The sequence below is a fragment of the Lithobates pipiens genome, unplaced genomic scaffold, assembly GCF_037356315.1.
Source record: "Lithobates pipiens isolate NorthernLeopardFrog02 unplaced genomic scaffold, aLitPip1_a1.2 Scaffold_28, whole genome shotgun sequence".
NCBI classification, from domain to species: domain Eukaryota; kingdom Metazoa; phylum Chordata; class Amphibia; order Anura; family Ranidae; genus Lithobates; species Lithobates pipiens.
The window spans coordinates 61,729,729-61,801,817 of NW_027507789.1; the positions used below are offsets into that span (position 1 = coordinate 61,729,729).

The 72,089-nt window shown below is 45.1% G+C and overlaps 1 long non-coding RNA gene and 7 other non-coding genes across 11 annotated transcripts; all 8 read right to left on the reverse strand.

Annotated features, from left to right (window-relative positions):
- Positions 1–5,182: 5,182 nt before the first annotated feature.
- On the reverse strand, positions 5,183–46,978 carry LOC143935429 (uncharacterized). Of its 4 annotated transcripts, none has more exons than XR_013263518.1 (12): positions 46,890–46,978; positions 43,991–44,047; positions 42,874–42,925; positions 41,462–41,518; positions 40,202–40,249; positions 38,667–38,719; positions 37,039–37,092; positions 35,963–36,005; positions 33,195–33,245; positions 32,452–32,508; positions 31,306–31,392; positions 5,183–6,002 (listed from the first exon to the last, which is right to left on the reverse strand). It is a non-coding gene; the product is annotated as an uncharacterized LOC143935429 (long non-coding RNA). The 4 variants fall into 4 exon arrangements; XR_013263519.1 differs by lacking the exon at positions 5,183–6,002 and adding an exon at positions 31,196–31,213; XR_013263517.1 differs by lacking the exon at positions 5,183–6,002 and having other exon boundaries at positions 31,297–31,392; positions 46,890–46,977.
- On the reverse strand, positions 32,577–32,648 carry LOC143937619 (small nucleolar RNA SNORD49). Its single transcript, XR_013263710.1, has one exon. It is a non-coding gene; the product is annotated as a small nucleolar RNA SNORD49 (small nucleolar RNA).
- On the reverse strand, positions 33,390–33,462 carry LOC143937632 (small nucleolar RNA SNORD65). Its single transcript, XR_013263721.1, has one exon. It is a non-coding gene; the product is annotated as a small nucleolar RNA SNORD65 (small nucleolar RNA).
- LOC143937627 (small nucleolar RNA SNORD65) lies at positions 36,161–36,233 on the reverse strand. Its single transcript, XR_013263717.1, has one exon. It is a non-coding gene; the product is annotated as a small nucleolar RNA SNORD65 (small nucleolar RNA).
- On the reverse strand, positions 37,218–37,290 carry LOC143937628 (small nucleolar RNA SNORD65). The gene has a single exon (XR_013263718.1). It is a non-coding gene; the product is annotated as a small nucleolar RNA SNORD65 (small nucleolar RNA).
- Positions 39,119–39,191, reverse strand: LOC143937631 (small nucleolar RNA SNORD65). Its single transcript, XR_013263720.1, has one exon. It is a non-coding gene; the product is annotated as a small nucleolar RNA SNORD65 (small nucleolar RNA).
- LOC143937618 (small nucleolar RNA SNORD49) lies at positions 41,587–41,658 on the reverse strand. Its single transcript, XR_013263709.1, has one exon. It is a non-coding gene; the product is annotated as a small nucleolar RNA SNORD49 (small nucleolar RNA).
- On the reverse strand, positions 43,059–43,131 carry LOC143937630 (small nucleolar RNA SNORD65). Its single transcript, XR_013263719.1, has one exon. It is a non-coding gene; the product is annotated as a small nucleolar RNA SNORD65 (small nucleolar RNA).
- Positions 46,979–72,089: the final 25,111 nt, after the last annotated feature.

A 72,089-nucleotide genomic window follows, 5' to 3' on the forward strand; every position in this document is an offset into this window, starting at 1 on the left:
GATACTTGATAGTGTAGTAATTTTGTACTTAAATTTATTTATTTAGTAGTAGCAGCAGGGTACTCACATTTTGGAGCACAAATAAACGGCAGTGAATACATAAAACGAGCAGTGAGCTCAGACGTCACTTCCGGTGTCTCTCTCTCTTTCTGACGCGTGTTCGTCACCGTCACTTGACTTCATCAGGGAATAGATAGAGAAGGAAGTGTCCCTTATATACCTAAGCCTAATTGCTATAGCGACTATTTTATTGTAGTCCTATCACCGGAAATCCAATCGCGGCCATTTTTTGTGTGTTTGTCGCCGGAAATTGGTTGATGGGCATTATTCTGGTGGTTTAAAGCAAATAAATTTGCTGCGGAACGCTCAGAGGGTTGGTGACACCGGAAGTGTACATAATCACATTATTACATGCGCATTATATTTCTATTGCTAAAATATATACGCTATTTAAAAAATAAAAAAGTTAAAAACTGACTTTTATTGTGTTAAAATCAGATTAACTCTGTTATTTATCTCTCTGAATAAAACAAATTAAAAAAATATATATTAAGAAAAAAAATATATATAAAAAAAATGTTCATTTATATATCTCTATTTATTTCTTTCCTCTCTCATCCCACTGGTTGGCTACCCCTTCTTGTATTCCCCTCATCTGTTTTCTATTTTAACTTCTCTTCCTTACTCTCTCTCCCTATATTCTGCCACACATAGATAACCATTTCATTGGGTAACCCTTTTCAGTGCATGCAGCATTTTTTTCACTCTTTTTCATCTAGTTAGTTGGCGCAGAGGTACCTCACACATTACAGCGTGAGCCAATGGCTGCGCTGCTTTCAATCCATCCACTCCAGCCAATCAGCAGCCAGACTGAGCGGCGAAGAGGACGACGGGGGAGAGCGTTGGGACTTTCGAGGGGTCAGGTAAGTAAAACGGGGGGCTGGGGGGCGCCGGCACTATGTTTTTTCACCTTAATGCATAACAACCCCTTTAACTATATATTTACATAAAAGCATAGTTCTTAGCGTAAATACTACATACAGATACTGTAAAATAAATATATTGTGTGTGTGTATATATATATATATATATATATATATATATATATATATATATATATATATATACACACACACACACACACACACACACACACACACACACACTACTGTGCAAAGGTTTTACGTAGGTTTGAGAATCTGCTGTAAATTAAGAATTATTTCAGAAGAAGAAATGTTATGCAATGTACACACGACCGGACTTTTTGGCAGTCAAGTTCCGACGGTCTTCCCGATGGACTTTCGGTGGACTTCCCAATGGACTTTTTGATCGAACAGACTTGGCCACACACAATCACACCAAAGTCTGACGGATTCGAACGTGATGAAGTACGACCGGACTAGAATAAGGAAGTTCATAGCCAGTAGCCAATAGCTGCCCTAGTGTCGGTTTTCGTCTGTCGGATTAGCATAGACGAACAGATTTCTCGCCTGGACTCGAATCTGTCAGAAAGATTTGAAACATGTTCTAAATCTAAAATCTGTCTGATTTTTTAGACAGCTAAGGTCTGATGAAGCCCACACACAGTGGAATTGTCCGGCGGATTAGTTCCATCGGACCTTTGCTGTTGAAAAGTCTGGTCATGTGTATACGTCATTAGTTTGTTTTTATCAATTAAAAAATAGAAAGTAAATGAACAGAAGAAAAATCCAAATCAAATCAATATTTGGTGTGACTACCCTTGGCCTTCAAACCAGCATCAATTCTTCTAAGTACATTTGCACACAGTTTTTGAAAGAGCTCTGCGGGTAGGTTTTCACAAACATCTTGGAGAACCACTGCTTGCCTCAAATCCTTCTGTCTCTTCATGTAATCCCAGACAGAATAGAGGATGTTGAGATCAGGGCTCTGTGGGGACCAAACCATTACTTCCAGGACTCTTTGTTCTTTATGCTGAAGATAGTTATGACAATATTGGCTGTATCAAACAAACTGCCTCCTGTTACAACCAAATAGTTTACATTTTCACTCATCAGTCCAGATCACCAGCTGTTTTTGTGCATAGGACATAGAGACAAAGCTAAGCCACTAAACTGATGTTACAGTAAGTGATGGGCTAGGATGCAAGATTGAAATTTTAAAATGAGAGGTGCAAATTAAAGGCTGCGGTGGACAAGGTAAGTGACAGATAAGCACATTAAGATGGCTTTGGCAGAAAATACACACGGAAGATAGTACACCCCCCCCCCCCCCCCATGACAAGGCAATTTTTTGCTATATGGCACAGAGTTGCTTTAATTTACAATTGCACAGTCGTGCAACACTGTACCCAAATAAAATAAATTTTTCTCACAAATAGAGCTTTCTTTCGGTATTTGATCACATCTGTGGTTGTTTTTTGTGCTATAAAACATACCCAATAATAAAAAAATAAAAAAAAATCGAATTTCTTCATCAATTTAGGTCAGCATGTATATTGCCATTTTTGGTAAAAAAAATCCCAATAAGTGTATATTGATTTGTAGACAGTATAACTTTTGCGCGAAACAACTATGGGGTATTTTTATTCATTTTTTTTTTACTAGTAATGGCGGTGATCGGTGACATATAGCGGGGCTGTAATATTGTGGTGGACAAAGAAGACCCCCAACTGCCACTTTTTGGAGACCAGTGCTAAAAAATATGCACTGTAACTGTACTAAAGACATTGGCTGGGAAGGGGTTAACATCAGAGGCAAAGGGTTAACTGTTTGCCTAGCATGTGCTTGCTCACTGTTTGGGAGGTGCTTTGACTAGGAGAAGGCACTGATCCATGTCCCTGCTTTGCAGCAACACAGGATTAATACTTTCCCTTCTGACAGAACAGCAATCTGCCTTGTTTACTGTGTACTGTTGAATCGGCAGGTGCTAGCGGACATTAAGTCGGCAGTACCCACCACTGGGCACCCGCTGTGTGTGATCACAGCGGGAGCAGGTCGCTGGTGTGGTGCACGCCCCAGACCCGGAAGTGTCAGATCACAAACTAGGTACGTGGCCGTGGCCTTTAAGGGATTTTCCACTATGCACTCAGGATTGGCCACAAATAAACATACACTAGAAAATTGTTACTTGTGCCATTTGTTTTTGGAACATTTGTTCAATTCACTAATAGTTAAAAGTTGTTTTTGACCACAGTGACAAATAAAATCAAAGAAGACCAACTTTTTTTTTTGTGAAAGAATTTCTCACTGTTAATATGGTTTTCATTTGGGAAAATCACACTTATTGTAAGGTGCATGTGCATACCAAATCAAATATGGAATTCACAACAATGGCATGGCAATCAAACAAAACAATTTTAGGGTTTTCACACAAAATGTGTAGTGTCTATAATTGTAATATCGAATACTCTGATTAACAATTTTTCTGAATTTAAATGTAGCAAGGTCCCAGGCCTCCTTCTGTCTAACAAGAACCTCCAGGGCCAGAGATAGCCGACATCCTTCTGTATGTAGCAGGTTGTGAGGCATAGTGGGTGTAATACAAAATAGATTCATTGGGCACCAGACACTTGAATACAAAGAGATTTTATTTCTCTTAACAGAACTTTGGGATAGAGGGTTGGGTCCAGGACACCCTTAGGAAGTTGAAATGTCAATTAGATTAGCAGACTCAGACTTCTACAGGAGGACAGCCATGCAGGGAAAAGCATCAAGCAAGACGCCACATCTGCATGAGTAGGAATGCTGTCTCCTATGGCAACAGTCTTTAACAGTTTCTAACACAAAGTGTAACAGTTCCTTCACTTCCACTACAATCACTTCTTGTAGTTCTTCAGCCCCAGTTCCCAGTCTCTCTCACTAGACTAGATGATTCACTGCCACTGAATCTCTTGAGCTCTTCCAATCTTCACTGTAGTATTTCCCTCAAGCGTCACTTTTGCTTCTCTGCTGGGTCCCTAGCTTGGCACTCCAGGTACTTCTCAAACGTTACCCCACTGGCCTACTCGGTCCCTTGCTTGACACACAAGGCTGCTCTGCAAGAGCCACCTCCACTGGCTTGATACCTGCTGAAGGTTGGTGAGAATTCTGCTCCGGTACTTACTTCAGCTACTCACTGTGGTCCCTGGTAATAAGGTGGATGGTCCCTTAATGGTGACAGCCTCTACTCTACCTCTGACCACGACAGGTTCTCTGGCTGGCAGAACCATCACTTCTAATTGAACTGCAAGCCGCAATCCCAACCTTGCGCTGCTCTCTTGCTTCTTGATAGGCCCTCAGACAGCCTAGCAGCCAGATGTGCCTGGGATAGGCCCAAACTGTGGCCTAGCAGCCTGGGCAATACAACACACGTCCACCCAGACAGCTGTCCAAGTGGCACAGAACACCAAACTCCACCCAAATATATAGATTCTCCCCTCCCAGCAGGCCAAGAGATTTAAGAAAACCCCTGTCCATTGGCTGAAACACCCCATATACCCATAATCTGACCTTGCAGTGCCCTTGTCTTATCTATTGCCACCAAGTGCCTGGCCACCTAGCGGCAAAAGAGAGAAGTGCAGCAGTTACAGACATATGCCCCGTACACATAATCGGACTTTCCGACAACAAAACTATGGCTTTTTGCTCAAAGGGTGTTGGCTCCAACTTGTCTTACACACACGGTCACACAAATTTTGGCCAACATTTACGAACATAGTGACGTACAAGACATGTGATTTTTCCATTACGAATGCTAGTTTTACAAGGCCGAGTGCTTCCGGCTCGTCCTTGATTCTGAGCTGTGTGGACCTTTGTGCGATGGACTTGTCTGAAAAGTGGAAAGTCCGACAACAAATGTCCGATGGAGCATACACAGTCGCCAACAAGCTCGCATCCAACATTTCCCGTTGGAAAATCCGATCGTGTGTACGTGGCATTAGAGTGAACTCAATTGATACTCAACAATTAGCCAAGGTAGCTATACCTGGCAGGTAAATTTAGGACACAAATGTTCAAACAAAATTCTGCCGGTGTATGTACAGCTTAAAGCTTGACCAGCCTAGTCATGGTTTAGAAACATAGAAAGTCACAAACATTTGTACACCATCTGTCATAGTTAAAACTTCACAGCTTACTATTAATTATGTAATTTATGTGGATTCCACCATAAAACTTATTTTACTGACTGCACATGGTTAGTACAAACCAGATTTTTCTTTAACTTTCATGTTATATCAGTTTTTATTTGGATAGCAAAGACCACATGACAAAAACAGTAGTCACACCTATTACAGCAAATTCTGAAATGGGAATAAAATATATAAACAATTAGGGAGCTTTCACACTCATGAGGCGTGGGTTTCCTGAACTGCGGGTGCAGCGCAATATACCTCCGGGTTACCTGTTTTTTGCCATAGACTTCTATTGCATCGGGTGATTTTGTTGCATGTTCTGAAAGCACACCAAAAGTCCTGCATGCAGGACTTTTGGTGCGCTTTCAGAAAATGCACCAAAACCACTTGATGCATCAGAATTCTATAGCAAAGCGCAGGTGAGCTGCACAATACCCAAGGGCACACTGCGCTGCACCTGCGGTGCCAGAAAATTACCCTTATGTTTAGTACATCCTTCTGTTGTAATAATAAAAAAGTGCATCTAAACTTAAAATCAAAAAACAATTATATTGCAGCCTACAAGTCCTTAGATAGAAAGTCGAAAAAAAAAGTTTTTCCTCTGTAGAGGGGACTTTCAAGTAGGATGAGTCGCCAATGAATTATAAAGCATATATTAAAAAATATAATTTTTAATAATAGTATTAAAAACCATGAGCACATACAAGATGAAAGGGCAATCCTATACACAAATCTTTATAGGAAGCTGGAAAATACCTCATACATGTTAAATTGTACATCAAATGCAAATCACACTTATTCCACTGCACTATGAAATAATGCAGCAGCTATACCCAACGCGTTTCAAGACTTTGCTTATGTTGCTTTCTCTTCCTCAGTGGTGTGTGCGATTAACGCAAAACATATATGTCTGCAATCAAACAAGAATAAGTTACATACATATAATGTCCCAACAAGAACACTTTATAGTCATTATGCATTATCTAATTGCATTAACTATAGTCTGAGAGCGTATGCACTGACCATACAAATTGTAGGTGTTCCAGCATCCAAATTCTTTTATATTTTTAAAAACCAATAATGCAGGCAATGGCCTCTCTCTGGTCTCTAGCTCACTGGACAATTCAAGAACGCCCTCCAAGAGACAAGTCCTTAGATATAGAGGCTGCATTAGTTTGTAAAGGCTAAGAACATTTAAAGCAAGTACAGAACTACCTGTTGGTCTTGCCAAAAACGCAGTGTCCTTGTAACTTCCTTTAAACTGACAAAAAAAAAACAGCATAAACTGTGTTATATCTCTTTTGTAAATGAATAGTCCCAACAATCTACCATTGGACAAAGGCAGGCATGTTTGAAGCTCAGCCAAGGTGGTTCACCTGGCTCCTTCCACAGATACAGTGGGGGAGTTAGCGTTGTCTCCCAAGGGCAGGAAGTGTGTAATTCGCAGGATTATCAAGTGGAAATAAAGGGCCAAAAAGACTAAACAAGAAAACTAATGCTTCCCTCTCATATATATTGTACTTTCGTTTTTGAGGTTGGATATACTTGATGATTTTTTTTAATTAATCATTTATTTATAACCTCTAGGCCACATGTACACAAGACATTTTTGCAGCTTCTCTTAGGGGCGTCAAGTGTTTTGTTTTCCTGCCTCTAAACTCCCCTGCAAGTTAGCCTATATGTCCATGCACACAGACTTTTAGCAGCGTTTAGTGGCAGGTAAAAAAAAATAATTCTAGTGCGTCCAAGAGCAGCAGAGTAATGCCGCGTACACACGTTCGCATTTTCCGACAACAAAACCGTGGATTTTTGTTTAAGGCCGGGTTCACACCGCTGCGATGCGGGAACGCCGCGAATCCGCGGCGTTTTCCCGCATCGCATTACTCCCACCGGCAGTTCACACTGCCCTATGCGGACGGCTGGGAGTGTCAATGATATGTTAATGACACCCCCAGATCCGTCCGCATATCGCAGTGCGATCTGCCGACTCGCACAGGAATCGGATCGCATGGTGTGAACCCCCATGCGATCCGATTCTGTTGCGGACCAAAAAAAGGGTCCCGTGCGAGTTTGCTGCGGGAGCGATGCGAATTCAGCCATACTAACTGTATGGCTGAACTCGCATCGCTACGGAGATCGGATGTGATTTGCGGTGCGAATCACATCCGGATCTCCCCCCGCAGCAGTGTGAACCCCAGCCTTAAGGATGTTGGCTCAAACTTGTCTTGCATACACACGGTCACACAAATGTTGGCCAAAAATTACGAATGCGAGAACGCGGTGACGTACAGCACGTACGATGAGCCGAGAAAAAGGAAGTTCAATAGTGCAGCTCCTTCTGCTTGATTCCAAGCATGCATGAACTTTTGTGCGACAGACTTGTGTACACCTGCTATCAAACATTTGTTGGTGGAAATTCCGACAGCAAATGTTTGATGGAGCATACACACAGTCGGACTTTCCAACGAGTTCAAATCGAACATTTCCCGTCAGAAAAAAAAAAATATTATATATATATATATATATATATATTTGGGTAGAAAGAATGCTTGACACTTCTAAATGCATGTTAATGTTAGACATGATTAGCTCTTAGCTTAGAATAAATTATTTATTCTGGCCAATGAAATTAATTATCACCCAAGTGCTTGATGCCTGTAAATGCGCCTAGACACTTTTACAAGCGCCACACTTTTCTTCTGCAAAAACACTGCTTGGCTTTTAGGTAAGTAAAAAAAAATAAAAAAATAAAAATAAATAAAAAGTCATGTGTGCAAGAGGCCTTATAATATAAAGATATATTTAACCACTTGCAGTTATACTGCAGCAAGGTGGCTCGGCTGCACGAATCGCCCTACTGGTACGCTAGCTTCTGTGGGCGTGCACAATGGTTCCCCGCAGAGAAAGAACGGGGATCTGCCAAACTAAACAAGGCAGATCTCCATTCTGACAGGGGATTTCACTGAGATCCCGTCTTTCTGCTATGTAGGAAGACGGATCTCTGTTTTCACAGGCAGCCCATCCCCTCATACAGTAAGAAAACACACACAGGGAACACAGTTAAACCCTTGATCACCCCTTATGTTAACCCCTTCCATAGCTCCCAACTGTCCCTGATTTTGAGGGACTGTCCCCGATTTGGGGAAATGTCCCTCTTTCCCCCTCATTTCGGTCTGATCCATATAGTTGTATATATAAACGCACTTTTTATCTTTCAAAAAGTGTTTCCCAGTGCTAATCCTTTCATCCAATTTTTAAATTGCTGCATTTGTAAATTTTAAAAGCCAATATAAAAGGAAAAGGTGTGGTAAAAAAAAAGAAAAAAAAGAAAAAAAGCCCTTGTGGATTTATTTAACTTTTTTTTTGTTAATTCTCCTTCAAGGGGGTGTGGCAGGGGGCGTGTCCTATGCCTACATACAATTGCTAGTAGGTGTCCCTCATTCCCATCTTAAAATGTTGGAAGGTATGCCCTTCCCTGCCAGGGTCATTAGTACCATGTCAGTGCATATTTTTAGCCCTGATCGCTGTAACAATGTCACCGGTTCCCAAAAAAGTGTCAAAAATGTTAGTTAGGTGTCCGATTTGTCCGCCGCAATGTCACAGTCCCGTTAAAAATCACTAATAACCATTACTAGTAAAAAAAAATGAATAAAAAAAATAAATAAAAACGCCATAAATCCCTTATTTTGTAGACGCTATTGTGCAAACCAATCAATCTACACTTAGTTTTTTTTTTTTTTTTTTTACCAAAAATATGTAGCAGAATACATATTGGCCTAAATAGATGAAGAAATTCACATTTTTTTTTTTATTGGGGATGTTTTAAAGCAGAAAGTAAAAAAAAAAAATAAAAAAAAAAATAAATTTCTCTAAATTGATGTTTTTTTTGTTTATAATGCAAAAAAGTTAAAACCGCAGAGGTGATCAAATACCACCAAAAGAAAGCTCTATTTGTGGGAAAAAAAATTAGAGTTACGCTTACCGGTAACGTCTTTTCCAGTAGTCTTTCAGGACAGCCACTATGAGAGAGATAGACTCCTCCTCTTCCTCTGGAAACACTGCGCCAGCCCATAAATTCTTACTTCCCCTGCCGGACCTCAGTTTATATCGAGATTACCTCCGGCCAGCTGGGGAGACACAAGAACACATTAATAACATATTTATCAAATACCATTATCTTGCTGCGCTCTGGTCTTTTGTAAGACTCCCCCCAATTTTCGGGTGGGAACTAGGGCTGTCCTGAAAGACTTCTGGAAAAGACGTTACCGGTAAGCGTAACTCTAATATTCCCTAATCGTCTTTCAGGACAGCCACTATGAGAGGATAAACGAGCACTTACCAGTTAGGGTGGGACTACAGCTTGCAAAACCATTCGCCCAAAGGTCTGCTCACCTGCAGACACCAGATCCACTCTGTAGTGTTTTACGAAAGTGGAATAGCTGGACCATGTTGCTGCTCTGCAAATCTGCTCTGGCGTTGCTCCCGCTCTTTCTGCCTGGGAGGCTGCCATAGCTCTAGTGGAGTGTGCTTTAATACCCACTGGGATTTCTTTCCCTGCAACTGAATAAGCCTGCTCGATGGCTACTCTGAGCCATCTAGCAATAGTGCGTCGGGACGCTTTACAACCTTTTCTGGCCCCGGAAAACAAAACAAATAAGGAATCTGACCTTCTGAATGTCTTGGTCAGTTCTAGATAGTGTAGGATACATCTCCTAACATCCAAATAATGACATTTTAGTTCCTTCTCACCGGAGGGATTTTGACAAAAAGAGGGCAAAACAATTTCCTGGCTTCTATGAAAGCTGGATGCCACTTTTGGCAAAAAGGCCGGATCGGTCTTTAAAACTATCCGGTCCGGAAAAATAACGCAAAAGGGAGCCCTGACTGATAAGGCCTCCATCTTACTGACCCTCCTGGCAGTTGTTACTGCTACCAGAAACACTGTCTTCAGAGTAAGTTCTCTCAGAAAACACTCCTTTAAAGGCTCAAAGGGGGGTCCAGTTAAGCTCTGTAAAACTAAAGATAAATCCCATCTGGGAAAGGACAGACCCTGGACCGGTCTCTGTCTGGACAGGGCCCTAAAGAACCTGACTACCCATGGGTTGGCAGCCAAATGATCTTCCAAATAAACACTGAGGGCTGATACTTGACCCCTAAGGGTACTAATGGATAAGCCTTTATCTGCCCCACATTGTAAGAATTCCAAAACTGCGGAGGAGCTCCGTACTGGGAAAGAGCTCTCTGCGCACCACTTGTTGAAACGTAACCAGACCTTTTCATAGATCTGGCGAGTTTCCTTCTTCCTACTGTCCAGGAGGGTAGAAACTAGTCTCTCTGAAAATCCTTTAGCTTTTAATAAACCTTCCTCAGTAGCCAGGCCGCTAACTTCCACTGGCGTACTCGTGGGCAGAGGACTGGCCCCTGAGAGAGGAGATCGTCCCGAGGGGGCAAGAGTAGGGGAGGTTCTACCGCCAACTGCTTTAGCATTGAGAACCATGCTCTCTTGGGCCAATGTGGAGCCACCAGAATCAGAGATGTGCTTTCCATTTGAAACTTTCTCAGAACTGCTGGCAACAACGCTGGAGGTGGGAAGGCATAGCAAGTTCTGAAGTGCCAATTCTGGTTCAAGGCGTCCACACCTAAGGCTCCCTCTCCCCTTTTTAGGGAGAAAAAACAGGGGGTTTTTGCATTGTTTTTGGACACGAACAGGTCCACCTCTGGAGACCCCCATCTCTTTATTATGAGATTGAAGACCTCCTGGTTGAGAACCTAATCGCCCTCCCTCAGCCTCTTTCGGCTGAGAAAGTCTGCTACCACGTTTTTCTCTCCCCTCAGGAAAACTGCTGAGAGCGAAAGGGTGTAGGTTTCGGCCCAGGACAGGATCTCTGTCGCTAAAGACAACAGGGCTCCGCTTCTCGTGCCACCCTGCTTGTTTAAATAGGCCACTACGGAAGAGTTGTCTGACCGCACCTGAATGTGGTGACCCCGGAGCTCTTTTTTGAAGAATCTGAGAGCTAGTCCCACTGCCCTTAATTCTTTCCAGTTGGACGATCGAGTCAACTCGCCGTCCTCCCAAGTGCCCTGGGCTAGAAGGGAACCCAAATGTGCCCCCCAACCTTTTCCACTTGCATCTGTGGTCACTACCCGAGAAACCGGGATGAGCCACAGACGCCCCTGCGACAGATTCGTCATTTTCCTCCACCACCAGAGGGATCTCTTTACCTGGTGTGGAATATGTACTAGAGTGTCTAGAGCCTCCTGACTGTGGTCCCACACCCCTAGGATGAAGGTCTGTAGGGGACAAAAATGTAGCCCTGCCCACTGCACTGCTGGGAGGGTAGACGTAAGGAGACCCAATACTGACATCAGAACCCTTATGGAAACCAGCTGGTTGCTCTGAAGAGAGGCCACCGCTCTGTCCAGCTTTTGTACCTTTTCGCTTGGTAGAAAAACTCTCAACAGTGTTGAGTCCAACAGGAAACCTAGATAGGAGATCTGTTGTGAGGGGATCAGGCTGGACTTTTCCAAGTTCAGAAGCCACCCCAGGTCTGTAAGGATCCCTTTGGTTAGATCGAGATCCTTGACCAACTGTGTTGGGGACGCTGCAAATAAAAGCAGGTCGTCCAGGTAGGCTATTATACATATCCCTTGGAGCCGAAGAAAGGCCATGTCTTCTGCCAGGACCTTGGTAAAAATGCGGGGTGCAGAGGATAGCCCGAATGGCAGGGCCTGAAACTGAAAATGTACTGTTTCTCCCCCTAAATCTATGGCAAGGCGTAGAAACTTCTGCGAGGCCTCCACTATAGGGATGTGTAAATACGCGTCCCTTAGGTCCAGAGATACCATGAAACAGTTGCGGGGCAGAGGAGCCCTTACTGAAAAGATCGACTCCATGCAGAATCTTTTGTATGTCACTGAAGCATTCAGGGGCTTTAAGTTCAGAATCAATCTGAACTTTCCTGAGGGTTTTTTCACTACGAAGATGTGAGAATAAAACCCCCTTCCCTCTTCTGCTTTTGGGACCCCGAGAATAACATCCTGATTCTCCAATTCCCTCAGAGCTTCTAGCAAGGCCTCGGCCTTTACCATGCACCTAGGTAGATGCGTGACAAGGAGCCTTTGAGGGGGTGGTCTTAAGAATTCCAAGAGGTACCCCCTTCTTATTACCCCTAAAATAAATTGATTGGGGGATATTGTCTCCCACTGTGGTAGAAAGGCCCCCAGTCTTCCTCCCACTGTAACTGGAATGTCACTGGGTTTTACGGGGCTGGACAGGAGGGCGAAAAATCGCCCCTCCTCTGCCCCTGCCTTTTTGGGGCCAGGTTTTCTTTTTCCCCTCTGGTTTAGGGGTTTCCCTACGCCCTTGCGGACGAAACCCCTTTTTAGTTTGTACGGGGGTTTTCCGTTTAAGAGGAAAGGATTTTTTCCTGTCCGCTGTCCGGTCTAGAACAGTCTCTAGCCCTGGGCCAAAAAGGAGGTCCCCCGTCAGGGGTATCCCACATAGTTTTATCTTGGAGGCATTATCCCCTGGCCACGTTTTTAACCAGAGGGCCCTTCTGGCCGAATTGGCTAGAGCCGCCGTTCTGCCGGACATGCGGACGGACTCAGCAGAGGCATCTGCTATGTAAGTGATCCCTCGCAGCATAGTAGGGAAGGATGACAGAATGGTTTCCTTATCTGTGCCTCTAAAAAAAAAAAAGGAAAAAAGAAAAAAGAGAAAAAGGACAAAGTCAATCCAAAGCTCGGGATACAACCCTGGGAGTGCACTAGACCCTTTTTTTTAAAAGAAGGAATCTGAGCCTCCCCTCCCCCCTGGCCACCCAGGGGGTCTGCCCCCCCCCCAACAGTCACAACACTCACAAAATGAATAATATACAGTTAAAAATGGTAAAACAAACCCAAAAAGAGGATTAACGCTGTGCTCAGAATGATGAAAATTGATTATATATAAAATAAAAAGCAGCTAGAACTGGAGTCTGGATACAAAAACTCAAAATAATAATGTGCACGCTGCATTTCCTTGCACATTGGTAATATACAGTTGCATCTCAAAAAAATTACAATATCAAAAAGTTAATTTCAGTAATTCAACTCAAAAAGTGAAACTCCTATATTATATAGATTAATTACATATTATGTATTTTAAGCATTTCTTTATTTAATTTTGATGATTATGGCTTACAGCTAGTGTAAACCCACAATTCAGTATCTCAGAAAATGAGACTATTGTGAAAAAGTTAAATATTGTAGACTCGTGGTGTCGCACTGTAATCAGTTAATACAAAACACCTGTAAAAAGGTTTCCTGAGCCTTTAAATGGTCTCTGTCTGGCTCAGTAGGTTACACTATCAAGGGAAGACCGTTGAGTTGAAAGTTGTCCAGACGACAGTCATGTCAATGAATTTTAAATATTTAAATATTAAACATTTATTAAAAATCAATAAAAAACAAAAACAGTATTTAAAAACAGGAAACCTGAGTGGTCTGCGCTCCACGGCTCGAAACCGGAAGTGATGCAATGACGCTGTATAGTCCTGCCCCGTTTTTGCTTTTAATGATTTTTATTAAATGTGAGTACCCATCAGTATTATTAATACATTTTTGGATATTTGTACAGTATCACACTATGGAGTCGCTTTCCTCTCTACATGTGGGCAACATCTAAGAGGTTAAACAGTGAGGACACCACATTTTGTGAATATACAAATATTTATTTTCTGTGCTTTTAGTCACTTTTTTCACTAAATGCACTCGTGACACACACCCCTCAAGTATTTAGAGATTGTAGGTCACCTGCAAAAAAAGGGGGAAGAAGAGGAGAACAGACTATACAGGTACCTGAACAAGATAAAACAATTTGTATCAATAAAATTAAAAAATGTATTACAAAGTCCACACTATACATATATAAAATTCATAAAAAAACAAAACAAAGAAAAAATATGTTCTAATACACTTTTGTAGTCAAAGATACTGGTTGATGCGTTTCGCCGATGGCTTCCTCAGAACCAGGTAAATATGACTATAGAACCTAGGAGGACCAAAAATGGGAGAGCAGAGGTATATAAGTCTATATCTATACCTTCAAGTATAGATTCTAAATATTACACTATATGTTCATTATTAATAAATATTTCATCATAATTTTACTAAGAATCAGATTCACTTACATATGTATAGCCAGTCAGGCCTGAAAAAGTATATTAGAACATGTTTTTTTTTTAATGAATTTTATATATGTATAGGGTGGACTTTTGTATCAATAAAAATGTATTACAAAAATTGTTTGTTATATCTTGTTCAGGTACCGGTATAGTCCGTTCTTTTCTTCCCTCTTTTTTGCTTATGCTATTTAGGATGAGGTACCCCCTTAGCTTTTTTCATATATTTTGGATATTTTAGGTCACCTCTTAAAGCGGGAGTCCACCGGGACTCCGCGTTTTTTTTTTTTTTTTTTAAAAGCCAGCAGCTACAAATACTGCAGCTGCTGACTTTTAAATAGTGACACTTACCTGTCCAGCGCGCCCGCGATGTCGGCACCCGAAGCCGATCGCTCGTTCGGCTGCCGGGTCCCGCCGCCATCTTGGGTATGGGAATCAGGAAATGGAGCCTTTCGGCTTCATTTCCCGGTTCCCTACTGCGCATGCGCGAGCCGCGCGGCGCAATCCGGACGGTCCCCGCTGCCTCTGGGAGCTGTGTGTTTCCCAGCAGGCAGCGGGGCACTTGCTGAAGGGGGCGGGGCATTGCGGAACGGGGGCGTAACCTACGCTCGTTCCGCAGACAGCTAGCCCGGAAGTGGGTGCAGTTACCTGGATTATCCAGGTAACTGCACCCCCCTCCCCCCTGAAAGGTGCCGATTGTGGCGCCGGAGGGGGGGAGGGATCAGATGAGCGGAGGTCCATTTTAGGGTGGACCTCCGCTTTAATAAGAGCAGCGTCATACCTATCCCCTCCTTTTCACATTTCTTCTAGATATACCTTAGGGTGAATACTGCAGCTCCTCATTTTTAATTTTCACCATAAGCGCAGGGGGTCTAATTTTTTTCACAAAGAAAAATCTATGTGTAAACTGTATGGCCAGCATTACACAGACTTTAACCACTTCAGCTCCGGACCAATAAACACCTTAAGGACCAGAGGTCTTTTTGCAATTTCGCACTGCGCTGCTTTAACTGGTAATTGCGCGGTCATGCAATATTGCACCCAAACGAAATTTGCGTCCTTTTCTTCCCACAAATAGAGCTTTCTTTTGATGGTATTTGATTGCCTCTGCGATTTTTTTTTTTTGCGATATAAATGGAAAAAGAGCGAAAATTTTGAAAAAAAAAGATATTTTCTTCTTTTTGTTATAAGAAAAATCGAATAAACTAAATTTTAGTCATACATTGAGGGCAAAATTTATTCAGCCACATGTCTTTAGTAAAAAAAATGTCAATAAGCGTATATTTTTTGGTTTGCGCAAAAGTTATAGCGTCTACAAACTAGAGTACATTTTCTGGAATTTACACAGCTTTTAATTTATGACTGCCGATCTCATTTCTTGAGGTGCTAAAATGGCAGGGCAGTACAAATCCCCCCCAAATGACCCCATTTTGGAAAGTAAACACCCCAAGGAAATTGCTGATGGGTATGTTGAGCCCATTGAATATTTATTTTTTTTGACCTAAGGGATTGAATAATGACAAAAAAAATAAAATTTTTTTACAAAAAGTTGTCACTAAATGATATATTGCTCACACATGCCATGGTTATATGTGGAATTGCACCCCAAAATATATTCCGCTACTTCTCCCGAGTATGGGGATACCACATGTGTGGGACTTTTTGGGAGTCTAGTCGCGCACGGCACCCCGAAAACCAATCACCACCTTCAGGATTTCTAAGGGTGCAAATTTTTGATTTAACTCCTCACTACCTATCACAGTTTCGAAGGCCATAAAATGCCAAAATAGCACAAAACCCCCCAAAATGACCCCATTTTGGAAAGTAGACACCCCAAGCTATTTACTGAGAGGCATGTTGAGTCCATGGAATATTTTATATTTTGCCACAAGTTGCGGGAATATTACAAACTTTTTTTTTTTTGCACCAAGTTGTCACTAAATGATATATTGCTCACACATGCTATGGGCATATGTGAAATGACACCCCAAAATACATTCTGCTGCTTCTCCTGAGTACGGGGATACCACATGTATGGGACTTTTTGGGAGTCTAGTCGCGCACGGCACCCCGAAAACCAATCACCACCTTCAGGATTTCTAAGGGTGCAAACTTTTGATTTAACTCCTCACTACCTATCACAGTTTCGAAGGCCATAAAATGCCAAAATAGCACAAACCCCCCCCAAATGACCCCATTTTGGAAAGTAGACACCCCAAGCTATTTACTGAGAGGCATGTTGAGTCCATGGAATATTTTATATTTTGCCAAAAGTTGCGGGAATATTACAAACTTTTTTTTTTTTTTGCACAAAGTTGTCACTAAATGATATATTGCTCACACATGCTATGGGCAGAAGTCAAATTACACCCCAAAATAAATTCTGCTGCTTCTCCCGAGTACAGGGATACCACATGTGGGGGACTTTTTGGGAGCCTAGCCACGTACGGGACCCCGAAAACCAAGCACTGCCTTCCGGATTTAAATATAAAATGCTACCAAAAAACCTGTTAGCGATGGCAGGGATCAGGCCTGACTCTGCGATCGCTGCAGTTATGTGTTTTGTAAGTGACAGTGATCGATCAATACTGCACTTGGGTGGGCTGGGCAGAGGGGCAAAACGCAGGTGCCAGCAGGTATCTGGGCTGATCCCGCTAACAATGCATTTTTTTGGAACCCTAAACTGCTGGGGACGCTAGTATAGATCTGATCAGATATTGATCTGTTCAGATTCTATAGCACTACGGGAGGTGTATGCTTTGCGTGTGGGTGTTAGCGGTACTGGCACTAACCTAGCGCTGCCTGGGGCGACGCAGACCCTGACCCTAAAACCTAATTGATATCACCCGCTGGGTGATCAGGGGGTTAAACCTTTATTGGGTAATAAATAGTGGGTGCCCTGATGCTATAAAAAACAAACTAACCAGAGTCAACCGTAACACTTATACGGTGATCAGTGGTGAAAGGGTTAACTAGGGGCAATCAGGGGGTTCAAATTTTTATTAGGTAGTATATGGGGGTCCCTGGCGCTATATAAAAACCTGACGGGGAACCTAAATAACTAACTGGCTAACCAGCGTCACCAGTGACACTTATACTGTGATCGCTGGTGAAAGGGTTAACTAGCAGCAATCAGGGGGTTAAAACCATTATTGGGTAGTATATCGGGGTACCTAGCGATATAAAAACCTGGCAGTGAACCTAAAAAAATAACTAGCTACCTAGCGACACTGATTCAGCGATCAGAAAAATGATCGCTTAGTGACACTGGCAAAAGGGGGTGAAAGGGTTAACTAGCGGCAATCAGGGGGTTAAAACCATTATTGGGTAGTATATCGGGGTACCTAGCGCTATAAAAACCTGGCGGTGAACCTAAAAAAATAACTAGCTACCTAGCGACTGTAGCGACACTAATGCAGCGATCAGAAAAACGATCGCTTAGTGACACTGGCAAAAGGGGTGAAAGGGTTAACTAGCGGCAATCAGGGGGTTAAAACCATTATTGGGTAGTATATCGGGGTACCCAGCGATATAAAAACCTGGAGGTGAACCTAAAAAAATAACTAGCTACCTAGCGACACATGCAGCGATCAGAAAAATGATCGCTTAGTGACACTGGCAAAAGGGGGTGAAAGGGTTAACTCTAGGGGCAATCAGGGGGTTAAATCTTTATTGGGGGGTGATAGGGGGCTACCCTGGACCTAACACTAACTGTCCTGACAGTTTTTACTGTCACAACTGACACTGAATGCATTGATCAGTAAAGAAATGATCAATGCAATCAGTGACACTGACTGGGGGGGAGGGGGGGATCGGGGGGGGTTTGTGTGCCTGTGTGTACCTACATGTCAGTGTAGTGTTGGTGCACACTTACTATTAGTCTTCTCCTCGTAGTCCGGTCAAAAAGACCGCCCCGAGGAGAATGACATCACTTCCTCCTTCCTGTGTAAACAATACACAGTGGGAGGAAGCTTCTCATTGGCCAGGAGCGATCCAGAGGGGGTGGCCGAAAACCAACGGCCATCCCCTCATCACGGAGCGCTCCTGGAGCGAACCGGACCGCCGTATCCAGCGGGAGGGGGTCCGATCGGACCCCCCACCCGCTGGAAGGCAGGCACGTACATCTACGTGATTGTGCCTGCCTGTGCCATTGTGTTGGCGTACATTGGCAATACGGCGGTCCTGAAGTGGTTAAAAAAAAAAAAAAAGCTTTAAATACAGTTGTTGCTCTAACTTTTTATTTGGTGTCAAATATACAAAATATGTTACCAACTAGACAGTGCAACCTATTTTACAGCAACAGTGACCCCTGCTGGTACAAAGTTATAACCACCAAATTATTTGAAAGGAAACCTATAGGTGTCCGTTTAGTAAACTTTGATAAGCTGAGATCAGGATGATCTCTGCTTATCTCAGAGCATTGCAGGTTTAATATACCGAGATGAGTGCTGGAGAACTATTTTTTCTCTTCTCATCTCAGAACACAGAACGGCTGCATTGACTGCAACAGAAACGGCATGTTTAGTATACAGAGATGCCACTTTATCTCTGTGCTTCTCTTTCAAGTTCTCCTTTCTGGCTTCTCCAGCCCAGAGGTGGAGATATCAGGAGATCTCTGCCAGAGAATAGCTTCTTCCTTCTCCCGTGGCCAAAAATGAAAGTAAAAACTTTCTTAACTGCAGTGAAAAATACACCAGCAGCAGGTTACAAATACATTAACTATACAATTACACACAGAGATTATATATATATATATATACACACACACACATACACATATATATATATATATATATATCTGTGTGTGTATATATTTATATTTGTGTGTGTATATATATTTTCAAAAAACTCACGGAACAGATCGTTCCTGGGATCAGAGTCACGGATCAGCAAATAATAATTGGCTGAGCATGACTGGGTATCGCTGAGTATGGCTGGGTATTACCGAGTATGGCTGGGTATTGGCAAGTATTGGCTGGGTATGGCAGAGTATGGGCAGGGTATGGTAGAGTATTGGCAGGGTATGGCAGAGTATTGGCAGGGTATGGCAGAGTATTGGCAGGGTATGGCAGAGTATTGGCAGGGTATGGCAGAGTATTGGCAGGGTATGGCAGAGGATTGGCAGAGTATTGGCACGGTATTGGCAGAGTATCGGCACGGTATTGGCAGAGTATCGGCACGGTATTGGCAGAGTATTGACACGGTATTGGCAGAGTATTGACACGGTATTGGCAGAGTATTGACACGGTATTGGCAGAGTATTGGCACGTTATTGGCAGGGTATTGCAGAGTATTGGCACGGTATGGCAGTATTGGCACGGTATGGCAGTATTGGCACGGTATGGCAGTATTGGCACGGTATGGCAGAGTATTGGCAGAGTATTGGCAGGGTATGGCAGTATTGGCAGGGTATGGCAGAGTATTGGCACGGTATTGGCGGAGTATTGGCACGGTATTGGCAGAGTATTGGCACGGTATTGGCAGAGTATTGACACGGTATTGGCAGAGTATTGACACGGTATTGGCAGAGTATTGACACGGTATTGGCAGAGTATTGGCACGTTATTGGCAGGGTATTGCAGAGTATTGGGAGGGTATTGGCACGGTATGGCAGTATTGGCACGGTATGGCAGAGTATTGGCAGAGTATTGGCACGTTATTGGCAGGGTATGGCAGTATTGGCAGGGTATGGCAGAGTATTGACAGGGTATGGCAGACTATTGGCATGGTATGGCAGAGTATTGGCAGGGTATTGGCAGTATTGGTAGGGTATGGCAGAGTATTGGCACGGTATTGGCAGAGTATTGGCACGGTATTGGCAGAGTATTGGCACGGTATTGGCAGAGTATTGGCACGGTATTGGCAGAGTATTGGCAGAGTATTGGCACGGTATTGGCAGAGTATTGGCACGGTATTGGCAGAGTATTGGCACGGTATTGGCAGAGTATTGGCACAGTATTGGCAGAGTATTGGCAGAGTATTGGCACGTTATTGGCAGGGCATTGCAGAGTATTGGCAGGGTATTGGCACGGTATAGCACTATTGGCAGGGTATGGCAGAGTATTGACAGGGTATGGCAGACTATTGGCACGGTATTGGCAGGGAATTGCAGAGTATTGGCAGAGTATGGAGGGATGACTGTGACTGCAATTGTTACAGAGCAGCGCTGTGGACACTACAGATCCAGCCCACAGCGATGCTTCTATCTGATCTCTCCCCTCCACTTTACAGAAGGGAGAGAGGAACCGACGTTTGTTTACAAGTGATCGCTCCATCATTTGACAGTGATCAAATCGTAAACGGCTGATGGGTGCACCAAGATACCTGCCGCTCCAGAGCTAGGCCGAAGCCGCGACCTTTCCTAAGGCCGAGACCGCGGATCGTTGCGTGTGCTGATCCGAACAGGGTGACCCATTCGAATCACGGATCAGTGACGATCTGTTGCACCCCTAATATATATATATATATATATATATATATATATATATATATATATATATATATATATATACACACATACACACACACACACACAGATATACGCATATATATATAAAGGCAGTGTTGTGGCTACAGAAGTACAACTGATGCTGTAATTTTGACAGCTGCGCAGATGATGCATCGCTGATAACGCAAGGTGGCTGTAAAATTCAGAGCATCAGATGAGTCCAGTACACACTGCGTTTGCATAAGTGTATATGTTAATACGCCTGTGTTAAAAACGCCATATATATACTTTACACACACAGATATATATATATATATATATATATATATATATATATATATATATATTTATTATTATTATGTATTTATTTATTATTATTTTAATTGTTAATTTAATATTTTTATTGTTATGCTTTTTTAAAATTACTTTGAACTATTTAATATATATATTTATTGCTTTTATATGAATGGTGCATATCTGCATGACAAATAGGGTACTATCATTTCAGAATACTCCATTCGCATAAATATGCACATATGTTATGTATTAATTAGAATGTTTTACAGTTATGGGGTGTCTGTTTATTGGGTAGGGGGATTATATCTTTATTATTAACTTAATGTGTGCAGTGTATGTGGAGTGCTTCGTATTTCACTTTGGGATTCTGATACTGAAATCTCCTGAGCTATTGTGAGATTACAGAAACAGAAGCCGTTCAGGGTTCTCAGAGCGTTTGTAGATCACTTCTATTCTGTGGGAGAAGTGATCTACATGATATACTAAACTGCCACATGGGTGAGAACAAATATCTCTGAGAAGAGCAGAGAACTCCAGAGATGTAAAATATCAAAATATACTAAACGGACACCATAGTGAGAGGATGTAGGCTTCTATCACAGCTCTTCCTTTGAGAGATACTTATTGCCTGGCTGTTATGCTGATCTAAAAGGCATAAAATGCATAAGACTGACTCAAAGCAGTCTCCAATATAAAATATTCAGGTGGTCAGTAGTGGCAACATCTATTTCTTCTAAGGCTGCTAAAATTTGCAGTTTTACATTTAGCATATATTTGGCTCAAATGAGTTATGTCACTACTGCAACATCTACCATATCCAGGTACCATTACATTTAGACCCCTTCCACACTGGGGTGTTTTTTTAGGCACTAAAGGGCTAAAAAATGGGGGCTATACCGCACCTGAAAAAGCACCTTCCCTGCCACCCCAATGTGAAAGCCCAAGTGCTTTCACACTAGGGGCACTGTGCTTACAGGACGTTAAAAAAAAATCCCTGCAAGCAACATCTTTGGGGCAGTAAAGGAACAGCATATACATCATTTCTCCACCACTCCTGGCCATTGACATGAACAGGCACAATTAACCCTTTCTTCTGCCACTAGCAGGGGGGTTAAAAGTGCCCTGCTAGCGGCCAAATAGCACCACTAAAAATAGGATTTTTATTACTTACCTGTAAAATCCTTTTCCTGGCGTACATCATGGGACACAGAGCCTTAAGTAATTACTTAATGGGTTATATGCCACCTTCAGGTGTTGATACTGGTATACCCAATCAAGGAAGTTCACTTCCTATATAACCCCTCCTCCTTCCAGGAGCACATCAGTTTTTGTAGCAAAGCAATATACTTAAATCCCAAAAGAGGGGAGGGACCACTGTGCCCCATGATGTACTCTAAGAAAAGGATTTTACAGGTAAGCTGTAATAAAAATCCTATTTTTTTTATTGTACATCATGGGACACAGAGCCTTAAGTAATTACTTAACGGGACGTCCCATAGCAATGCTACTTGAGGGGAGGGAGAGACAACCTGCAGGGTACCCCCAGACTTTAGGACTTATACTGCTGCCTGCAGCACACTGCGCCCAAAGGAGATATCCTCATACCTGCTTACTAAGGATGAGCTCAGGCGTGTTCGCATGGACCACGTGCAGAGCCCACCAGGAAGTCGGCGCAGCGCTAATCACAGGCAGTGAGACATTGCCCCAATGTGCGGCTGCAGAGATCGGGCAATGTCTCACTGCCTGCGATTAGCGCAGAGCTGTGCCGACTTCCTGGCGGGCTCTGCACGTGGTCCATGCAAACACGCTTGAGCTCATCCCTACTCCTTACATCCACCTAATACAAATTATTGTGAATGTATGCACTGAAGACCAAGTTGCGGCCTTATAGATCTGAGCCATGGAGGCCTGTTGACACACTGCCCAAGAAGAACTAACCGCCCTGGTAGAGTGCCACCTTTACTTATAAATTAAAGGGGTAAGATTCCCTTTTTCAAGTTTGAATTATAACTTGCAGAATCCACTTAGCGACAGTGGATCTCAACGCTGCCTGTCCTTTCTTAGGACCCTCTGGCAGAATAAATAAGACATCAGTCTTACGAATCTGATCAGTTGCCTTTAAATCGTTTCACTGCTCTCACCACATCAAGACAATGTAGTGACTTTTCTTCCCTGGAACATGTTTTTTGAAAAAACTATCGCAGGACAATATCTTGGTTCAGGTGAAAACCTGAAAATACTTTTGCCAAAAAGCCTGGACGAGGGTGTAACACCGCTCTGTCCTCATGAATAATCAAACATGGCTCTTTACAAGAAAGAGCAGCCAATTCTGAAACCCTCCTTGCTGAGGATATAGCAACCAAAAATACCAGCTTCCTTGTCAGAAGGACTAAGGGAATATGCTAGATCGGTTCAAATGGCTGTTTTTGTAAACACTGACAAAACAAAATTCAAGTCCCAAGGGCTTAAAAGGTGATTTAACTGGTGGATTAATCCGCATCACCCCTTGCATAAAAACTGTGGACTAAAGAATGCATAGAAATAAGATCAATAAGGCTAAGACTTGGCCCTTAATAGTACTTAGGGCCAATTTCATCTCTACGCCTATTTGTAGAAAGGCAAGAATTCTGTCTATGATATATCTCTGTGGGTGCAAACCCTTGGATTCACACCAGGAAACATAAGCCCTCCCGACTCTATAGAATATAGTTCTGGAAGCTGGTTTCCTTGCATTAAATCAAAGTAGAGATAACTGACCCAGAAAGCCTACATTTCCTCAGAATGTGGGTTTCAATAGCCAGGCCGTTAAATTTAGCGTTCGCAAAGTAGGATGGAATATCGGCCCCTGTGAGAGCAAGTCTGGCCTTAGTGGAAGGGACCATGGATCCTCCACTGCCATCTTTACGATTTCTGCATACCATGACCTTCTGGGTCAAGCTGGTGCTGCTAGAATTGCCGGTTTTCTTTCCAGCTTGATCCTGCACAGAAGTTGAGGCAGCAATTGAATAGGGGGGAAATGCATAGATCAGTGAGAATTGATCCCACGGTATCACCAACGCATCTGTTCTGCATGCGAATGGTTCCTTTGTTCTGGACACAAAGTTGACGAACTTCATGTTGAACTGGACGCTAGAGGATCTACGTCCAGAGTCCCCCATCTTTGACAAGCAGCCCAATCATGTCGGGGGTGAAGAAACTACTCCCCTGGGAATAATCTGCTGCCGACTTAAAGTAGTCCACGCCAGGCCAATTTTCTATTCCTGGAATGAAGACTCCCAATAGGCATGTAATATTTCTTTCAGCCCAAGTTAGACTATGGTTCACCTCTCTCTGCGCTGAGAGTTTTGGTGCCCCCTTTGGTGATTGATATAGGCCACAGCTGTGGCATTGACAGATTGGATACCGTCAGGACAATCCTTTAACCTGGAAGTCCAGGCTTTCAGAGCCATACGCACTGCCCGAATCTCTAGGATGTTGATGGGCATGGCTCTTTGGGTTTTTGAACGCTGTCCTTGAACAGTTGTCTTCTCTGTCGTTTACCACTTTCCAGATAAGTGGTCTGAAGGTTTTAGCAGATTTAGTAACCACCACTTGAGGCTTTGGGACACCCGTGGGGACAGCCGCATTGGCAAGTCCAAAGCTTGAATCGTTTTGTTCCAAGTAAATAGAATACTGTTTTGCAACGGTCTCGAATGAAACTGGGCATAGGGAACCGCTTCGAATGAAGCCACCATCCTTTCCAACAACCTCATGCAAAGGCGAATGGAGGGATCTCCTTTTGACCCGACCATCCGCACCAACTCTTATGGAGTTGTCTTTTGCCTGGGCAAGAACAACCTTTTTCTGGGCTGTATCTATGATCAGACCGAAACACCCCAGTTTTTTTTTTTGCGGTTTTAACCACTTCAGCCCCCGAAGAATTTACCCCCTTCCTGACCAGAGCACTTTTTGCGATTCGGCACTGCGTTGCTTTAACTCAGTTGCATGGTCGTGTGACGTGGCTCCCAAACAACATTTTTGTTTTTTTAAATGGCGGCGATCAGCGATTTTTATGACTGCGACATTATGGCAGACACATCGGACATTTTTGGGACCAGTCATTTATACAGAAATCAGTGCTATATAAATGCACCGATTCCTGTGTAAATAACACTGGCAGTGTAGGGGTTGTGTCCTAGGGGGCGTGGCTGTGTGTGACATGTCACCGATCACATATGCATACAGGGGCTGAATGTTTTTTCAGCTTTAGAATCCAGACGGTGGAGGCCAATGCTACTGCCCAGAGGCAGCTGCCGCAGGGGGAAAGAGTCCTTTTAAATAAAAGTATGTTTATACCTTCTTTTAGGGCAAAAGAGTACCTTTCCTGCTAGAAATCATTTACCGTATATACTCGAGTATAAGCCGAGATTTTCAGCCTCTTTTTTGAGGCTGAAAGTGCCCCCTCGGCTTATACTCGAGTCGCCGCTGTCTGACTGCTCGATCAGCGTATCGAGCAGACAGACGGCGGACATTAATTTTCAAAAGCCGCGCCTCCTTCTCCGCCTGTGATAGGCGGAACACTGAATTTCCCAGCAGTCAGTGTTCCGCCTATCACGGACATCCGCTCATTCTCATACTACGGACGAGTATGAGAGGATGTCCGTGATAGGCGGAACACAGGCTGCTGGGAAATTGAGTGTTCCGCCTATCACAGGCGGAGGCGGAATTTTGAATTGTAGAATGGCCGCCGAGAAGAGCGGCGATCCATCGGCACGGGACGGAGGAGGCACGGGACGGAGGAGGCACGGCACGGGACGGAGGAGGCTCGGGACGACGGCGGCTCGGGACGGAGGCTTGGGACACAGGTAGGCTGGACACACACACAAGGCTGCACGGACACACACACACACACACAGGGATGGATGGATGGATGGATACACACACACACACACAGGGATGGATGGATGGATACACACACACACACACAGGGATGGATGGATGGATACACACACACACACACAGGGATGGATGGATGGATACACACACAGGGATGGATGGATGGACACACACACAGGGATGGATGGACGGACACACACAGGGATGGACAGCCATGTCTCACCCTCGGCTTATACACGAGTCAATAAGTTTTCCAGTTTTTTGGGGGTAAATTGGGGGCCTCGGCTTATACTCGGGTCGGCCTATACTCGAGTATATACGGTAGATGCATTTGACCAAATTCTCCCCAAATAGTCACTCCCCATGAAAGGGAAAACTAGTCAGTTTTTGCTTTGGTTGACCAACCCTTTTAACCACAGGGTCCTATGCATGTGCTTTAGCGCAAAGCGGAACACTTGGTGGATAGAGTCCCTTTGTTGCGTCTATACCAAAACATAGCGCCCTTGGTAGTTTGGCTACGCAGGGACCTCTTGAACTGGTCCTTTGGGGACTGACAGATGCCTATTGCAGCAACTGCAGGCAGAGAACGGCACCTGCCAGGAAAAAAAGATTTAATAACTTATCTCTAAGCATTTATGCATTGTCTACTGCACAAGTTATGCTGGAAATCGCAGCCCCTATTGCTTGGTACTTTCCATATTTTGTGACTCTCCTCCATGGGACTGGAGAACTGAGAAACTCTTTAGAGGGGAAAAACAAAAAACCTATTCAGCATAAAAAATGCTTTTCTAGTAATGCATGAAGAGGCTGTAAAGGTTTTAAAGAACCCAAGGAAGGGACCGAACTTTTAGCTGACTGTTAAGGGTAGCATGAAAGTGGAATGAACCATCTCCATGAGAGTTTGTACCATCAATCTCTCAGATTTCAAGGTTGCATAAGGGTCATCAATTGTCGTTTCCTCCGCAGAGGAAAAATCTGCTTATTTTTCTACGTGATTGCCTGTGGGTAATACCTCATCTTGCCCCCACGGTAAAGGGATTGAGGTGGGAAAGGGGTGATCTAGCATGCTTCCTATCCGAAGATGGGATAAAGCCGCTAAACTTCCTTCTAAACCCTGCAGGGCAGAGGAGAATGCATCTTCAGTCATATATACAGGGGCTGTATGTAGTGTGAGAAGCAGTTGCACCAATCAGTTCAAAGACTCACCCAGGCTTGCCATATCTGGCATCTCTGGAGAGGATGACAGTGTGGAGGTATGGTTGGAGTTCCCAGCACCTGGGGTGGAACCTTTGGTGCCTTAGTAATGACCTTGGAAGCCACAGCACAAAAGCAGAGGGACTCCTAGAACTGTTCTATTTGCTGAGCAATAGTATGAAAAACAATGGCAGCATAGATTAATCTGATGCTAAATGTCTTAATTTACTGAAAATGCCTGTGTACACTCATGTGCTCCTGTGTCAGCCTTGATTCAGCTGCTCTGGTAGACACTTTTAATTCCTAGAGTATCAGCTTTAGCCCCTCAGGTGTAAACCCGATTGTCTGTGTGCCATGTGCTTTCCAAGGATGCCGAGTCCGCACACAACGCCGACCTCTTAAGCCATACCCCTCCCTCCTCTGTTCAACGCAAAAGACCTCAGCCTCATGCGTGCACAGATGGCTTCAGAACGGAGACAGACCAGGAGGAGAAGAGGCTGCTGTTGCCATGCAGCGATACCATCTCCTTGAGAAGGGTTGCTTTGTATGGCAAGTAAATGTCTTAGCCAAGAAGAAACCCCGCTTGCAGTTTCTATGCTTTTTCTCCTACACCTTTTCATCGCTGCAGGATACTGCCAAAAAACAGACAGATCCAAACTTTACCCAATCACAGCAGGCAGCATAGTTAAACCTACAAAGACCAGGTCCCTTTTAATAAGGGTTCCACTATTGGACCTGTATAGTACCCCTCAGGACAAGCTTTAGGTACTGTAGCAAGACAATAAAGTCCTGGTTCCTAGAATTCAGCTCTCAAAGTGAAACATTACAGGCAAAACCCAATTCTTCTATGCAAGGCCCAGGTACCATCCTATAGCCTCAGTGGTGTGGATGGAACTGGTTGTGGAGGCTTTTTAAATCCAGCTTGGATCCCTCCGTCACTCATTTCCAATACCTTCGACACTGGCAATATTCTGTTTGCTTGCCATTGCTGAGTCTACTAGGATCCCAGGTCCTTTTCCAGCATTGATTTCCCCCAGGGAGTAGATTGCATTCATATTTTGCCACCCAAAATGCATCATTTTACATTAAACCTAATCTGCCATGTAGTTTGCCCACCACATTAATTTATTCAGATCTTCTTGCAAGGTTCCCACCTATGAAGTTAATGCCCAGCCAAGCATCATCCACAAAGATTGAACTGTTTAATTCATGAACTTGGATGGGATAAACCGTATTGGTCCTAGGACAGAACCCTTAAAGACCCCCCCCACACACACTTTCCACCCCATCACTATCCTCTGTAGCCAGTTTTCAATCCATGTACTCACCATATGGTCCATTAGTTTGGCAAGAATCTCATGATTACTGCTCATGATACCATTGCCATTACTAAAATCTTGTATAGTCCCCTACACCCTCCAAGAGATTGCATAGAATTGATGTTAGGCTAACTGGTCTAATTTCCAGAGATGCATCTTGGCCCTTTTTAAGTATTGGTGCTACATTGGCTTTGCTCCAGTCAGCTGGTGCCATTCCAGTTAGTATACCTTTTCTAAATAATGAAAAATGGACTGACAATTCCTTGACAGTTCAAGGACCCTTGGGTGCAAGCCATCTGGTCCCTTAATGTTACGTTTTTTCAAGTCTAATCCTGTCCTTAGATGAATGCATGGTTCCTTCCACCCAGTCTGGATAATTAAAATCTGCTTATAAAGGCACTTTCCATTCTTGCTGCTAATCCAAGTTGAGATAGGAGGTCCCCCTCAAGTTTGGGGCCTATAGCATACTCCCAGTATTACTTTCCTCCCTTTGGGGCTCTACCGATAAGGATTTTACCTCCCCTTGCTCTCTTAGTGATGTCATCTCATTCACTTGTGAATCTTTTTTGATATACCGATCTGTTAACTCACATAACCCTTATGATGGCCACTGATAAATGCTAAATCTTTTGTTGATAGGAATAAGCAATCTAGTCAACTTAATTGATCAGAGAGGATCAAGCAATAGTTGGATACAACTGTAAATCATTTGCATCTGTTTACACTAAACAATCTGATCAAACTCATAAGGCATCAGTGTTGTTTTTCAATGTAACAATTGAGCATTTTGCTGCCCTGGCTGATTTAGATCAGATTAACCCGAGTCAATGGACCAGAAAGGAAGTTAAGCCCATTTGATGAAATCACACATAAGCAAAAAAGTGTGTATGTCAACCATAAGGGGTCATTTACATTTGTAGCAGCCCTCTGAAAAGCTATCTAGTGACTCAGCAGTTGACAAGCTACTAAGTTGCCTACTCACCATCCAAATTAATACTGAAAAGCCCACATCACAGCCCTGTAACCATGTGGTTTCAAAACCTCAATGGGATGGGCATAATTTGTGTACAACCCTGTCCAGCCACCACTGAGATAGGCAAAACAGTAGTGAGATTCAATGGGAAGCAAACAGCACACAGCAGGAACAGTTTCCAAAAATCTAAAAAGTGTCAGATTCTGATGAGTCTACAAGGGAAATGCTCGTAAAAGATAAGCAATACTGTTCTCCTGATTATGTTATAGTGACATCACTGATTCTACTGTGCATCTGTTGGGATACAATTGAAAACACCCACAATTGGCATCTGGTTTTCATCTTGGACCAAGTCATTTATTACATTTGCTTTGTAGGAGTAGTTCAGCAAAGGCCAATGGGCAGGGCCGACACCCAGCCCACAATTGAAAATTATGGGCTCATTCACAGTACCCATATACTAAATGCAGTTTTAGTGTGCAAGCAGCTGCTCCCTTTACCCTGCAATGAGGGGGTGGTGTGGAGTGTGCCAGAGATTGGCACATTGCAATGCATGAACTCTGTGCTTCAGAAATATGAAGCATTGCGTCAACTGCAACGCCCCTTTAAAAATCAACTTTAGTAGAGCAGGCAGAGCCGATTGGTAACTGAACTTAGGAACAGTGCAGCATAGAAGCACAAGACTAAAAGCCAAGTGCAGATGCACCAATAGTGTTTCAGCACTTAGTGGATGTCCATAGTTTAACTGCTCTCATGACAAACTGCCATTCCATTGTTTCAGTGCACCAACATTAGAGACAAGCTCCCAGTCTTCTGTATTGTAGACCTCCCTTCAGGATACACACCAAGGCTGTTTCAGGAGGTAAAGTGCAGTAAATTCTATACATGCAGCACCTTCCCAAACCTGTAACAGTCACATGGCAGACTGTTCTGGGTAGTGTCAAGATGCACCCCCCAGTCAGTTTCCCCACACATTGGCCCAAAAAAAAAAAAAAAAAAAGGAATCATTGATTAATAAATGTATGCAAGCTTCAGACCAAGAGGACACCATTTCCCAGTGACAGCATGTTCTCTTAGAACATTACCCAAGCAGTTAACATGCTTATGCAGACATTTGCAAAAGATAAAGTTCACCTTTCTGAACAAATTACATTTAGGCTGCTTTCACACTGGGGCGGTATTCAGGCGTTAGAGCGCTATAAATAGCGCATGTGTAACGCCTGAAAAAAACCGGCCCCTTTAACTCCAGTGTGAAAGCCGGAGGGCTTTCACACTGGAGCGATGCGCTGGCAGGACGGTGAAAAAAGTCCTGCCAGCCGCATCTTTGCAGCGGTGAAGGAGCGGTGTATTCACCGCTCCTATACCGCTGCTACCCATTGAAATCAATGGGACACCGCGGCAATACCGCCGGCAAAGCGCCGCTGCAGCGGCGCTTTGCGGGCGGGTTTAACCCCTTTTCGGCCGCTAGCGGGGGTTAAAACCACCCCGCTAGCGCCCGCACACCGCCGCTAAAACGACGGTAAAGCGCCGCTAAAAATAGCGGCGCTTTACCGCCGACGCTGCTCTCGCCCCAGTGTGAAAGCAGCCTTAGGGTGCAACATTCAGCATCCGCCCCCCCATGGATCACATAGCCACATCAGGAGTTCTGTAAATGAACAGACTACAAGTACCATCAGCCATTGTGGCAGACACCTTGTATGTCTCAAACTGTAAGGGTGTGGATAAGTGCTCTTGTAGTTAATTAATCTTCCTGCAGTTCATTAGCCGTCTGGTCATAAAAGGCAGACAGCAGAGTCTACAGGCTCCTAACATTGCATCCACGATCTGCCAATCATAGGTGTAATGCTCTGCAGGCTTAGAAGAAAAATGACATGGAAGGAAAATTATAAATACTTGACAATTTAGTAAAGAAAAAATAAATAAAATCACAGAAACTGTTAGCTCACATTTTACTTTATTATGAATCAATCAAAACAAGCCTTCATCTTTGCAAGATGGGATTTACGTGTATTCCTAGATGAGAGCTGCTCCACCTATAAAAAAGTAAACAGGCATTAGTATACACATCCAGAAACTATTTGATCAAGTATTTCATCGAATACAATTTTGTTTTAGTAAAAGATTTCTGGATTACTCAAGTGTTAGGCATATTCTGCAGTCATTAAAGAGTGCACAGATTGGAAGTGACAGTTGTGCAGACGCTTCCAAAGCACATGGGTAGATGGCTCCTCTACAGCTGTTGGAAAGCCAACCCATATCCGAATCATGAAAACTACACCTCAATGGGGTTTTATTAAGGCTGGGTTCACACTGCTGCGATGCGGGAACGCTGCAAATCTGCATCGCATGCCTCTTGGCAGCAGTTCACACTGCCCTATGCGAACTGCTGGGAGTGTCAGTGAAATGTTAATGACACCCCCAGATCAGTTTGCACATCGCAGTGCGATCTGCAAACTGACAGGAATCGGATCGCATGGTGTGAACACCCATGTGATCTGATTCTGCTGCAGACCAAAAATAAGGGTCCTGTGCGAGTTTGGGACGGGTGCGATTTTCACCACAGTGCGAATGACATCCGATCTAGTCACCGTAGCAGTGTGAACCCAGCCTAAAGGCAAGTCCACTTTGCCATGAAGTTGCTGTAGATCTGCAGGGGGGATGTGCAAGGAAAATGCATTTGACTGTAAACAATTGGATAAAATCAGAGCTTCCCCTCAGATCTACAGCAATTGCAGTGCATTTACCTTTAGTAAATCAACCCACCATAGTCTTACTCAGCTTATAGACCATAATGCTTCCACCCTGACTTTCAGGAGCTTTACAGAATGCAAACCAGCAGAACACATCTGTGCACCTTATACTTTTTTGCTCATTTCAAGACAATATTTACTGATAATGCAGAATAGTCTTTCAATACTACTGAAATGTCTAAATGCATAGTTTTACAAAACCTTACATTGCAAAGCAGGCACATGCATGCGATCAGTTACAGAGCCATCAGTAATAGAATGTGTCCTCATGACTGAAATCAGACAGGGATAACAAGCATCATTGGCTCACAAAACAAAAGTGGTAATAGACAGCACAATTACCTGACATGACTGGTCATCTCTTGCTGGACCGACATCCACTGCCAGGCTTTCATCCTCCTGTAACAGGACAAAGCTAGTAAGGCAAGGAATTTATACACCATTACCAACACAAGTCAATGAGTGTCAATCAGAACAGGATATTATCGTCAGTTATCGCATCTGACGGCACTTCCTATAGCCCGAATCTCATCACATGACACATCAAATCCACCCAAAACCCAATTCAGCCCCGTCTGGTGGCAGTTGCGCTTGTTTGCCAGCTTCCTACATCCCAGGACTGCAAAACCTACATATGCTTTGCTCCACCAACTGCCCCAAGCATTATATATTTAAAGGGACGTACACCAGGGGAAGGAATGGTTCTATAGGCTAAAAGATATTTACTTTAATGCATAAAGGCTCCCCTATGCCTACACAAGCCCAATCTCACCCCAGCCCCATACCCGAGATCAATGGCTCTCCTCTCCCTCAGAAGGCACATTGATAGCAGTGGGAACCAATGACTCCTGCTATCAAATTCTGACAGGCCATGCTGTGTCTACAGATGCAGGCAGCATGGCTTAGGTTTGAGCCCCCATAGGAAATTGCTTGCTGTGGGGGCACCACAGAAAATGTATTGGGCTGCTTTGTGCAAAGCCAATGTACAGAGTGGTCAAGTAAAAACAAGTTAATTTTGCTTTACAGGAAACAGCAAAAATCTTTAGCCCTGTAGCTCTGCAGTGAGCACAGTACATACAACTTACCACAAGCAAAAAAGGCAGATCTTAAAGATCAGACACTCCAAGTGATCAGACCTAAAGAGAAAATAAATAAATGTGTAAGAATCTAGATGACGTTTTATTCCACTACTGCATTTTCAGAAAGCCTGGTACTGTTTAAGTTGACAATTCTACATTAAGCAGCAAAGCATTTCTAATGAATGCTACAGAACTGGATGTGCTCAGAACAACCCTTCTCACCACCAGCAATCTGACGGTAATTCCAGCTCTTTTTAGGTTAATTTCATCACAGCACACTCCTATCTGATATGTACAGACTTCTCCCTGTGATAGTCAGGTATGGCTCTCAGGTGTCTTCAGAGCCAGACTGTCCAACAAATCACTGATTAAGCCATCACATAAAAAGGTATTTTTACAGAGCCCTGCACCACTGAGAATATAGGATATAAAATTAAAAACAAGAGCTAAGCGGGACTTTAAATGAAGTACGGGGTCTTTTATTGAAAAAAAAAAAAAAAGGAGAAATATTGTTATGCGATTATATGATGCGACAAAATTACATGTATATTAAAGAGGTGCACAGACAGACACATTATTGACATTGACATTGTTTTATATAATCTTACTGACCAATACAGAGTAGGTTATAAAAGCGCACCTCCATTATATACATAAGACAACCAAATATGGAAATAAATTAAATAATAAATAAATATAATTTATTTCCATATTTGGTTGTCTTATGTATATAATGGAGGTGCGCTTTTATAACCTACTCTGTATTGGTCAGTAAGATTATATAAAACAAAATGTCAATGTTAATAATGTGTCTGTCTGTGCACCTCTTTAATATACATGTAATTTTGTCGCATCATATAATCGCATAACAATATTTCTCCTTTTTTTCAATAAAAGACCCCGTACTTCATTTAAAGTCCCGCTTAGCTCTTGTTTTTAATTTTATATCTTATATCTGATAGGGATGGAGGCTATGACCTCATTTAAAGTCCCAAAATTTCCCCCTCCCCTTTTCCCATCATGTTATTACTGAGAATATAGAATTAAAGAGCAACTTTTGGGAACAAACTCCTCGTGCTCAATGTATATTGCAGGGATTTTGTTGCAGAATCTGGATATTCTGAAGAAATAGCTTGGTGTCCATGTGCAGAGGGGATCTGTAAGGCTGCTTTCACACTGGGGTGGTATATAAAAATAGCGCCTGTAAAAAACCGGCCCCTTTCCCTCCAGTGTGAAAGCTGGAGGCAGGACGGTGAAAAAAGTCCTGCTAGCCGCATCTTTGGAGCGGTGAATTCACCGCTCCTACCCATTGAAATCAATGGGACACCGCGGCAATGCACCGCTGCAGCTGCGCTTTGCGGGCTTAACCCTTTTTCGGCCGCTAGCGGGGGTTAAAACCACCCCGCTAGCGCCCGCAGACCGCTGCTAAAAATAGCGGCGCTTTACCGCCGCCGCTGCAGTGTGAAAGCAGCCTTAGGGAGTGGCTTTAATCAGCTGCTGCAACTGCAGGGTCTGCATACCTTTAGGTGCAATTTTTTATTTGGAGTAGTTGACCAAAAATTACATTTTATGCAGGGGTGCCAAAAATCAGGCATGCATCTTTATGCAGACTTCTGGGAAAAGCAGGAAGAAAAAAAAAAAAAAAAAAAAAAGTGACATTTTCCAGGGGCATTTTGTACAGAACACCTCCAGGAAGCCATATCCCCAGCATTTCTCCAGTGGGTGGTCCACTTAAATTCCCCACAGGGGATTTGCTGCTAGATCACGTTCATGGGAGATGTGCCCCCCTGCTGCATCCCAATAGACACCCGCTGTTTACCAAAGCCATTGGAAGGGGCCTAATGGGCAGGAAGTCCAGTGAGGGCATGATGGCCACCCCAGTCAACTATGCCCTTGGAGGACCAGAGTGACATCACATGTGCCCAACAGCCTCTGATTTTAAAGTGTAAATGTGAGATCTGAGGTCTTTGGCCCTAGATCTCACATTATGGTCCTTCATTTTTTCTTTATTACAAGGGATGTTTACATTCCTTTCACTTGGCATAACAAAAAAGCCAAACTTGTATTTTTCCAAAAACTTTTTTAATTCAAAAATTATATATAGTGATTTTCTAGCAAATGTGATTTTAACTTGTAAAATAGGCTTGGGCCTCAAGTGGTTAATGTATTCCTTGACAAGTCCAGTACCAATGTAAATGTCCACTTGCCGTGTCAAACAAGCTCTATGCAAGATGGAAGTCTACAGTTATTGGGTGCCAATCAGAATAGATTAATCGCATCTGACAGCACTTCCTATAGCCCCAATCTCAGTGACAACACATCAAGCCACCGAAAACCAAAGCCAGCTCTGTCTGGTGGCAGTTTGCTTGTCTCTTCCCAGCTTACCACACATCAGGATAACCTACATGTGGTTCGTTGCTCCAACTGGTAGGGAAAAAACCCCCACACTGAGGAAGGAATGGTTCTACAGGCTTAAGGACTTTCCTCCCCCCCCCCCCATTAAGGTAAAAGTAATCCTGATGTAGGAGCGGGACCACTAAAGGATCAGGGCTGCTCTGTGCAAAGTATAACAAGCTTATAAGTTGGCAATTACTTTACAGAACTAAGAGCAAAAACCTTTAGCCTATAGATCTCCAGTCTGCACATTACAGGTAAAACATTTGCCATGTTATTGGGAACATTTAGAAAAGGTATTTGTGCCCAAATATAATCTTTTTCAGGGCTCATTTACTCTTCAAAGCTGCTAGTTTATGTAATACCCATGTAAAACTTACCTCAATAATGCAGATCTAGATCAGAAACACCAAGAGATCAGACCTGAAGAGGAGAAAAAAGGAATAAAAAAAAAGTGTAAGACAACCTATATGGCATTTTACATTTTATTCCACTACAGCATTTTCAGAAAGCCTGGTACCAAGTGGGCAATTACATAGCAAACAAGCATTTCTAATGAATGCTACAGAACTGGATGTGCTCAGAAGAACCATTCTCACCACCAACAATCTGACGGTAATTCCAGCTCTTTTTAGGTTAATTTCATCACCGCACTCCTTATATCTGCCTTAGATCAGGTCCTGCCAATAGAGCCATGTACAGACCTCCCTGTGAGGATCAGGTATGGTTCTGTCACGTGTCTTCAGAGCCAGACTGTCCAACAAATCACTGGATTGAGCCATCACATAAAATGTTTATCCAGGCAAGATTTTACACCACTGAGAATGTAGAACTAAAGAGTAGGTTTATTCATTCAACAAAAACTCCTCTTGGTGAGGAATGTACACTGCAGGCATTTTGTTGCAGATTTCTACCTTTTATTATTCTAAAGGAATAGCTTTGTGTCCATGTGCACAGGGAACGGCTTTATAATTAGCTGCTACACCTGCAGGGCTTGCATAACTTTAGATGCAATTTTTTTCCCCCCCAAAATGGAAAAGGATTTGTTGCAGGGGTGCCAAAAATCTGACCTGCATCTTTATGCAGACTTCTGGGAAAATCAGTGAGCCACACAAGTTACATTTTCAGAGGGAGTTGTGTACAGAACACCTCCAGGAAGCCATATTTTATAGAAAAAAAAAAAAAAAAAACTGGCATTGCATAGTGAAGAGGAATGATAACATGCCAATGTATTCCCATTAAAGTAGTTCCTTTTAAAATGTACTCCTTGTCATAGCTAGTACCAGTTTAAATGGCCACACTTGCCATTTCAAACAGCAAGCATCATGATGGAAGTCTACAGACTCTTTCTACAGCTGTCACAGGAGCTTTGAATTACTGTGATAAAGAAATATCACTGATGACCTTTAAAGACAAACAGGAGGGGGGGGGGGGGGGGGGGGGGGGGGAAGTATACCTTCAAAACCAGGAACGGTGTGGATTAGCATTCAACAGTTCATCATGGAAGTTCCTGCAAGAATAAGAGTCCAATTACTACAATGTAGTGAACCACTGGCCTAATATATGCAACAATGGACCCACCCCACCTAAACTTACTAAACAAAAGCATTTAATGAATGCTACAGAACTGGATGTGCTCAGAAGAACCCTTCTCACCACCAACAATCTGACGGTAATTCCAGCTCTTTTTAGGTTAATTTCATCACAGCACTCCTTATATCTGCCCGAGATCAGGCCCTGCAAACAGAGCCATGTACAGACCTCTGAGCATCAGCTATGGCTCTGTCATGTCTCCAGAGCCAGACTGTCCAATAAACAGCTGATTAAACGTTTAATCCACTTATCCAGACAAGACTTTACAAAGCCCTGCACTACTGAGAATGCAGACTTTCAAGTGGATGTAAACCCAATTTTTTATTGTCATAATCATTTGAGCCCAGTCTTGCCACAAAGTTAATCCAGCTCTGAGCAATCCTTATTGTTCAGCGAGAAATCCTGACAAAAAAAAAAAAAAGCTATCAAATCCGCCCCCTTGCTGTGAGCGACAGGCGATTTACACATCTTGTGCACTAGCCTAAGACATGCATTATTTTAACTCCCTCCCACTCCTTTCTTCTGCTGCTCTACAAGGATTGGTTGTTCCACACCTCAGCATGATTTGGCATGCTGAAGTCATGTGGGGACTTTTCTGGGTTTTGACTGGATGTTAGTGATCATAGCAGAAGTTCAGTGTAAGTAATACACAGGAGAAAATGCATGATAAGGGGAGTGTAGAGGTGGGCGGGGAATCTGACATCAACTCCACCCACAAAATCTGCAATCTTTCCAGTCTCATAGCAGACAGGGGAGACATTTGACAGATTATACATGCAGGAGGCATGTATAGCCTCCAAGATAACCAATATTGCAGTAATTTAGAAAGGATGAGTGGGTTTACATTCACTTTAAGAGCAATTCTCAAAAAAAAAAAAAATCCTCTTGGTGATCAATGTACATTGCAGGGATTTTGTTACCAATTCCCAACTTTTGCTAATCTGAATAGCTGTGTACCCATGTGCAGAGTGACTCTGTAGGGGAGTGGTTTTATAAGCTTCTGCAGGGCTCCAATGAAGAAAGCAGCAGGGTCTGCATACATTTTGATGCAATATCCATTTGTTAGTATCTCAAAAATGATATTTGTTGCAGGGGTGCCAAAAATATGACTTGCATCTTTATGCAGACTTCTGGGAAAGTCAGTGAGCCACACAAGGAAATTACAGAGGGAGTTGTGTAAACAGTTTGTACAGAACACCTCCAGGAAGCCATATTTTATTGCATTTCACAGAAAATTCTAGCATTGCATATTGAAAAGGAATGGTCGTTTTTAACATTTAAATGTTTCACCCCATAAAAGGTAGAGTTGCCCTAATGTATTCCTTGTCTAGTAACAATTTAAGTGTCCACACTTGCCATTTCAAACAGCAAGCTCTATGCAAGATGGAAGTCCACAGGCCCTTTCTACAGCTGTTGCAGACACTTTGAATAACAGATATTAAGAAAGATATCACTGATGACCTTTTAAGAAAACAGGAGGGTGAAGTATACCTTAAACCCAGGAATGGCGTGGCTTGGCATTCAAGTGTTCATTATGGAAGTTCCTACAAAGAATAAAAGTCACATCACTACAAGTTAATGAACCGCTGGCCTAATATGTGCAACACTGGACCCACCCCAGCTTCCTACATCTCAGGCTGACCTACATGCGCTTTGCTCTACCAACTGCCCCGAGCATTATAGATTTCAATTAAAGTGACATACACTGGGAAGGAATGGTTCTATGAAGTGGTTCTAAAGGCGTAAGGGTTTTTAACCTAAGGTGAAACCCCTTCTATGATGTAATCCTATACATGGGTGAGATCAGGCTCACCTAGCACTGCCTGAGAGCAGCGGCTCTCCCCTCACAGGGAAGATAGCAGTGGGAGTCATTACCCTTTAAGCAGGAGATTATATACACTTAAGCAGAAAAAGCATTTAATGAATGCTACAGAACTGAATGTGCTCAGAAGAACCCTTCTCACCACCAGCAATCTGACGGTAATTCCAGCTCTTTTTAGGTTAATTTCATCACAGCACTCCTTATATCTGCCCGAGATCAGGCCCTGCAAACAGAGCCATGTACAGACCTCTGAGCATCAGCTATGGTTCCGTTATGTCTCCAGAGCCAGACTGTCCAACAAATCGCTGATTAAGCCATTACCTAGAATGCATCTATTTATCCAGGCAAGATTCTCACACCCTGCACCACTAAGAATTAGTGCTAGTTCACACCAGATGCAGTCCTGTGTGCTTTTGTGCACAAATACATGCCATGTTTTCCAATGGCTGTAGTTCACACCAGTGCAGCTCGCTTTTTCTATGCTAAAAATGCTTGCAGCGTTTTCCAATGCTCTAGTTCACACCAGTGCAGAAAATAAAAGAGCTACTGCAACCTAGCAAAATTGTATCAAAAATGCACTGGAACCATGTGTGCTGTGGGGGGGAATCCAGAATGTATCCGAGGTGCGAATTGGCCCTAAAGAATTTCTTGCAACAAACTTCTTAGTGAAGAATGTACATTGCAGGGATTTTGTTGCAGATTTATATTTTGTTATTCTGAAGGAATAGCTTTGTACCCACATGCAGGGTGAATCTGTATGGGAGTTTTATAATCAGCTGCTGCAGGGTCTGCATATATTTAATGCAATATCCATTTGCTAGTATCTCAAATGAGATTTCTGCTGAATGGGAGCCAAAAATGCGACTTACATCTTTGTGCAGACTTCTGGGAAAGTCAGGGAGCCAATCACAAGGAAATTACATTTGAGGGAGTTGTGTACAGAACCTCTGGAAAGCCATATTGTATTTTCCAATAAATTTTAGTGTTGCATATTGAAAGTGATTAAATTTCCCCCATAGGGGAGCTGCCCTAATGTATTTGTCATGTCTAGTACCAAAATGCAATTGTCCACATTTGAAATGTCAAACAGCAAGCTCTATGCAAGATGGAAGTCTACAGACTTATACAGCTGTTCCAGGAGCTTTGAATTACTAAGAAAAATATCACTGATGACCTTTAATAGACAAACAGGAGAGAATTATACCTTAATACGGAATGTTGCTGGGCACCCAGGTGTTCATTATGGAAGTTCCTGCAAAGAATAAAAGTCCCATTACTACAAGTTAATGAACCACTGCCATGGCTACCTTCTTGCCAATAAAACTGCAAGTAAGCAGTCTTGCATATTCCCCAATAATGTGGTTTGTGTATAAACCAGCGTTCATTCTGTCAGGAAGACATCACTTGACCACTGTAGGAGAAAAGCTTTAAACCCACCACACAAGAGGCCAGGTGGGTAGAATAACCCCCACCAGAAAAGGTCTACAGTATTTGAGTCGATTCCCCAATCTTACAGGTTGGGAAACACTAGAAAACTGCACTTGCCAATTTGTACAGCTCTTCCACCATAACAGAACTGTTTAAGGGAGATAGAAACAGGAAAGTTTTGAAGTTTAATCAGATCTACTCATACAGAATATCAGTAACCATGCCACAATTCTTGTTCTGTACAAAAATGGACAATATGCCATCTGCAGCACTTGGCAGTTCACTTCCACCCCTGAACCATTCTCATGGTTAGTCCTATAGAGCAGTGGACAATCCTGTCCTCAGGGCCTACTAACAGGCCAGGTTTCATGTATTACCTTGGGGAGATGCAGACTAGAATTTCAGTCATCTTGTAAACCTGGCCTGTTGGTGGGCTTTGAGGACAGGGGTTGATGACCACTGCTATAGAGCTTCCAAAGTGCCGAAGGGCAACTTTTACCAACTCAAATGTTAGCAACATCTTGCATTTCTCAATATATTAAAAAAGTTAGATTTCTTGCCACCATAACAGGTGATGCTCCCTTTGCAGCACAGTTTTTACTCTTCCAGTTACAAAGCCCCTGAAGCACATGGCTAGATCTTTCCAACAGCTGTAGAAGTGCCAACCCATATCTGAATCCTGCAACACTTACACCCTTAATTGTCTTACTCAGCTTATAGACCATTATGTGGGAGCATGCCTACATTCTGACTTCAGGAGCTTTACAGAACGCAAACCCGCAGAACACCTCTGCGCCTTATACTTTTTTGCTCATTTCAAGCCAATATTTGCTGATAATGCAGAATAGTCTTTCAATACTACTGAAATGTCTAAATGCATAGTTTTACAAAACCTTACATTGCAAAAATCAGGCACATGCATGCGATCAGTTACAGAGCCATCAGTAATAGAATGCGTCCTCATGACTGAAATCAGACAGGGATAACAAGCATCATTGGCTCACAAAACAAAAGTGGTAATAGACAGCACAATTACCTGACATGACTGGTCATCTCTTGCTGGACCGACATCCACTGCCAGGCTTTCATCCTCCTGTAACAGGACAAAGCTAGTAAGGCAAGGAATTTATACACCATTACCAACACAAGTCAATGAGTGCCAATCAGAACAGGATATTATCGTCAGTTATCGCATCTGACGGCACTTCCTATATCCCGAATCTCATCACACGACACATCAAATCCACCCAAGACTCAATTCAGCTCTGTCTGGTGGCAGTTGAACTCACTTCTTGCCAGCTTTACATTTCAGGATGACCTACATGTTTCTGAGCTCCACTAACTGCCCCAAGCATTATACATTTAGATTAAAGGGATATACACTGGGGAAGGAATGGTTCCACATAGCAATTCTAAAGGCTTATGGAATTTTAATCTAATGCATTAGAGAAAATAAAATAAAAATGTCAACCTTTTGTGACATAGAATGTCCCTATACTTACATGAGCCTGATTTCACCCAACACTGTGCCCAGGAGCAGCAGCTCCTCCATCCTCACAGGGCAGATAGATAGTGGGAGCCATTGGCTCCCACTATCAAATGCCGACAAGGGGCAGGCCATGTGTCTACAGATGCAGGCAGTAAGTCTTGGTTCAAGCCTGCACAAGTACCCCCATAGGAAATGGCTTCCTGTGGGGCACAGAAAAGAAGGACGGGGCTGCTTTGTGCAAAGCAGGTGTCCGTCACACATTCTGACAGGTCGCCGAATCTAACGTTTTGTCACTGCCATCTTGCTACACCCAGCACTCCTCCACAGTAAGGATACACTGAGAAGGGGCAAGTGGACATCTTGTTACACCCACTGGAGTTTTGAATTTTACATTTTTAACAGTAAAGAGTTTATATAGTGAAGCAGTACTTAAAATTCAACATCTAAATCGTCAGATTTCTAAGAGGCAAGCCTGCTGATCTCACAGGTTTGCTAATTGAACAGAAGTTTGCTGCTTTTAAAAATTCAACAGCTAAACAGTTACATGGAGTTCCAAGTATTGTAGTTCACTATATAGACTGTTTACAGTTAAAAAATGCAAAACTCAGTTGGGTGTAACAAGATGTCCGCTTTCCCCTTCCTTCTCAGTGTATCCTTATGGTGGAAGAGTGGAGTGTAGCAATATGGCAGCAACAAAATGTCACTTCAGTTACACATTAGCATGTTACCTAATCCATCAGAACAGGCAAGTATAACAAGCTTATTAAAAAAAAATATGTTTGAGAACTTTACAGAAGAGCAAAAACCTTAAAACTCTCCAGTCTGCACATTACAAGTAATAAAGATTTGCCATGTTATTGGGAACATTTAGAAAGGGTATTTGTGCCCAAGTAGAACCTTAACAGAGCTCAGTTACACTTCAAAGCTGCTAGTTTATGTAATACCCATGTAAAACTTACCACAATCATAAACAGGCAGATCTGAAAGATCATAAACTCCAAGTGATCAGACCTGAAGAGAACAAAACAAAGTGTAAGACAATCCAGATGGCATTTTATTCTACTGCATTTTCTGAAAGCCTGGTACCATTTATGTGGGCAATTTACACTTAAGCATTTCTAATGAATTCTACAGAACTGAATGTGCTCAGAAGAACCCTTCTCACCACCAACAATCTGACGGTAATTCCAGCTCTTTTTAGGTTAATTTCATCACCGCACACTCGTTATATCTGCCTGAGATCAAGTCCTGCCAACAGAACCATGTACAGACCTCCCTGTGAGGATCAGGTATGGTTCTGTGTCACATGTCGTCAGAGCCAGACTGTCCACCAGTCACTGATCAAGCCATCATAGAAAATGCTTCCATTTATCCAGGAAAAATCTTACACAGCCCTGCACCACTAAAAGTAGAATTAAAGAGCAACTACTTTTTTGGGGAACACTCTAATTTGGGTGATCAATGTACATTGCAAGGATTTTCACAATTGCAGACTGCTACCTTTCGTTATTCAGAAGGAACAACTTTGTGTCCACGTACAGTGTGAATCTGTATGTGTCAGCTGCTGTACCTGCAGGGCTCCAATGAAGAAAGCTGCAGGGCCTGCATACCTGAAGATGCGATTTCCATTTGGAAATCTCAAAAACGACAAAGTTGCAGGGGATGCCAAAAATCTGACTTATCTTAGTGCAGATTCCTAGGAAGATCAGTGAGCCATCAGGAAACATTTTCCAGGGCGTCCTGTACACAAAACCTCCAGGTAGGAAAGAATTTTATCATTCCAAATTTTCCCCACAAAAGTGTAGTTAACCTTTAATGTACAATACAACCCAAGATCCACCACCTCCTAGCCATACCCCTTAAAAAAAAATAAAAAAAGCAAGCCCAAGCATGTGCATCTAGTTGGACCAACACTGAACTAAACCTGTACAGGTTGGCTTAAACCTAACCCAAGGCATTCCGTGGGAAAATCAAGTTGTTGGGTCCACCAACGCATAGCTGGGGCAGACTTCCACATTGATGGACTGACGTTTGTCTTTTCTGGCAAAATAGGAAGTATACAAATTAAAAACATACCAACAGCATCATCCCGGGAGCATTTCTGCTATGCTTCTCATGAGGTCCATCACATGCCTGTTAACAGTAAATGGACAAGTGCTGTAAGTCACCAAAAATAGTCCCATTTAAGCAAAACATGAAATCACTAAGGGCCAGTTCACAGCAGATGCAGTTCAGTTCACCTTTTCCCTGCACTAAAAACAGTGTTTTCCAATGGCTCTAGTTCACACCAATGTGTGACGTTCTAGTCAGTTTCTGGTGCAGAAGTTGGCCACACTGGTGTGAACTAGAGCCATTGTCATACATGACAAACACTGTGCATGCATTTTTAGGGCCAGTTCACACCAAGGGTGCACCCATACGTTCCAAATCAGTTGTATTGAAAAGATGCCCAGGAATTTTAGTCTAGATCATATCTCCACAACAACGTACATTACTGGAGCATAATGGAATGAATGAGGCCCAATAGCTGTCATTACACCAACACAGAAGAGAGCCCATAGAGCAGTCTCCCTATAGTAGCATGCAATGTACCCATGCCCAAGGAGTCCTCCAAAGGTTTAAGTCATTTGAGACCAATCCATGACCTTCATAGGAGGTGGATACCAAGTACTGTTCTACAAGTAGAAGAACCACACTGCCTTCATCTGGCTAGTGAACATCCTATCCAGACAACTCCCACTGCTTGATCACCCATAACCACAAGTCTAACATGCTGTACAATACATACAACAAAAGGTTTAAAGCTGATGTCCAGGTTTACTTTAAATAGTTCGAGCCAAGCTGGCCCAAGCCATTTCATTCTATAACAGATGAATCTTCAGTGTGCACTATACAAACTACATAGCCTCAGCTATATACAGCATTGTGTTCTGGGAGTAAGGAGACCGTCCCGTCTCACCCAGAACAATGTTGCTTTGGCTACTAGAGGTGCAACGGATCAAAAAAACACAGATCATTCCTCGGATCAGCAAAAACCTGTGAAAATACCACCATAAAGTTCCCACTGCAATATCCATACTCTCGCCCACTGCAATATTGGCCGAGTACAGTTTGGCATGAATTGGATGTGACTGCAATTTTCAGAGCAGCGCTGTGGGCACTACAGATCCAGCCTACAGCGCCGCTTCCATCTGATCTTCACTGTACAGATTAGTTACACAGGAGAGAAACAGGCATCATGACGCCAGTTTACAAGTGATTGCTCCGTCGTTTGACAAAGATCACATTGTAAATGGCCATCGGGTGTACCAAGATGGCCGCTCCAGAGCTAGGCCAAAGCTGCAGCCTTTCCTAAGGCTCAGTTCACACAGGAACCTTTTCTGAAGTCGAAGCGACTTCAGTAGTGTGCATTAAGACAGCTCTCATTCACTTACATTGATTTCTACATGTTGTGCGACCTGAGGTGACTTGGGGCGACTTGAAGTCGGATCTGAGTCGCCCATGTGTGAACCGGCTCTAAGACCAAAGCAGTGGAGCGCAGGGTGTGCTGATCCGAACCGGTTGACCCGTACAGATCAGTGAAGATCCGTTGCTCCCCTATTGGCTAGTGTCACACGGAGTTTTAGGCTTTTTGCGCTAAAAATAGCACCTAAAAACTGCCTGCCATGTGCGAAAGCTCATGTGCCTTGACACTGAGGTGGTGTGCTTGCGGAACAGAAGCGGCATCTTTGGGAGTGATGTACACAGTGCTCCTAAGCCACTGATACCCATTGTAATGCATGGGCAGCGATTCCAAAGCACTGCAACACGGGCCATTTTAACCCTTCAGCCGCTAGCAGGGGTTAAAAGCGCTACTAAAATGATAAAGCACCCAAAGTGTGAAAGTAGCCTTTGAGAGGCACTCAGCCATTCATAGGCAGCTTTGTATTCTATGAACAAAAAGAATCCCGATTGGCTGAATTGGGCCAAGGATCTCCAACTATGCTAGTCAGAGGAAACTGCATATAGAAAACAAAGATGTGTGTGTATATATATATATATATATATATATATATATATATATATATATATATATATATATATATATATAGATGAGAGCTGCTCAGATTGACCATTCGGTTCCTGGTGAGACAGGAAGGTCTTGTTTTGCCCCCAGAACAGTGTTGTCTCAGCTACAGGTTTATACATCACAGCCAGTAGGGGGCAACAGTAGAGAAGGAAAAAGTTCTGACTATTTAGGCCTCTTGCACATGGCAGCTGGAAAAAGTGCAGTACAATTTTTATTAATTTTTTTAAACTGAACTACAACCCAATAATTGTAATGGGCCTATGCACACAGGAACATAAGCACATCTACCTACACTATCTAATCTGAGATTAAAGCTGACCACACTATGCCAAAATGCATAGACCTTTACACTACATAGCTGGCAGATCTAGGAGATTGTACAATCATATACAGTGCATGGTCTGCATTAGGGCCACCATCAGTTACATAGTACAAAGCCCATTCTATCTGGATACAAGCAATGGATTGGTCACACTTGTCCTCAGATTGCATAGTGTATGGTCAGCTTTCAATGTGACAAAAGCTATGCAATCTAAAGGAGCAGTATCCAATGACATGGCTCCTTGCACTACATATCCTGAGACCTCATGGAGAGACCTCATGGAGAGCACACAAAGCATGCATGGCCACCTTCCTGCAGACCACACACAATGCAATCTGATCGCACTAAATGTCTAATGACAGATCTAAACGCGCCATTAGAAGTATGTAGTGGAATGTCCCGCCCCAATGACATGGTGAGATGACTGCTACCAGGTTTGGGATTTATGAAGCTCGTACAATCACATTGGAAGGTGAATGACCAACTTTATTCATAACACCCAATCGTTATAGAGGACATTAGTATGCAATGGAAAGGATTATAGACACAAAGCACAGCCCATCCAGCACCCAATGATCACCCACCTTCTCCTGGCAGCCATGAGGACGGAAGAGATCTCACCAAGCCTCGCCCTTCCATTATAAAGCTCCCAAATCCCGCACACAGTTCTCGCGATACCGACTGCGGCATTCTGGGAAATGTAGTCTCCTCATCTGTCAGCCATTGACGCTTCTTATTATTGTTTAATTCATGTTTTTTCATATCGAAACAATTTCAGTCCTTGAAAAGTGGCAGCTTCGGGATACAACAGTGTTCAATCGAGAAAAACAGTCACGGTTAAATTGACATAATTGACATCGTGAGGCTGTAGTATTACCAGGTGAACACTGGGTGGCAGCAGAGCTGTATGAGAAGAGCGCCGCGTGTTTTGATATTTTTGAAAGATTTATTACGCTGGACTTTTCTAGTGTGTAGTACTAGAAGTTGGACACTGGGTGGCGGCAGAGCTTTATGTGAGAGGCACCTTGAGGGGAATTTACTAATGGTAGCCATAATCCCTTCAATAAATAGTTACATAGTTAGCCTGGCTAAAAAAAAAGTCCATCCTGTTCAACCAATTAAAAAATAAATTAAAAAATACATATATTTATATACACATCTATAGTCCTGTATATATAATCCTATAACCGCAGTTGATCCAGAGGAAGGCACAAAATAAAAAATAGCAAAGCATGATCTAATTTGCTACAGCAGGGGAAAAAATTCCTTCCTGAAACCCCCGAGAGGCAATCAGATTTTCTCTGAATCAACTTTATCTATAAAGGTTATTACCCAGTTATATTATGTACATTTAGGAAAGAATCCAGACCTTTCTTAACCACTTCTGGACTGCCGCACACCAATGTACGTCCCTAATTTGGGGACAGATATCGTTGTTATGGCAGCAGATAGCTGCCATAACCCCAGTATCCTCATGTTCGGCCGGCACAAGATAAAAGTGGTCTCTATGGCGGATTCGCCGCAAGATCACTTTTATCTAAGGGGGGTAGGGTGCCCACGTGTCCCGGATTGCCCGGGATTTAGGGTTGCCACCTTTTCTTCAAGTCAAACCCAAACAGTTTTTTCTTTTTTATAGTATAAGCTATACATATATTTTGCTACTAAATAACATTTCTAATCATATGAAGTTAATAACAAGAGTCCCCCTTTACATTAGAGTCCACAGAGTTCCCCTTTTACCTCTGAACGCGGGGCCCCCCTTTTGCTTACAGTCCCTGCTTACAGTGAAAGAGTTCTCTTTCACTGTAAGCAGGGACTCTGCAGACTCTGATGTAAGGGAGAACTCTGGGGACGCTGACATAAGGGATGCTCTGTGAACCCTGATTTATGGGGGAACACTGAGTACTCTGATATACGGAGAGGACTCTGCTGTAAGGGGAAACACTGGTGTAAAGGGTAAGTCTGATGTAAGGGGTGCTCTGGGAACCCTGATTTGACTTAGTGTACTGACTCAGAGGCAGGAGAGGGAAGGGGAGAGACTTCATTCAGAGACAGGGATGGATGGTGAGCTCACACACCCCTTGGCAGTCAGCACCTCTCATTCAGATGGATCTGAGGCTGCTGGACTTCAAATTTCCGGCCCCAACTTTCCTTTTCTGAGGCACAGCGCCAGGGATTGGAGTGTGGGCAGACACAGAGGGGTAGGGATTGGGGGGAAGAGGTGCAGATCAAGCCCTCTCTCCTCTCCCGTTTGTATGCGTTTGTGGGGGGTGGAGGGTATGGTTTGTTAGTGTTGGCTTTGGGCAGTGTGAAAGAGAGTGTAACAGACACTCAGCAGTGAAACCTGCAGCCAGCAACCCTGCTGGGAAGCCATAGTCCAGTCTAAATAATGTGTCCGGGTTGCAGACAGTCCAAAACCTGGACACATGATTCCAAACCCGAACTGTCCGGGTGAATCCTGGACAGGTGGCAACCCTACCGGGATTGTCCCTGATTTGAGATTTTTGTCCCGTGTCCCGGGCACCTTCATTCCGGGACAATACAGTGTCCCGGAATTAAAAAAAACACAGTGACAAGACCAGTCCGTTTCGCGACTCCGCCCGTCCGCCGCCACCCTTACAAAGTTTAACACATCTCATACTCTCACACATGATGACACATAGGCTGCCAGTCTGGTTGCTAGGCTATGGGCCGCCCCGCGTCTAGCAACCAGTGACATCAGCTAAGGCCTGAGGGGCGGGCTGACACGTGGGCACTGGCAGTCAGTGTGGGCAGTGCACCCGCCCGCAGGCCCCGCACCCTACGGCTGAGAGCAGCACACGCGCCTCCGAGAGAGAGCAGCAGCCAGCCAGCACAGAGTGACGCCAGTGACCAGACAAAGCCACAGTTCAACTTCTCTCCTGAGCAGCCAGCCAGCCTGAGCCTCATCCGAGTCCTTCTCCAGGTCCCTCCAGCCCATGAGGTCCGCAAGTTTGCTGCCTGCAGTCAGTGCCAGACATTGACAAACTTCCAGGACCAGGACAGGTTAGTGTACTATACTGTCTGTGTTACACTCACATTTTGTCCCCCTCCATTCTGCTGCTGCCCCCCTCCATTCTGCTGCTGTCCCCCTCCAGTTTTCCTCCACGACCCCTTCTGTTCCGCTGTCCCCTCTGTTCTTCCTCCGTTCTGCTGTCCCCCTCTGTTCTTCCTCCTGTTCCCCTCTGTTCTTCCTCCGTGTCCCCCTCCGTTCTTCCTCCATGTCTCCCTCCGTTCTGCTGTCCCCCTCCGTTCTGCTGTCCCCCCCATTCTGCTGCCCCCCTCTGTTCTGCTGTCCCTCTCTGTTCTTCCTCCATGTCCCCCTCCATTCTGCTGTCCCCCTCTGTTCTTCCTCCATGTCCCCCTCTGTTCTGCTGCTGTTCCCCTCCGTTCTTCCTCCGTGTTCCCTCCGTTCTGCTGCCCCCCCTGTTCTGCTGTCCCCCCCCATGCTGCTGTCCCCCCCATTCTGCTGTCCCCCCCCCCATTCTGCTGTCCCCCTCTGTTCTGATGTCCCCCTCCGTTCTTCTTCCATGTCCCCCTCCATTCTGCTGTCCCCCTCTGTTCTTCCTCCGTGTCCCCCTCTGTTCTGCTGTCCCTCTCCGTTCTTCCTCCGTGTTCCCATCCGTTCTGCTGTCCCCCTCTGTTCTTCCTCCGTGCCCCCCTCTGTTCTGCTGCTGTCTCCCTCCGTTCTTCCTCCGTTCTGCTGTCCCCCTCTGTTCTGCTGTCCCTCTCCGTTCTTCCTCCATGTCCCCCTCTGTTCTGCTGTCCCCCTCTGTTCTTCTTCCGTGTCCCCCTCCGTTCTGCTGTCCCTCTCCGTTCTTCCTCCGTGTCCCCCTCCGTTCTGCTGTCCCCCTCTGTTCTTCCTCCGTGCCCCCCTCTGTTCTGCTGCTGTCTCCCTCCGTTCTTCCTCCGTTCTGCTGTCCCCCTCCGTTCTGCTGTCCCCCTCTGTTCTTCCTCTGTGTCCCCCTCCGTTCTGCTGTCCCCCTCTGTTCTTCCTCTGTGTCCCCCTCCGTTCTGCTGTCCCCCTCTGTTCTTTCTCTGTGTCCCCCTCTAGGCTGCTGCTGTCCCCCTCCGTTCTTCCTCTGTGTCCCCCGCCATTATGCTGTCCCCCTACTATACTGTCTGTGTTACACTCACATTTTGTCCCCCTCCATTCTGCTGCTGCCCCCCTCCATTCTGCTGCTGTCCCCCTCCAGTTTTCCTCCATGACCCCTTCTGTTCCGCTGTCCCCTCTGTTCTTCCTCCGTTCTGCTGTCCCCCTCTGTTCTTCCTCCTGTTCCCCTCTGTTCTTCCTCCGTGTCCCCCTCCGTTCTTCCTCCATGTCCCCCTCCGTTCTGCTGTCCCCCTCCGTTCTGCTGTCCCCCCCATTCTGCTGCCCCCCTCTGTTCTGCTGTCCCTCTCCGTTCTTCCTCCATGTCCCCCTCCATTCTGCTGTCCCCCTCTGTTCTTCCTCCATGTCTCCCTCTGTTCTGCTGCTGTTCCCCTCCGTTCTTCCTCCGTGTTCCCTCCGTTTTGCTGCCCCCCTCCGTTCTGCTGTCCCCCCCATGCTGCTGTCCCCCCCATTCTGCTGTCCCCCCCCATTCTGCTGTCCCCCTCTGTTCTGCTGTCCCCCTCCGTTCTTCTTCCATGTCCCCCTCCATTCTGCTGTCCCCCTCTGTTCTTCCTCCGTGTCCCCCTCTGTTCTGCTGTCCCTCTCCGTTCTTCCTCCGTGTTCCCATCCGTTCTGCTGTCCCCCTCTGTTCTTCCTCCGTGCCCCCCTCTGTTCTGCTGCTGTCTCCCTCCGTTCTTTCTCCGTTCTGCTGTCCCCCTCTGTTCTGCTGTCCCTCTCCGTTCTTCCTCCATGTCCCCCTCTGTTCTTCTGTCCCCCTCTGTTCTTCTTCCGTGTCCCCCTCCGTTCTGCTGTCCCTCTCCGTTCTTCCTCCGTGTCCCCCTCTGTTCTGCTGTCCCCCTCTGTTCTTCCTCCGTGCCCCCTCTGTTCTGCTGCTGTCTCCCTCCGTTCTTCCTCCGTTCTGCTGTCCCCCTCCGTTCTGCTGTCCCCCTCTGTTCTTCCTCTGTGTCCCCCTCCATTCTGCTGTCCCCCTCTGTTCTTCCTCTGTGTCCCCCTCCGTTCTGCTGTCCCCCTCTGTTCTTTCTCTGTGTCCCCCTCTGTTCTGCTGCTGTCCCCCTCCGTTCTTCCTCTGTGTCCCCCGCCATTATGCTGTCCCCCTCTGTTCTGCTGTCCCCCTCCATTCTTGCTCCATGTCCCCTCCTGTTCTGCTGTCCCCCTCTGTTCTTCCTCCATTCTGCTGTCCCCCTCTGTTCTTCCTCCTTGTCCCCCTCTGTTCTGCTGCTGTCCCCCTCTGTTCTTCCTCCGTGTCCCTCTCCGTTCTGCTGTTCCCCTCCAGTTTTCCTCCATGTCCCCCTCCAGTTTTCCTCCATGTCCCCCTCCAGTTTTCCTCCATGTCCCCCTCCATTCTGCTGCCCCCCTCCGTTCTGCTGTCCCCCTCTGTTCTGCTGTCCCACTCCGTTCTTCCTCCATGCCCCCCTCCGTTCTTCGGTCCCCCTCCGTTCTGCAGTGCCCCTCCGTTCTTCCTCCATGTCCCCCTCTGTTCTGCAGTCCCCCTCCAGTTTTCCTCCATGTCCCCTTCTGTTCTGCTGTCTCCCTCTGTTCTTCCTCCGTTCTGCTGTCCCCTTCTGTTCTTCCTCCGTGTCCTCCTCTGTTCTGCTGCTGTCCCCCTCCGTACTGATGTCCCCCTCCATTCTTCCTCCATGTCCCCCTCTGTTCTGCTGTCCCCCTCTGTTCTGCTGTCCCCCTCTGTTCTTCCTCTGTGTCCCCCTCCATTCTGCTGTCCCCCTCCAGTTTTCCTCCATGTCCCCCTCCAGTTTTCCTCCATGTCCCCCTCCGTTCTGCTGTCCCCCTCCGTTCTGCTGTCCCCCTCCGTTCTGCTGTCCCCCTCCGTTCTTCCTCCATATCCCCCTCCGTTCTTCGGTCCCCCTCCGTTCTGCTGTACCCCTCCGTTCTTCCTCCATGTCCCCCTCCGTTCTGCAGTCCCCCTCCAGTTTTCCTCCATGTCCCCTTCTGTTCTGCTGTCCCCCTCTGTTCTTCCTCCGTTCTGCTGTCCCCTTCTGTTCTTCCTCCGTGTCCTCCTCTGTTCTTCTGCTGTCCCCCTCCGTACTGCTGTCCCCCTCCGTTCTTCCTCCGTGTCCCCCTCCGCTCTGCTGTCCCCCTCTGTTCTTCCTCCATGTCCCCTTCTGTTCTGCTGTCCCCCTCCATCCTTCCTCCATGTCCCCCTCCGTTCTGCTGTCCCTCTCAGTTCTTCCTCCATGTCCCCCTCCATTCTGCTGTCCCCCCTCTGTTCTTCCTCCATATCCCCCTTCATTCTGCTGTCCCCCTCCGTTCTGCTGTCCCCCTCCGTTCTTCCTCCATGTCTCCCTCTGTTCTGCTGCCCGCCTCTGTTCTGCTTCCCCCCTCTGTTCTGCTGTCCCACTTCGTTCTTTCTCCGTGTCCCCTCCATTCTGCTGTCCCCCTCCGTTCTTCCTCCGTGTCCCCCTCTGTTCTTCTGCTGTCCCCCTCCGTTCTTCCTCCGTGTCCCCCTCTGTTCTGCTGTCCCCCCCATACTTTAGTAAGTATCAAAAAGTATCAAAAACCATCTTTTTTGGGCTGGTGCGAGGGGGGGGGGGGGTTTGTCCCTGAATGGCAGTTTGGAAATGTGGTCACCCTAATGGCGGGAGAGGGCCTCCCCTCCCGCTGAGATCCGGGGACCCTCCACCGCTTACCAGAGCCACCGGCAGCGGCGGAGGCGATCGCGTCTGTCCCCTGGGCTGACATGGAGACGAGTGAGGGGAAGATGGCCCCCACCCGTCTCCATGACACTGCAGGGCAGAAGCGGCGTCATAACGTTACTTCCGTTCATAGCTCTTAAAGGGGCATTTTATTTTTTACATTTTTTAAATGGCAATTTTTTTATTTTATTATGTTTTTATTTATTTTTTATTTTAGTGTAAATATGAGATCTGATGTCTTTTTGACCCCAGATCTCATATTTAAGAGGTCCTGTCATGCTTTTTTTCTATTACAAGGGGTGTTCACATTCCTTGTAATAGGAATAAAAGCGAGAGTTTTTTTTTTTTTTTTTTAAAGACAGTGTAAAAAAAAAATGTAAAATAAATAAGAAATTTTTTTTTTTAAACATGCCCCGTCCAGCCGAGCTCGGGTGCAGAAGCGAACGCATACGTGAGTAGCGCCCGCATATGAAAACAGTGTTCAAACCACACACGTGAGATATCGCCGCTATCGGTAGGGCGAGAGCAATAATTCTAGCCCTAGACCTCCTCTGTAGCGCAAAACATGCAACCGGTAAAAAATTTTAAATGTTGCCTATGGAGATTTTTAAGAGTAAAAGTTTGTCGCCAATCCGTGAGTGGGCACAATTTTGAAGCGTGACGTGTTGGGTATCAATTTACTCAGCGTAACATTATCTTTCACAATATAAAAACAAAAAGTGGGCTAACTTTACTGTTGTCTTATTTTTTAATTCAAAAAAGTGTATTTTTCTAAAAACAAAATGCGCTTGTAAGAATGCTGCGAAAATATGCTGTGACAGAAAGTATTGCAACAACCGCCAGTTTATTTTCTGTGATGTTAGAAAAACAAAAATGTATAATGTTTGGGGATTATAAGTAATTTTCTAGCAAAAAAAAACAGTTTTTAACTTGTAAACATCACATCTAAAAAAGAGGCCTGGTCTTAAAGTTGTTAAAGCAATCTACTGAGCTTGCCAAAACCACCTCTTGAGGGAGTGTATTCCACATTTTCACAGCTCTTACTGTGAAGAAACCTTTCTGTATTTGGAGGTGAAATCACTTTTCCTCTAGACGTAAAGAGTTCCCCCTTGTCCTCTGTGATGACCTTAAAGCAGGCATGTCCAAAGTCTGGCCCCCGGGCCCATTGCAGCCCCGTGTTCTGGTGTAATACGGCCCCCCTGGTAATTTGGATATATACCGTATTTATCAGCGCTGCCTCGGAGGGGACAGGGAGGGGTCGGGACGAGTGTTGTCAGATGACATACAGGAGAATCTCCTGTTTACTCAGCAGCTTCTGTAGTAGGAAGTCCCGTCTCCTGGGCTGGCATTGGACGACTGTTCTGTCTATCATAGGAGGTAGGACTTTGTATTAACCACTTAAGGACCGCCTCACGCCAATATACAATGGCAGAATGGCACGGCTGGGCACAATCATGTACCTGTACGTGGCTCTTTAAGTGCCCAGCCGTGGGGCGGGAGCGTGCCCGACCCAGTCCTGAGCTCCGTGACCGTGGCCGCGGGACCAGCGGACCCCATCGCCGCTGGTGTCCCGCGATCGGGTCACAGAGCTGAAGAACGAGGAGAGGTCTGTGTAAACAAACCTCTCCCTGTGCTTCCTAATGTGGCTGTCACTGATCGTCTCTTCCCTTTTATAGGGAAGGACGATCAGTGATGTCACATGCCAGGCCATGCCCCCTACAATAAAAAAAACACATAACGTCATACATAAGCCCTACACAGCCCCCTAGTGGTTAACTTCTGCACTGCCAGTGACATTTACACCGCAATCAGTGCATTTAAATAGCACTGATTGCTGTATAAATGACAATGGTCCCAAAAATGTGTAAAAAATGTCCGATGTGTCCGCCATAATGTCACAGTCACAATAAAAATCGCTGATCGCCGCCATTACTAGTAAAAAAAAAATATTAATAAAAATACCATAAAACTATCCCCTATTTTGTAAACGCTATAACTTTTGCGCAAACCAATCAATAACCGTTAATTGCATTTTTTTTTACCAAAAATATGTAGAAGAATACGTATCGGCCTAAACTGAGGAAAAAAATGTTTTTAGATATTTTTTGGGGGATATTTATTATAGCAAAATGTAAAAAATATTGAATTTTTTCAAAATTGTCGCTCTATTTTTGTTTATAGCGCAAAAAATAAAAACCACAGAGGTGATCAAATACCACCAGAAGAAAGCTCTATTTGTGGGAAAAAAGGGACGCCAAATTTGTTAGGGAGCCACGTCGCACGACCGCGCAATTGTCAGATAAAGCGACGCAGTGCCGAATCGCAAAAAGGGGCTTGGTCCTTTGGTTGCAAATTGGTCCGGGGCTTAAGTGGTTAAAGAGGCTGCCGAATAAACAGGAGATTCTCCTGTATCTAATCTGTTGCCACTTGTCCCGCCCCCCTCCCTGTCCACTCCGAGACTGCAGATGGGCATCAATCAGGCTGCACTGATGGCAATGGTGAGGCTGCATTCATGGCAATGGTGAGGCCACATTCATGGTAATGGTGAGGCTGCATTGATTGCAATGGTAAGTCTGCATTCATAGCAATGGTGAGGCTGCATTTATGGCAATGGTGAGGCTGCATTCATGGCACTGGTGAAGCTGCTGATGGGTACTGATTAGGCTGCATTGATGGGCACTGACCCTTGTTTTGCTTCATAGTTCTTTATTTAAAATGTATTTTTTTTTCCTGAAACTTCCCTCTTACAGTGAAGGTGCCTGTTATATGCCGATAAATACGGTATATCCAAATAACAGGCCCAAGCTCATCCTTAGTCCTGAGTAGGGATGAGCTTCGAGTTTGAGTCAAACTCATGTTCGACTCGAATATTGCCTGTTCGCCGAACAGCGAACAATTTGGGGTATTCATGGCAAATACGAAAAGCCATGCAACACCCTGTACAAGTCTATGGGAGAAAACTAAAGTGCTAATTTTAAAGGATTATATGCAAGTTATTGTCATAAAAAGTGTTTGGGGACCTGGGTCCTGCCCCAGGGGACAATGCAAAAAAAAAGTTTTAAAAATGGGCGTTTTTTCGGGAGCAGTGATTTTAATAATGCTTAAAGTGAAACAATAAAAGTGTAATATTCCTTTGAATTTCGTACCTGGGGGGTGTCTATAGTATGCATGTAAAGGGGCGCATGTTTCCCGTGCTTATAACTGTCCCTGCACAAAGTGTAATTTCTGCAGGAAAAAAAGTAATTTAAAAGCACTCGCGGCTATAATGAATTGTCAGCTCCCCGTAATACAGAGAACAGTCATCGAAAGTCATTGATAGAAAAAAAAAAAGCATGGGGTTCCCCCAAATTCAATTACCATGCCCTTCAGATCTGGTATGAATATTAAGGGGAACCAAATCAAATTTTTAAAAAAATTACGTAGGGTTCCCCCCAAATATCCATACCAGACCCTGGTCTGGTATGGATTTTAAGGGGAACTCCACGCCAAATTTAAAAAAATTATGTCGTGGGGTCCCCCCTAAAAATCCATACCAGACCCTTTATCCGAGCAAGCAACCTGGCAGGCCGCAGGGAAAGAGGGGGACGAGAGAACGACCCCCCCTGAACCGTATCAGGCCACATGCCCTCAACTTTGGGAGGATGCTTTGGGGGTCTGTGACCCCTCAAAGCACCTTGTCCCCATGTTGATGAGGACAAGGGCCTCATCCCCACAACCCTGGCCGGTGGTTGTGGGGGTCTGTGGGCCGGGGGCTTATCAGAATCTGGAATCCCCCTTTAACAAGGGGACCCCCAGATCCCGGCCCCCCCATTTGAAATGGTAAGGGGGTACAAAATTACCCCTACCATTTCACAAAGAAAGTGTAAAAGAATGTTAAAAAAGACACACACACCATTGAAAGTCCTTTATGAAAAATAAAAAAAAATTTAAAAAAGATTCCAGCGGTGGCAATCCACTCTTGCTATCCAGCGACGGATGATCATCTCTCTGCGGTCCAGCAATGGCTGATCTGATCCAGCGACGGATGATCTCTCCCTCCAGTGCAGCACAGTCCATCCATCCTCTGTCTCCATTGGCGGAGACACTGCGGGGATCCCGGCAGCCTGACATTTCTTATATGAGGAGGGCGGGACCACCCGTCACCTGACCCCGCCCCCTCTGACGCAAGTGGGAAAGCCTGGCTTCCCCAATGACGTGTGGGTGACCCTGCCCCCTCTGATGTAACGTAAACTCCACCCACTTTTTTTTAAATGTACAAATGCAGCAATTTAGAAATTGGATAAAAGGTTTAGCACTGGGAAACACTTTTTGAAAGATAAAGTGCATTTTATATACATCTATATAGATCAGACAAAAATGAGGAAGACAGGGGGACTTTGTTCCAAATCAGGGACAGTCCCTCCAAATCAGGGACAGTTGGGAGCTTTTGATTCCTCAGGAACTACATCATACCATCAGGGATACTATACAGCCAGCCATAAGACCAGAATGATGGCAGAGCCCCCCCTACTACACACTGATAAGAACAGACACTACACTTGATCTTAGCCAAAAACAGTGGCAGCTGTTAGTATATTTTTTTTGGGGGGCGGCAAACAATCCACCAGCCTCGCACTTACCCCATCTAGGTCGAGGGCTGTGTTCTGCGCCCCGAGGCCACCCTTTTTTTTTAAACCAATTAAAGCCTCAGGCTGTAATCATGTGCTTCTAAAATAAAACCAAACCCCACTGGAATCCATGCATCCAGCACCCTGCACTAGATTATAGGCCGGGTGCATAGATTAGGGGGCGGTGCCCCTGCACCCCTATGAAAGGGCCCCAACTGGCCAAAAGGCTAGTTATCAATGCATAGCAAGGGAGGGCTATTAAATCAGTTTCTGATTTGATCAAATTGATTGAACTGCACATTGATGTTGCAGCTGTGCATGGCAACCAATCAACAAATCTAACTTTCTTGTTTAAAACTTAACAGAAGACAGAAGCTGATTGGTTGCTATGCATAGCTCCTCCAGATTTTTTCTATCCCAGTTTTAACAAATTCCTCTGCCTGTTTTGTTACAGGATAGATTTGTTGTCTTGGACTTTTGCAGGCTGTTGGACACTGGATGGCAGCAGAGCTGTCAGTGAAGAGTGCCCTATGTTTTGTTCTATGATAGATTAGACAACTTGGATGTTTGTAGATTGTATTACTACCAGATGGACACTGGGTGGCCGCAGAGCCATGGAAAGTGTGCCATGTATTTTGTTCAATGAGATACTGCATTTCTTATCTTAAAATGTTACTAAATCCACAACAGTAAAATCTGTCTGTATATGCATCATAGAATGCTTATTGTACTCACAGTGGAACTTAAAGCGGGAGTCCGCCTTTTTTTTTTTTATAAAGCCAGCAGCTACAAATACTGCAGCTGCTGACTTTTAAAATAATGACACTTACCCGCCCAGCGCGCCCGCGATGTCGGCACCCGAAGCCGATCTCTCGATCGTCTCTCGGGTGCTGCCGCCGCCATCTTGGTTATGGGAATCAGGAAGTGGAGCCTCGTGGCTTCATTTCCCGGTTCCCTACTGCGCATGCGCGAGTCATGCTGCGCAATAAGGATGGTCCCCGCTGTCTCTGGGATCCGTGTGTTTCCCATCAGGCAGCGGGGGACCTTCGTAAAGGGGCGTAGATTCTGCGGAAAGGGGCATAGCTTCTGCAGAATCTACACCGGAAGGGGGTGCAGATACCTGTACTGTACAGGTACCTGCACCCCCCTCCCCCCGAAAGGTGCCAATTGTGGTGCCGGAGGGGGGGAGGGTTCCAATGAGCGGAAGCTCCACTTTAGGGTGGACCTCTGCTTTAAGGGGTTAATCCTCTGCATTGTGTAAAAAGGCTGTTTTATCCTGAATACACAGATCCTTCCCCTCCTGCACTGTCTATCTGGGGAAAGCCAGCTAACACAGGCAGAGTACTCAACCTGGACATGCTCAGTTGTGTCTTTTATGCTGGAGAGATCAGTTACTTGATAGCCAGGTCACATGATATTGACATCACACATGTGGGCGTGTATACAGCCTGAAGTGGAAATCTCCACCTTCCTGACCTCTCAGAAACTGTGCAGTTTATCACTGACCGTAGTATACAGATCAGCCAAAAAGTTATATAGTGGCAATATTTTAATGTAAAAAGATTTAGAAGCTGTGGGTACTGTGGGGGGACGGGGGGGGGGGGGGGGCGGCAGGTTGCAGATTAACTATTTTCATATTACTGGGTTTAGTAACACTTTAAAGAAGAACTCGTATTATCAGTAAAAATAGAATACTACTGCATAAATGCATGTACAGATGCCTTGCTTTGTCTCTACAATATCCGTTAATGTATTTTAAAAGAAAATCTCATCTTTAGTGAATGGCTTCCTGCTTCTCCACCATTCCCAACATAGAAAGTCTATTGTGTTATTTAGATAGCGCCCAGCTGTCAACACCAACATCATTACAACTATGATTAACCACTTGACCTCTGGAAGATTTACCCCCCTTAATGACCAGGCCATTATTTTTCTATAGGACACTGGGTTACTTTAACCACTTTGTTACTTTAACCACTTTGACCACTGGGCACTTAAACCCCCTTCCTAACCAGACCAATTTTCAGCTTTTGGTGCTCTCACACTTTGAATGACAATTAGTCATGCAACACTGTACCCATATGAAATGTTTGTCCTTTTTTTCACACAAATAAAGCTTTCTTCTGGTGGTATTTAATCACCGCTGGGTTTTTTATTTTTTGCGCTATAAATGAAAGAAGACAGAAAATTCTGTTAAAAAAAAAAAAAAATCTCTGTTTCTGTTTAAATTTATTGAAGAGTATTGGCAGAGTATTGGAAAGTATTGGCAAGCATTGATGAGTATTGGCGAGTAGTATTACAGAGTATTGCAGTATTGCACGGTATTGGCAGAGTATTACACAGTGTTGCAGAGTATTGCACAGTGTTGCAGAGTATTGCACAGTATTGGCAGAGTATTGCACAGTGATGCAGAGTATTGCACAGTGATGCAGAGTATTGCAGAGTATTGGCAGAGTATTTCACAGTATTGCACAGTATTGGCAGAGTTTTGCACAGTATTGGCAGAGTATTACACAGTGTTGCAGAGTATTACACAGTGTTGCAGAGTATTGCACAGTGATGCAGAGTATTGCACAGTGATGCAGAGTATGGGCAGAGTATTGTCGAGTATTGGCAAGTACTGGCGTGCATTGACGAGTATTGGCGAGTAGTAGCAGAGTATTGCAGAGTATTACAGTATTGCACAGTATTGGCAGAGTATTACACAGTGTTGCAGAGTATTGGCAAAGTATTGCACAGTGTTGCAGAGTATTGCACAGTATTGGCAGAGTTTTGCACAGTATTGGCAGAGTATTGCACAGTGATGCAGAGTATGGGCAGAGTATTGCACAGAGCAGCGCTGTGGGCACTACACATCAAGCCCACAGCGCTGCTGCCATCTCTCCCCCTCTCCCCTCTCACTGTACCAGTCGTTACAGAGAGGGGAGGGAGGAACCGGCGTCATGACGTGACGCCAGTTTGTTTACAAGTGATCTCTCCGTCATTTGACGGCGGCCGTTTACTTTGGACCCGGCGGTCACGGATGTTCCTGGGTGCACGCCCCAGGGGGAGCATGGGAGCAAGATTCTGTGAGGATGTCCCACGGACTTCCACCCAGAATAAGCCAACCATGCTGTAGCTATCTTTCGGCTATGGCCCGGTGGTTAACTGACAATTGTGTGGTCATGCAACACTGTACCCAAATAAAAACTGATATAACTTTTTTCCCCCCAAATAAAGCTTTCTTTTGGTAGTATTTGATCACCTCTGCGTTTTTTTTATTTTTTGCACTATAAACAAAAAAAGGCCGAAAATTTTGAAAAAAAAAACTGTATTTTGTACTTTCTGCTATAAAAGATGTACAAAGAAAAAATTGAAATAAAACAAAACAAATTTCTTCCTAAATGTAGGCCAATATGTATTCTGCTACATGTTTTTGGTAAAAAATCCCAATAAGCGTATATTGATTGGTTTACGCAAACATTATAGCATCTACAATCTATAGTATATATACTGCAATTTTTATATATTTATTTTTATACTAGTAATGGCAGCGATCAGCAACTTATAGCTGGACTGCGATATTTTGGCAGACAGTCAGACACTAACTGACACTTTTGACACTTTGTGGGAACCAGCGACACTAATACGATGATCATTGCTAAAAAATATGCACTGACACTGTACTAACGACACTGACTGGGGAGGGATTAAACATCTAGGGCGATCAAAGGGTTAACTGTATGCCTAGCCAGTGTTTTACTGTACTATGTGTGCTGCTTTTACTCAGGGAAGCGATGGATTGTATTCCTTGTTTTGCAGGGACACAAAATCCATCCCTTCCCCCCCAGAACAGAGATCTGCCTTGTTTACATAAGCAGAGCTCCATTCTGTATCTCTGCCCGATGATCTGTGGATGCCAGCAGACATCCAGTGCCCAGCACCCGAAAATCGTCTTCTGCTGTGAGAAATCACAGCAAAAGCGGCCCACCGCCGGTGTGTGCATGCGGAGGCAGAGGTGCAGAATCACATATACATATACATCATTCTGCACAGGAGGGCCGCCCTGTAGCAGTAAATATGCTATAGGGCGATCCTAAACTGGTTAAAAACGAAAGCTCTGTTCTGATACTCCAGTCTCCCCCAGAATCCACACCTCCCAATGTTTGAGATGGAAATGAGAGACTCCTTTTAGTAAAATTCTGGAGACATAGGACTACACCCCTTGCACGGCCCCTTAAGGGAGAGTTATAAAAAAATGAATAAAAAATAAAAAAGATTTTTTAAATTCACAAATGCTTTTTTTTATCTCTACTATTACTTTATAGTGACTTTTGACATTTACAAATGCAGCAATTTAGAAAATGAATGAAAGGTTTAGCACTGGGAAACAATTTTTTTAAAGATAAAAGGTGCATTTTATATACAACTATATCGATCAGACCAAAATAAGGGACAAATGAGGAGGAAGGAGGGACAGAGGGACTTTGTTCCAAATCAGGGACAGTCCCTTGAAATTAGGGACAGTTGGAAGCAGGGGCATAGCTACAAGGGTCGCAGGAGTCGCAGTTGCAACCTGGCCCCATGCCCCAGGGGGCCTGTGGGGCCCCCTGTACACCTGAGCAGGAGGGGAGGCTGCATACAGAGGGTGTTGCTATTTAGCCTCTGAAGGAGGAAGATAGAGAGGATTGGTTCCTCTGTATGCAACCTTCCCGCCTCCCCTCCTATACAGTTTCCTTCTCTCTCCCACCCAGGCAGTGACCAGGAGCCCTAGGTGCATCAGGGGCACTTGCACTTTCTGACATTCTGTAAACATGTGTACCTCTTCTGAACTCCGTGAACACAGGGAAGCAGTCAGGAATAGTATCTACAGGCTACAAACTGCATTTGTACAGTTCCACAGCCAGCCGTCCTATATCAGCTGAGCTTAAGTGGCCGAATGCATCCCAAAATGCAGTGCATGCTGAGAGGTGTCCACTCCCCACACTGCTTGCATAGTACATACATACCCGCCAAGCTCAGGGCTGGATTAACGTAGGGGCTATTGGAGCTGCAGCTCCAGGCCCCTACCTTAATATAGGCCCAGCCACCCAAAAAGAACACACTGCTCATGAAAAGCAATGGGCCAATAGAGTTCTCCACTGACGGGCCCTGCATTCCACATGCACCGCCTGGGCAGGGTGGTGGGATTGATAATGGGCACCGCATGAGCAGTCCTAACAGGAAGCCTGGGGTACACCAGTGCAGGGCTCTTGCACAATTCTGGGGCTTCCATAGTGTTAGGCCCTCTCGGCTGCACTCTTTCAGCTCAGAGTGCACGCCAATGCACGGCCCTTACGGCAACCTGGCAAGTCAGATGCATGGCTTCCCTAGTTGGCATGCACCCTTTAGAGTCTGGGCGCATGCCAACATGGGAAACACAGAAGGGTGCCCAGAAATAGGTCCACCAAAATCCTCAGCACCAAGCACATGATGCTCTTAATCCAGCCCTGGCCAGGCTGAATGGAGAGACAGAACGAAGAAGCAGCTTGTATGTGTCAGCCTCCACAGAGGCATGGGAGCAGAGCACCTGGAGCTGCATGCAGGAGTTCTTATGGTCACGGTAAGCCTGACTCTGTGCCCTTTCCAGGTCACACAGCTCTTTATAGTTAACAGGTTTCCCAATGGACAGCTCCCCTGGGATAAGATCATCAGAGGAACACAGTGCCCGAGAAGAGGAGACTGCGTTTATGTGCATTGCAGTCTGCTTTTTCACCTTCATGTTTGTGTGTGGGTAGAAAAAGACTAGTGTGCTCAACTTATGTACTTTGGGCTAATTTACTCAGGGACTATTCACCTGGATCCTCCCACTGTGGCTGTTTCGGTACAACAGGTTGGGCAGGCCGTCCTGTCCCTGCTGCTCCAGTCTCTGTACAGGCACCCACCTTGAATATTACCTCTGTAAGAGGAATGTCTGGTTCTGCTCCACTTCCCCAGCGATTTGGGGTGATCCAGTTCAATGCAGAGGGTTTCTGAACCAGGTTGGGATATATTTTGAGATGCTGCTCCAGGCCTTCCCCATGGACAGAAGTAAAGTAGGCTTCATAATTTCTTTGCTTTCTGATAGAGCCTTGGCCTGGGCAAACCCTCTATGGGAGAGGCAAAAACCATTTGTCCTGAGTTACCCAGAGTTTGTGGCTTCCTTTAAAAGGGTATTTGACATTCCCACATGCTCCTCTTCTGCTGCCAAGAGCCTCATGTCCATGAAACAAAGTACGAGAACTGTTGCCGATTACGCCATTGAATTCCATAATCTGGCAGCAGAGGTTGCTTGGAAAAATGAGGCCCTCGTGGCTGCTTTTTCTCATGGTCTCTTAGATAACATCAAAGATGAAATAGCAGCCCGAGACATACCTACAAACCTGGAGTAATTTATCACGTTTGCTATTCTCATTGACTCCAGACCTTTCTTTAAGGATCACTTGCGGAAGCCTCCTGTATGTTTGGCTCCAAGCTTTGCAGTCCCACCCTTGCCTCCCTTACCTCCCCATGCCTGAGGAGGAGGTACTGTCAGGGCTGGGCTCTCAGCCCTTCCTTGTCTGTGTTCAGGTTGCTTAGCTGTCGGTTAATTGCCAGTACTCATTTTTTCACAGTGGCTCACCTATTGATCATCTCCTGCTCTTCAGTCAAGCCCACAGCCAGCCCCTTCTGGCTATTTAAACTGCCTGGTTCATTTCATTAATAGTCTTTGCCTTGGTCAACATATCTAGAGACTCTCTGCCCTCGCTATGTCTTGACTATGTTTACCAGTTGTACCATTTTATTAAAAGGTTTGATTTTTACTGCATTTTCTGTCTCTGTCTGTTTCATGGTTCCTGACACTGCCATACTGTGCCCTCCTGCCCAGCCCCATACTGAGCCTTCCTGCCCACCCCCGTACTGTGCCCTCCCCTGTACTGTGCCCATCTGCCCACCCCCATACTGTCCCCTCCTAACCACTCCCATACTGTTCCCTCCCGCCCGCCCCGTATCTTACCCACCTGCCCACCCCCGTACTGTACCCTCCTGACCTCTCCTGTACTGTGCCCCCCTGACCTCTTCCATACTGTGCCCTCCTGCTGCCCACCTACTGTACCCTCCTGACCACTGCTGTACTGTGCCCTCCTGCCCACCCCATACTGTGCGCAGACATACATATGTACAGGCCGCTGTGGGAAAGGCATTTATGACAGGGGACAGTGTGTACACAGAGGGAGATAGCATAAAAACAGGTGTGGGAGCAGTTTGGACAGGGGAAAAGAGGATCAGTGTATACAGGGGTGCAGTGTGTAGAGAGATCTGGGACAGTGAATAGAGGGGGTGGATTTAATTTGGGATAATTCCACGGTTGTGTTTGTTGTTTTTAATCAGAGTAAAAAGCCATGCCCAATATTTAGCATAATTTAGCCAAACCCACTTTTTGCTTTTTGTGTGCTATGCACACCACAGGTCACCATCTCCCTGACAGGGGACCCAGTGCATTAGTTCTGGGCCCATGATGTTATTAAAGTGGCACTGCTCTCACCCCTGTGCTCTCTCCCATCCCCATTCTCTCCAGCTCCTGTGGTCTCTCCAGGTTCCTGTGCGCTCTCTCCTGCCCCCATGCTTTCACAAGGCCACTGTACTCACTCCTGGCTCCCCTGAAGTGCTGCCAGTTTCCCCCCTACCCACTTCTGCCAGCTGCTGAGGGGGATGCTGTCAGGATGGAAAGCAGGGAAGTGGCCTGTAAATGTGTAATTTACCAGCCCCTTCCTTGTCTGAATGAATTAAGCCAGTGACCCATACTGATCACTGACTCTGTCTATTCAAAACGAAAGCATAGTAAACTGTGTTTACTATACTTCAGTTTGTGAATGAACAGGAAGCCTCTGTACAGAGCTATTCCTGTCCATTCATTCTGTGTTGATGAGGCTGCAAAGAAGGAGATTGAGGGTTGTGTCCTCAATCTCTTTTCCCTGTCTCAAAGGTTAAACATCAGAGGTCTGTTTAGACGCCTAAGCCGCGTACACACGGGCGGACTGTCTGGCCTACTTAGTCCGCCGAAACACATTTCAGCGGACAGTCCGCTCGTGTGTGGGCTTCAGCGGACTTTTTCAGCGTGCAGTCTGGCGGACTAAGTATTTTGGAATTTCCGTAATACAGTCCGTCGGACTCGCATTTCGGCGGACAATCCGCCCGTGTGTGTGCCAGTCCGCCATACTTTTGAAATGAGCGGACTTTTCCCGCCCAGAGAAAAGTCCGCTCATTTCGAGCGGGTATCCAGGTAGGCGGGGCCCGTGACAGAGACGTCGCTGGCCCCGCCGCCTGGTATGGACTTAAAGGGGAACCCCAACGCCAAAAAAAATCGGCGTGGGGGTCCCCCCAAAGTCCACAACAGACCCTTGTCCGAGCACGCTACCCGGCCGGCCAGGAAAGGGGGGCGAGCGAGCGCCCCCCCCTCCTGAGCCGTACCAGGCCGCGTGCCCTCAACATGGGGGGGTGCCTTGGGGAAGGGGGGCCGCGCGGCCCCCCCACCCCAAAGCACCTTGTCAGAAGAAGAAGAACGGAAGGCGGCGGCGACGGCGGCGACAGAAGACCGGGCCACCGCCTGTAAAAGAGCTATAAGAAGGCGCGGTGGCCCGGCAGAAGAACCGAAGAGGGGGACAAGACCCCCGAAGTTGGGAGAAGAGGCCAGCGGCGAGGAAGAAAGCCGGACTCCTCCGCTAGCAAAAGAGCTACAAGAAGATAGCGGAGGAGTCCGGCGAGAAGACCCCCGAAGACGGAAGACCCCCGGAGCTGTGCAATAAAATATTTTAACCCTGTGTTGTGTTTTTTTTGTACTTTTTTTCACAGGTGAATGGGTAGGGGTACATTGTACCCCATACTCATTCACATAGGGTGGAGGGCCGGTATCCGGGGGCCCCCTTATTAAAGGGGGCTCCCGGATTCCGATAAGCCCCCCGCCCGCAGACCCCGACAACCAACGGCCAGGGTTGTCGGGAAGAGGCCCTTGTCCTCATCAACATGGGGACAAGGTGCTTTGGGGTGGGGGGGCCGCGCGGCCCCCCCTTCCCCAAGGCACCCCCCCATGTCGAGGGCACGCGGCCTGGTACGGCTCAGGAGGGGGGGGGGGCGCTCGCTCGCCCCCCTTTCCTGGCCGGCCGGGTAGCGTGCTCGGACAAGGGTCTGTTGTGGACTTGAGGGGGACCCCACGCCGATTTTTTTCGGCGTTGGGGTTCCCCTTTAAGTCCATACCAGGCGGTGGGGCTAGCGACGTCTCCTTCGCGGGCCCCGCCTACCTGGAGACGCGCTCGAAATGAGCGGACTTTCCTCCGCGTGTGTGGGCGAGTCCGTTCATTTCAAAAGTAGGGCGGATAGTTCATTCGAAAGTATGACGGACTGTCCGTCGGATTGTCTGACGGACTAAGTTGGCCAGACAGTCCGCCACGTGTGTACGCGGCTTAATATTTCACCGAAGCCCTCCAACGTTGCTCCAAAAAAAATTTGAAAAAATAATATTGTAACAAAATGTCAAAATAAAATAAAATGGTAAAAATTATAAAGAAAATAAAACCAAAAAAATTACTGACACCAGTGGCGGAAGTACCAGGGTCGCAAAGGTCACAAATACATTCCATCACCGTGCTTGGAGGAAAGGGCCCTGGCTGGGGTCAGGGGGGCACTTCATGGTTTCTTGCACAGGGGCCCGGAAGGGTCATACTACACTGTACCCAAACACATTTTTTAATCATATTCTTCACACAAATAGAGCTTTCTTTTGCTGGTATGTAATCACTTCTGGGTTTTTTATTTTGTACAAAAAAAAAGTCAAAAAATTTTGGGAAAAAAAAGTTATTTTACTTTTTTCTGTCAGTAAATTTTGTAACTAAGTAATTTTTCGCCTTCACTGATGTGCGCTGATGAGGCAGCACTGATAGGCACTGATAGGCTGAACTGGTGGGCATTGATGAGGTGGCACTTATGGGCACTAATGAGGAGGCACTAATATGCCGCACTTATGGGCACTGATAGGTGGCATTAATATGTGGCACTGATGAGCACTGATAGGCGGCACTGATGGGTACTGTTAGGTGGTACTGATGGGCAATAATAGGAGGCACTTGTGGGCATTGATAGGCAGCAGCGACGGGCACTGGTGACCACGGATAGGCGGCATGGATAGGCGGTACAGATGGGCACTGATGGGCATTGATGGGTGGCACTGATGGGCGACACTGATGGGCATTGATGGACAGCAGTGATGGGCATTGATGGGCAGCACTGATAGACGGCACTAATTGCCAGCACTGACTGGCATGGCTAATGGGCACTGATTTGTGGCCCTTGTGGGCAGTGTGAGCACTGATTTTTGCCACTGGTGGACTCTGATCACTGGCATTGGTGGGCACTGTATGCTGGCATTGGTGGGCATGGTATTTTTACACTTTATTTATATATTGTAACTTCCCTAGCTGTCCCCCTGTGAGGAAATGTCGCTGATTGGCTCTCCTCTCCTCATACACTGTCAGTGTGAGGCGAGGCGAGCCCATTACTGCCATCTCCATGTTTACATGTGACCGGCAGTGATTGGACACAGCCGATCACATGGTTAAAAAGCCGTGGACGCGGCTCTTTACACAGACCGGGGTCGCACCATGTCATAGCAACGAGAGGGCACGAGAGTGGCCGCTCTGTGCCGCCGTCATATGACGGCGGCCCAGAACAAGAGCTGCATGGCCCCGCCGTCATTTGACGGTGAGCTGGCAGCAAGCGTTTAAAGGGGTTGTAAACCCTTGTTTTTTAAATAAAAATAACAAACATGCCTATACTTACCAGCTCTGTGCAATCAGTTTGAACAGAGCAGAGCAGCCCCGATCCTCTTCTTTTGGGGTGCCTCCGCAGTGCTCCAGGCCTCTCCTCTTCATCAGGTGCTCCCAGGGAAAGCCGCTTTCCCTGGAGGCGCCTGTGTGGGCTCACTCCTGAGTCCCGCTGCTGCGTCCATTGACACAGACAGAGAGACTCAGCCCCTTCAATCATAAAATAGATGGCAGGTTGATGGTGGAGGGATTCTGTTGATGGTTTCTGACTGACTGAATGAATATCTTCATGTGAGTCATTCAACTGATAATAATACAGATTAACGTGAAATTTCTTTATTTATTTCATCCTGACACCATAACAACCATGGTACCGGGATGATTGAAGTGCTAACACCAGGTGTTTGGAATATCTTTATCTGCTGACTGTTAAACATTCTATAATACACATATTTCTATTGTTGTGTATGATCTGGGCCTGGTGTCCCTCTATGCCTCTTTCCCTCTCCCTCCATTCCTCATTCACCTCAGATGCTAACCACACCACCTTAGAGCCACGCCTATTCATCTGAAACCACGCCCGTTTTCACCAAGTGGGAGGGGTCAACAAGGAAGGGCAGTTTCTGCCCCCCCCCCATCCTAAAACTTCAACAGCTGCCACTGTCCTGATCTGTGACATTAATTCCACAACATATACAGTGGTCAATGTATATTCACCTAACGGCCACCAGACCCGTTTTCTGCACAGAATTTTGAAGAAGGTCTCCCATATCCGACAAGGTTATCTACTGTTATGTGGGGACTTTAACCTACCCCCAGATCCAAAGATTGACTCTACCACTTCATCTAAAAGCCAACAACAGTCTCTCCAACCTCTTCTCTTCAGATATGATTTATATGATGCATGGAGATGCTTACACGCTACAGAAAAAGACTACTCCTTCTTCTACACAAGTCACAAAACCTACACAAGACTTGATCTCTTCTTAACAGATAAATGGTCACTGACCAATATTCAAAAGTCTACGATTAATGCTATCACTTGGTCGGATCATGCCTCAATGTCTCTGTGGGTTGAAGATACATTTAATACCAATCCCACATTCATTTGGAGATCCAACCCGCGGATATTCCAGGATGATCCTTCCAAAGCTGAGCTAACGAAAAACCTAATAGAATTTTTTTAGCATAATGTGAATTCAGTGGAGGACTCTTTTGTAATATGGAATGCACATAAGGAGTTTATGAGAGGTTTACTCATAAAATTGTAATCCAGGGTCAAGAAGATGAGGGGACGGCAGATACATTTTCTTCTTGCATTAAAGTCCTAGAGGCCCAAAACAAAATCAATACAACTCCAGCAATGTATGACGAATTAACTAAACTGAGATACGAAATTCGTTTAATATTGCTGGAGGACTTTGAAAAGATTCCTAGGAGGCTTAAAATGTCCTATTTCATAAACAGCAATAAAGCAGGGAAACTACTTGCCACTTGCCTTAGAGGGCACAGACACAAAGCAAAAATACTCTACATAATCCATCCAGTTAACAAATCCAAATTATACCATCCTCAAGCTATAGCTCACTCTACAACCTAAAACTTGATCCCAGCACGATCCAACCCACAACCCACACGATTGCTGAATTTCTCAGTAAGATCAATCTTCTGCAGCTTACGGAAGAACACAAAGCCAAATTGAACTCCTCATTTACAACGCAAGAAATTTCTCAGACCATAGACCTAATAACTAGTGATGGCCGAACGGTTCGCCCGGCGGTCGTTTCGCGGCGAATTTCCGACTTTCGCCGTCCGCGGGTTCGAACGCCTTTTTCCGTCGTTCGCCCCGGCGGACTTACGTGTTTAATGTATACAAGAACTTTAACCTTTCGTGACACGTTTATCATGTGTTACAGGACAACCAATTGAGACATGACAGCTCATGGACACTTGGACATTCCCCCTAACCTATAAATACACCCGATCCGGTGGCCATTTTACATTCTTTCTTCTGTCACTGTAGGGAAAGGATCCTGTGTGGAGTAGGGACAGAGAAAACGCTAGCTATTTGGTACACAAAAGTTCTTTTCAGGACTGGTATAGGTGTTAGGTCAGCAGCCTGAGTTTCTTTTGTCAGTTTAGATAAAGGGACAGAGCGCTGTATGCTGCTATTTTAGGGACAGCTCAGCCAGATTAGTCTTTCTTCATCATCATCATCATCATCATCATTAGCTGTTACTATCAGGTCCACAAAAGAGCTGTTCCAGCTAATCGTTCCAGCCTACTCTTTTTTGCCAATTTGTATAGGGACAGGCAGGAAGCAGTGTGTCAGGCAGTGAGGATAATTTTAAAGACTTGCTGTTACTATTAGTTCCACAAAGGTTCTTTTCAGGACTGGTATCAGTGGTACGGTAATAGGCTTGTACACGTATAATATTCTTTCTTCCAAATATAGAAAGAATATTATACTTGACTGCTGCCCTTCTGCTGCAGTCTGCTAATCATTCACAACTCACTTGTTCCACAAAGCTCTTTATCAGGACTGGTAACTTGGTCTGTCTAGGGTGCTACGGTACATAGGCTTGGGTGCGGTACAGTCTGCTGTTCTGTAAGGACCGCTATCGGTCCACAATACATAGGGTTGCCGTGCACTACTGCTGACCGCTGCCCTATACTGCAGCAGTCCTTCATTGGTATAGGGACTGACGTACAGTCTGCTAATCACTAACACACAACCTGCTTGGTCCACAAAAGTTCTTATAAGGACTGGTAACTTGGTATAGGGTGCTACGGTACATAGGCCTGAGTGCGTTACAGTCTGCTGTTCTGTAAGGACCGCTATCGGTCCACAATACATAGGGTTGCCGTGCACTACTGCTGACCGCTGCCCTATACTGCAGCAGTCCTTCAGCGGTATAGGGACTGACGCACAGTCTGCTAAACACTAACACACAACCTGCTTGGTCCACAAAAGTTTTTATAAGGACTGGTAACTTGGTATAGGGTGCTACGGTACATAGGCCTGAGTGCAGTACAGTCTGCTGTTCTGTAAGGACCGCTATCGGTCCACAATACATAGGGTTGCCGTGCACTACTGCTGACCGCTGCCCTATACTGCAGCAGTCCTTCATTGGTATAGGGACTGACGTACAGTCTGCTAATCACTAACACACAACCTGCTTGGTCCACAAAAGTTCTTATAAGGACTGGTAACTTGGTATAGGGTGCTACGGTACATAGGCCTGAGTGCGTTACAGTCTGCTGTTCTGTAAGGACCGCTATCGGTCCACAATACATAGGGTTGCCGTGCACTACTGCTGACCGCTGCCCTATACTGCAGCAGTCCTTCATTGGTATAGGGACTGACGTACAGTCTGCTAATCACTAACACACAACCTGCTTGTTCCACAAAAGTTCTTATAAGGACTGGTAACTTGGTATAGGGTGCTACGGTACATAGGCCTGAGTGCGTTACAGTCTGCTGTTCTGTAAGGACCGCTATCGGTCCACAATACATAGGGTTGCCGTGCACTACTGCTGACCGCTGCCCTATACTGCAGCAGTCCTTCATTGGTATAGGGACTGACGTACAGTCTGCTAATCA